Genomic DNA, 72,089 nt, shown 5'->3' with positions numbered 1-72,089 from the left:
GCTTGGTTTTAAAAACCCATTTGCATCCAACAGTTTTGGCTCCCTTAGGCAATTTTACAAGATCCCAGACATTGTTGTCTTTCATGGATTTTAACTTATCTTTCATGCCATTTAACCATTGAGTTGAATTTCCATTATTCATGGCCTGGGCATAAGAAACAGGATCGTTCTCCAAGCCTATATCACACTCATTTAGGTAAACCTCATAGTCATTTGATATGACTGGTTTCTTATCTCTTTGTGATATGCGTAAATGTTGTTCTGCAACTGGGACAACTTTTTTTCAATGTAAGAAATCTCTTGAGTACCAATAGGTTCAGGTACTACATTTTCTTGGATAATTGTAGAAGGCGTAAAAGCACGATTTTCCTCCAAAGAAACAGTTTTGAGATTCATACTCCTACTAATGTTTTCATCCTCTAAGAACACAGCATTTCTAGTTTTAACAATTCTTGTGCTATGAGTGGGACAATATAATCTAAAACCCTTTGATCTCTCAGGATATCCAATGAAAAAACAACTTATAGTTCTAGGGTCTAATTTCTTTATTTGTGGGTTGAAAATTTTTGCTTCGACAGGACAACCCCATACATGTAAATAATTCAAATTAGGTTTCCTACCAACCCACAACTCATAAGGAGTTACAGGCACAGCCCTACTAGGAACCCTATTAAGAACATGTACAACAGTTTTTAAAGCTTCACCCTACAAGTAATCTGGCAAAAAAGAGTTACTCATCATGCTTCTCATCATGTCCAAAAGAGTGCGGTTTCGTCGCTCAGCTATACCATTTTGCTCAAGTGTACCAGGCATTGTGTAGTTAGCAATAATATCATTCTCAGCCAAAAATAAAGTAAAAGCACTTGGATTTTGACCTGACTCAGTGAATCTACCATAATATTTACCACCACTATCAGATCTTACACTTTTAATCCATCTGCCCAGTTGATTTTCAACTTCAGCTTTATAGAGTTTGAACATATCCAGTGCTTCTGATTTTTCACGAATAAGATACACATAAGTATACCCAGAAAAGTCATTAATAAAAGTAATAAAATATTTATGTCTAGAAATAGTTTGAACAGTAAAGGGACTACATATATCAGTATGAATTGTGTCTATTAATTCAGTAGTCCTAGTAGCACCCTTTTTCTTTGTCTTTGTGTATTTTCCTTTAATGCAATTCACACAAGTACTAAAATCAGAAAAATCAAGTGAACTTAAAATTCCGTCTTTAATAAGATGTTCCATCCTTTCTCTTGATATGTGGCCTAAGCGCTTATGCCACAACATGGATGAATTTTCATTCACTCGCTTTCTCTTTTTATTTACCAAGTCGTTTACATTAAAGGATAAAAGAGATTGTGCATAAGTAGAATCTAAATTCAATGAATAAAGATTACCATATAAAATACCAGAACCAATCATATGAGAATTGTGGAATAAAAAGACTCTATTATTTCCAAACTTAAATTCATAACCACAGGAATCAAGTTGTGAAACAGAAATTAGGTTTCTAGTAAAAACAGGAACATAAACTGTGTTTATTAAATCTAAAATGAAACCAGAGTCTAAAATTAGACGAAGGGTGCTAATAGCCTCAGCGTCCACTTCTATTCCATTCCCAACCGTAATGGTTCGTTCTCCTTTATTTTAGTTTCTGACTTGTAAGGTATCCCTGCATGGAATTTGTTATGTGAATACTTGCACCAATGTCAATCCACCAAGAATTTGGTGGAACATCTACCAAAAAGGATTCATCAAGCACAAAGCATTGAGTGTTACCTTTCTTGTCCAACCAACTTTTAAAACGTGTACAGTCTTTTCTTATGTGACCTTTCTTTTGATAGAAATGGCATCGAATTTTATTTTCTTCATTAGCCTTGTGAGTTTCATCATTTGCATTCTTCTTCTTCTTACTTTTGCCTTTCTTGAAAATCTTTTTGGTTGGACTCGAGGTGGTAAGGTGAGCCATATCAGGCTTTTCAGCTTTAAGCCTCTCTTCTTCTTGAACACACACGGCAATTAACTCACTCATCTTCCACTTATCTTTCTGGGTATTATAATTGATCTTAAAAGGACCAAATTGCGCAGGAAGAGAAGTTATAATGAAATGAACAAGAAAACCTTCAGAAATTTCCATGTCCATTCCCTTTAATTGAGAGGTCATGTCATTCATCTTTAAGATATGTTCACGAATACCACTCAAACCATCATATTTCATTGTCATCATTTTAATCATGAGAGTACTAGTAAGGGATTTGGAAGTTCCAATGAATTGTTCTTCAATAGATTTCATATAGCTCACTGCAATTTCAAAAACAGGGATTGCTCCTTGAATTGTAGGCGTAATTGAGCCTTTCATAATCATTAGACTTAAGCGATTAGAGTGTTCCCATTTTTCATATATAAAGCCATGTGTTCCTTAGAACTTGTATCATTAGGCATTGTAGGAGCTGGTTCTCTTAATGCATAGTCTAAATCCATAATTCCCAAAACAATTCCAATTTGTTCCTTCCATTTCTTAAAATTAGTTCCACTCAAAGCTTCAATACCAAACAAGTAACTATTAATTGCAGTAGGATTCAATGCTGCAAACACATAATATTCATTACATAATATAATCAAGAAAACTACTTTTCACATGTCATAAAGATAACACCACAAGTTAAATATATCTAACTAGAAAACATAATTAGTTAGATACGAAATAAAGTTATCCTTCCGTTGTGTCAAATAACAATATATTTTAGCAATTCATAAAGTAAATGAGATGACTAATAAAAATAAACAACATAAAATAAAATAAAATAATCATTAAAATCGTAATGAGTTTATCACCATTGGAAAGAAAAACTCAATGTCTCTTATTTTATTTTATTAACTAAAGCACGTGAGAAGTTTATCACCGTTGGGCAGAAAAACTTATTGCTATATTTATTATACTAATCATCTCGGTTGTTCAAACATACATAGTGTTGAACCTCCGTTAGGCTGATCAACAATATTTCAACTCATAAGGTGTGTAACAAAACATTATAAGTGCATAAAACATTATCTTAATTACCACTTGTTCAATAATTTTTAATTTTTATTTTAATATCAATAGAATAAAAGATTGGCCAAAAATAAAAATAAAATTGGACAAGTGTAAATCAAGGTTATGCACTTGTTACACAAAACATCATCATAAAATGAAATTCATACTTATACGTTTCATGCATCAAAATTGAGAATCATACTCTGATATCAATTGATAGAAAACTTTGCGAAACATAAACTAAAAACCATTAAGGATTCAATTCTATACATAAAAACTATATGAATTTCTACTATCCAAAATAAGTGTATACATACTTTGATCCATGATAGTATGAATTCCTCTTTTAAGAAAGAGAAACCTTGAATAGAAGACCTTGATCTTCAAGTTCTTTACTTGTTTAAGATCTTCAAACCACTTCTCTCTCTCTCTCTCTCTCTCTCTTTCTCTCTCTCTCTCTCTAAGCGATGGGAGCCTTCTTATGGTGACAACTTGAGTTTTGTGATGGAGAGTGTGGTTTGGGACCTTACACTATTTATACTAGTATTCTTCCCATCAAATAATTCATTCATTCAATGAACTTCATTAAATAGATTAATATATCTTTTACATTCATGATACATAGTGCATCTTCTATATTAATGAACTCATTAGATAGATTAATGAATCTTCTACATTCATAATAGATACATAATGTATCTCTACGATTCATTCATAATGAATCTATTACGTTTAATGCATTGACACTATCTTCATTAGTCTTCTATACATTATGTATATATAGACGCATTCATCAATAATTAGTCACCATCTAATTGATGTACATGTATCTTTCTTAATGAGATGAATCTAGTATAATCATGCATAAGCCACATTAAGCCATATTTAGGAAAAATTCTTACATAAAATTGTTAGAGCTATTGTATTGTCATTTTTGTACCAAAAATTACTTTTAGCCAAATTACTGTTTTTCGATTTATCTTGAGGGTCTGTTTTCACCTGGTAAAGTTTGGAATTAGAAAATTTCTATTTCACACAAATTTGTAACACTTTGAGTTATCTTTCTAACACCGCATAATTCACCTCAATCCAATGTTAGATGAGAGAGATATGCCCAAAATACGAAATCTATCAAGAATGTGCGGGTGCACTTCCAATGTGCAACCGCACATGACATTTTTTGTAACCACATGTGCAGGTTGTTATTGTGGGGCCACACATCCTTGTGCGCCTATATGTACGATCAACCTACCCAAAATCCTTTTTCATTCTAGATTGTGTTGCAATTTGGGTGGAAAACACTGCAAGTCAGCAATGGGAAAGCCCTAGGGTGACCTTTTTTGACCCCCAAGGCTTCCCTGGCCTATATATAAACCCCTTTGCCTCCCATTTTTGATGGTTCCCAATAGTTAGAGTGAAAAAAAGTATTTTTCGTGAGTTCGAACAATAAAACTCAAATCCTAGCCTCCAAATCTGAGATTCCTAACCCTAATATAGCAGTAAAACAACTTCAAAAACTAGATCCATGGTTGAAGAAAGTCGATCAATCCATAGCCAAAGCTTAAGAGAAGTATTTAAGCAAGTTTCGTGCCTTTTTCTTGTGCTCTTTAGTTTGATTATCAAACTCAATGTGCTAATTTTCTTCTTTGTTAATATCAGTGTTTTTTAATCATGTTTTTCATGTTAGAAAATGATTAGTTAGTTTTCATGTTATCATGTCATCATGTTAGACTAGTTTAGTTTTGGTTTTGTTAAGTTAAATCTATAATTTTTATATACTTTGCATGTTATTTTAAGGTTTGTTAGTTGCTATAAGTTCATGCATATTAACCCGGTTAGTTCATGCATGTTAGTTTAGATTTGTTATGTGTTAATTTGTTACATATTCATCATGTTAGTCATCTAACCGAGTTATAGGATCATATTGTGTGCATTAATAACATGTTTAGGTTGATGTTTATATTATTGGTGCATTGTTATTATCATGATGTTACTGCGGAATCCGAGTAAGTCATATTTCCTTCATGGCATGTTGTTTTCTTACTTGATGCATTATTTTTTAATGATTCAAGTTTATATTCTTTGTTTGTTCAATTAGTTGTTTTGAATGTTTTGATGATAGTTGGAATCACGAGTATGATCATATTCTTGTTTAAGCCACCTTTTTAACAAATTGTTTTATGAAAAACCCTTGACTTGATATGTTGATGATATTTGTTTATTCAACCATCTAGTTGATTAGGTTAGTAATGGATTTAGGATTAATGATTGAGTTTGTAGAGTTAATCAATCATATTATCTCATAAAATAAAAAGATTAATGGAGGCCAATCATTTGATTGTACGATAGGGGTGCTCACACAATGACATTCCCCTCTTGTACCTAAATTCCCGAACCGAGATGTTTGGTTATGGCGGATTAGTGTCTATATTGTGTATTCAGAGTCAAAATGTTTCTTAATTTTTCATAAAAATTAAGTGGCGACTCTTTATTATGAATCGATCTGTTTGGATAACTTGTGGGGCAAATAATTTGTTGTCATTATAGATCACATATTTGATGTGAGATTTAGAATTTGGCATAATATAATGTGCAAACATGCCTTATATATCCAAAAAAGGCACAGTGTCCACAGTAACATTTCTCACCATAAATGGTTTATAACATTTACGCCAATACATTTACATTTATTAACTTAATCACAATATTCATAACATAGTTATCATTTAAATGTGCACATTATAAATTTATCATTCGTAATTTTTTCCATAAAATAGCACACCACAAATATTTCTTAATTTTCACTATAAATGTTTGAAACAATTCTAGAGATACCTAAAACTTGACCCATAAATTCACATCTAATAATGTGACAAAGGGTTAAGGGTTAAGGGTTAAGTGTTCATTTTTAAAACAATCCATAATTGACATAAAATAATTCAACTCATCATAAATAAATTTAGCAATCATATTTTAAGGGTCTTAATTTTTTTCAAAAATAAAAATTTATTACTTTATTGTGTACCATTTTTTAGGAGTAGATTTCTTTCTAAAGATTAACCATTAGTAGCGAAAGCACAAAGTGGCCGTGGTGCCCTACTCTCGAATGAAACTAAAGATTTTCAATAATTATCAAATGAGCTTAATAATATATTTAAATACTAAAAGTAATATACAAATAACATAAAATAAAAAATTTAAAATTTAAAATTTAAAATTTAAAATTGGTATTTGAAATGAAAATAACGTTATTTTGGTGTCTTCAATTGACCTTAAGTGAAAACCCTAAAACAATGTCATTTTTAACTTTATTCTTATATTTTTTAGGGTCCAGCTTGTCTCAAAGTGGACTGTGTTGTTTGGGTTATGAGGTCCACTAGGTCTCATCTCAATAATACGAACCATTCATTTTTTAAAGGATAATGTGTAGATCATTCATGAAAAAAATAGGTTAATCTGATAATCATAGCCACGTTAGTTTATTACATTTGTCTTCCATAAAATAGATAGTTTGATTTTAAAATAATATTTGTCCTTCATTTTTTTTTTTTTTTTTTGCAAATAAATGTTATGAACTAATGTGGTTATAGTTAGCAGATAGATCGCATATTTTTCATGATAATCTACACGTTGTGGTCTAAAAAATGAATGATTGGAATCATCGAGTCCAAACAACACGATCTAGTCCATAGACCGAAGACAATTTGCACTTTATTATAAAACATTACAAATTGGGAAATTCTATCATGTACTCCCTATTTTGGGGTGTGTATTATATGCCCCAGTTACAACTTTTGTAATGTTTAATTATGACCTATTGTAATATTAGTTATGACTTGCTTATAATTCATTATGATATTAGTTATAATATTGATCATGACATTATTTTGATTGTGATTCAAAATGTTAGTTGTAACTTATGTAGTGTTTGGTTATTACTCTTTTTTTCCCCCCCTTAGTTATGATTGAAAATGATATAGTTATAACATTTGTGATAATTAATACTATAAATTTCATAATTTGTATATGGTGCACACCTATACTATAACATGACCAAATCTTTGGATGATTTTATACATGACTTATCCCATTAAATATATGATGTTGAAGCAATTCATAGAATCAGTTTGAATCAAAGTCCGACACAAAAGGGCTTAAAAGAGTTCCAATAAACAATAATTTAGCCTAATTTAAAATAATTTTAGTTTCGTCCACTAATTTCTTGGGTGCCATTATGGCTTCACATAAGCTTAGCCGATGTCATTAAAGGGATATTGAAGGAGACAACATTCTGTTATTTGGATAGGGTTTGACTTCTCTTAAGTTATGATCGCAACTTGAGAGAGCGTTTAGACTTGGTAAATCCATTTTGGGACCAATTTTGATAATCCAAATTGTTTATTTTTTAGGACTCATTGAATAGAATATTCATACAAAAAATAAAAATAATTGGATATTAGTAGCTCTATGTTTGAATCATATTTGTTTTTAAAAAATAGGCGATAAATATAATTTCAAGAATAACCATCCTTTTTTTTTTCATACAAATATAATTCAAACATATGATTATCGATATTCAATCATTTTGATTTTCGGCATAAATATTATACTCAAAGAATCCTAAAAAGTGAACAGTTCAGATCACTGAAATCAGTCTCAAAATGGGTTTACCAAGTCCAAACGCTCTCTCAAATTGAGATGACCAACTAAAGGGAAACCAAACCCATTTGGATAATATGTAGTACATTATAAGTTGTATGTGGAGCATATAGTGTGTAACGCCCTGCTATTTTTTACATGAATACATGGCAACAAGCATAGCAATATATCAAAATCATCTTTCTCATTGCACTAGGATTCAGGAAATTACAATTTTAAAGTTACATTTCCAAAATACTTTAAACTCATTCCCAAGTTCAATGAACTAGATGACATTACAAAACAGAAAAGTCCTAAGGGCATACAAGACAACAACAAAACGAATTTACAAGTCTTGATACAAAACTCTAAGCATTGGCAACAAAATATCCTCGAGCTATCAATCCAAAACCGAGTGACTGTTTACTTTAAGTCATCACCGTGGCGGTACATCATCATGTCTTGAAAATTTAATTAGGGTTGAGCTGTATGCCTAGTAGGAATACGTTTAACCAAGTATCTAATCGGTTGAATAAGTCCATGGCACCATCATAACCAAAACTACATTAGTAGTTAATAAGAAAACATAGTCAATTAGGTAATTCAATTCAAAATGATACGGAAATCACATTCTATCTCACACCAAATCACAATCCATATTAGAAAGATTAATATGCCATAAGTCCCTTGTAAAAGTCCAAAAATACATCCTTAAATCACTTTCATTCCAAAAAAAAAAAAAACATTCTCCACATTTACCGATTATTATACGGCAGGACGTGGGCACCCAAAATCATCCGTTTTTTCACTTTTACCGACTACAATATGGCAGGACCAATGGATACCCAAAAGTATTTTCCCACATTCTTCTGGAAATAAGCTCAAGACAGGGTAGTTGGTCACCTTGACTCCCCGCGAGGGTACCAACACAACACAACCACATTAAAAACCGACTCTTAACCTGGACTCATGCTCAATTTACCAAACTTTTATTCAATCAACGAGTATTCAACATTGTTTGAGATGAAATACATACATAACATTCAAGAAAAATCAAATCCCAAGCGTCAGCTTCAATGTCATAGCATCGTTCATAAATTTCATCTCTTTATTATTCACTACATCTCAACAATTCAAAAAAATTCCAATCTTAATACTATTTTCTTCTCAATTTAGAAGCTAGGGTTTTATCAAATTTGGGGCTTTCTCCCCCATCTTCATATATAAGTATCTTCTTAACATTTATATTCACATTTTGAAAAAAGATTTGGAAAAAAATTCTAATAGAAATTGAGTAATATGTTCCCTTTGTATGAAATAAGAGTTTATCCAACCCAATCATCAAATTAGATTTCTTTTCACAATAATACCATAGACACAACTCCAAAACAAAGAAATACTAGATTAAATGTAACCTTACCTCAAGCTACGAGCAAATAGACCAAGATTCTAAGAGAATCTTTCATAAAAACGGAATCCAATTGGTAAGTGTAGACACCCCATTTTTTACGGCCCTGACGTTGAATGTCATCGTATGCGCACCCCATGATGAGTCTATATGCTTGCCAAGTGCTCGAAGTCCTTAGCGGAATGCCACAACTTCTAGCCTTTCAAACCTTGCACTTGTTGCCTCATTCATGGACCAACCCTTGGTTTTTCAAGCCTGCAACCCTTGGTGGCCTGCCAGCCACCTTTTTGGGCTGCCGGCCATCACTCTTGGTTGCCGGCCATTGATGTGGCCTGCTGGCCACCAGTGATGGTCGGCCGGCCACTAATTTCTTTTGTAGATATTTTGTGATAGCTATGCCAGCTGTTTGCACAAATGCATGCATCTGCTCCCACGTGTAGAGCTGGATGTTCTTAAGGAGAATTCATGTTTTTTATATATAGAAGGCCTCCCTCTCATGTTTTAAGGTTAGAAAAATTTTAGAGCAACATTTTTTGTCTCTCTATAATTCTCTCTCTCTCTTCCAAATTTCTACACTTTAGCCTACATATCCTTAACCTTTGCCTATACACCTTTAACCAAACCTTCTCATCTTTGAGCTGAGGTACTTTTGAGCTTGGTTTGAGCTTTTGAAGGTGTGTTGTCTTAATTTGTTGCCTATAATTGGTCTTTTCTTCAAGAGGTATAAGGCTTTGCTTGTTGCTTTGTTTTATTTGCTATTATTCTTACTATTTTCCAACTATTTTTGACCCATAAAAACTCTGTATTTTTGGGCTGAAGCTTGGGTTTTAAGGCCAATAAAGGTTGTGGGGTGGTTCACCCTTCTTTGCACCTTATTTTGGAGGCCTTTTCCCTTATGTTTCCCATCCTTTTACTATCTATTTTTGAGTCTTTAAACACTATTTTTCAGAGTTATTTTAGTGGCCAAAATCATGTTTTGATGTCCAAATTTGGAGGGGTTAGCCTCCCCTCCTTGTGTCTTGTTTACTAGCCTAGCTTATGCTATGTTTAAGCTTATTAATCTAGCTATTTTTTGTCTCAATTCCAGCAAGTTTTAGGACTTATTTTAGATTGTTTTAGCATTGTTTTTAGTTGATAGTTGCATTTGAACTTTGTTTTGCATGCTTGTAGTGTAATTGTCCTCATAAGTTTGGTGTTCTAGGCCTTAGACACCATCTTGTTTGAGTTGATTGCATTTATTTATGGTTTTCCATACTTGTGATCGCTCTTAATCACCTCTGCAACCTCCCTCTTTTCTTGGCTTTTGTTTTTCTTTGAAAGTGGTTCAAATAACTTGTTTGTTTAAAGCATGAGATTGAGATGTCATGCTTAATGGTTTAATCCCTTTGGGGTTCATTACCAACAGTATGATGTTTCTTTCATGCCTAAGACAACACTTGGTTTGAGCCCTCTTTCCATTTAGAGGAGTTAAGCTCAGGATTGGACTCAGTGAATTAAAGAATTGAAAGGTAATTAAAATGAAGTAATTAAAATGGGACTAAAATGGTGCAAGATAATAAAAAGTGTTGTGTTCAAACTAACGTTAATTGAACAGATGGAAGCTTGAGGCATTTCATACTCATTAGTGATGAAATGATTCAAGTTTCCAAGGTCACCACTTCCCTTGATCAACCATGAAATGGAGGAGGTTTGGAGTCTTATTTTGTTGCATTTATTGAATTGCACACTTTGGTTCATGAGCCATCATGCAATGAAATTGCTTAAGTTGATGGTTTGTGGACTAAGTTTACTACTCCTTTGATTTGTTCATGAAAATGAGGGGTGAGTTGTGCAGACAAATCCTTGAAAATACCTTGCGCATGCTCTGTTTATTCTCTATTGCAGCAAAATGAACTAAGCAGCAATGGCTGGCAGGCCACCTTTGATGGCCAGCGGGCTATCACTGGTGACCGATAGACCTCACTACTGGCCGGCCGGCCATTAATGCAAAATCCAACAGTGTGTTCTTTGAGCAGAGCAGAGTTATTCTGGAAGTGAGCAAAAATGTAAGTTTTTTACTGTGCGACAGAGACCTTTTGGAAACAAAACATTGGCTTTTTGGGTGGAAACTGAGCACGTGCATGAGCATTCCTCGCGTATCGAGCCTGTTTAATTTAAATACTTAGCTTAGCTATTCGTTGTAATTAATTAGATTTTGTAAAGTGTTGTAATTAATTAGTTAGTTAACTAGTTATACTATTTCGTTTTATAATTATTTTAGTTAACTAGAATAGTTCATTCATTTGTTGTAATAATTAGTTAAGTAGTTTAGCTAATTTAATTTGTTTTGTAATAATTAGCTTAGCTTAACTTAGTTAGCTAGTTAGTTTATTCAGACTCTCCTTCGTGAGAGCGCAATGTTGTAATAATGTGTATGTCTTTCAACCCCACATCTTTCTCTCTTTTATTTACTAGCTTATGATGGTTAGTTTAGGGACATTATGTTTTGTTCAGCATACTTCATCTTTGCATCCATTTGTATTGCATGCACCGAGGCTCGATTCATCATTCTAACTGCATTATTAGTTTAAAATACTTCTTTGAATACGTGCTTAGGCCACATGCTATCAAATTGTTTCATATGCCATGTTGAGTAGCCGAGCCTATTTAGATTGCATATCGCATGTGTTGCATTAGTCATATTGCATAGTTAGGAATCATGCATTTTTCTAACTCTATCATGGTTCTTGGCTTGGAGTACTAGGTGGGCCTTTACTCACTTTAGCATATCGCATGCGTGTGATTGCTGCCATGTTTAGCATGCTTGCCATGAGGATAAGTGCTTAGATGATAAACTGCTTGAATGTCTGTGGGTGAAGGCTTATTGCTTGAATTGGAATAATTTGAGAAATGTTCATATGCGATCACTTTTTCGAGTGGTACATATTTCGAAACAATTTTCAAAACAAACATAAATCAAGTGTTCCAATTCTTGCAAGTTAATCTATACTTACGTGTGTGCACATCACATAGTAATGCTAGCCTAATAAACCAGAACAAGAGCATATAATGTAAATAAGATTCATATCATGATTTAGAGACCAATCTTTGATTGGGCGAGTGGGGGTGCTCAATTCATTCGTGACCTTCCCCTCTTGTACTCAAGTTCCTGAGCCGAGACAATCTTGGTGATGACGGACACGTGGCCTTTGGCACGAGTCATGGGTTTTCTAAATTTCCCAAAAATAAAATATTTAGGTAGCAACTCTGTATCTAGCAAAGCAGTCCATTTTTGGTAATTTGATTCAAAATCAATTTTTCAAAAGATTTTTCGGATTTGGACTCTTTGGTGTTTATTTATTTCACATTGCACTTGTGAGATTAGATGCAAGACCGCGAGAGTCTGATACTGTAGGACTTATTTTGACTTCTGAAAGGGGGTGTGGAAAAGTCGGGCTACAATTTCTGATGACTCTGTTGGGGAATTTAGAGAACTTGACTTGAAATTTATGATATGAAATTTTATCTACACTATATGTTTCTTTGTATTGCATTTACATTAGTGCGCCTAAATCACTGTGTTTGCCTTCTGTTATTACTGGACGGTTTGCTAGAGGCTTGCTTGAAAAAGTTTGCCAAAAGTTGACCGGTTATGGGCTTTGCCATGATGGGAACACAACCCTTAGATTTGGACTACCGCTGTATCGTTTGATCCTCCTTTCACCTCTCGGTGTTGGGTGTGAGAGGTATATTAGGTGATCTTGCTGAGGTATCCTTTTGACCATTCTACCTAGTTGCATATCGAAAAGCCATAAAGACTATTCCAAACTAGGATAGGATGCTCACCCGAATACAGGATTGCATGAAGCCGCTTTGTTTAAATAGTGAGTCCTAGTTCCTGACGAAACTAGGGCAGGGAAACCTTACCCCCTCATAGGGGTGCTTTGGCTCTCACTTAACTAGTATGTACTTTATAGTGAAACTATACAGGAATGTGCGTATCAATTGCAAGTTTTGATATCTGTTTTTGGGGGCAAAATTCTGTGTTTGGTGCAGTCCTACAGCTTTGATTACATGTGTGTGTTGTTAACATCTGAGTTGAGGTGCTATGCAGTTTCTGATTACTGTTTTTTTTTTCTTTATTTCTTTTTTCTAGGTAGTTTAACGCCATAGCTTCGGACAGTTAGGATATCCCCCAAGCACTTTGGACCCACGTCAGGAGGCTTTGTAAGGCTGAAGATCTTGTTAGGGGGCAGCCCGTGTTTACTTCGCTCCCACCTGTCACTAGACGGAGCAGAGTCAAGCAAAGTTCACCGGTCCAATTTCTACAGCAGTCACCCCTCAATTCACCTGCATCTAGTCAGGCTCAAGGATAGTCTTCTACATCTAGTCCAGTACGAGATCATTCGCCAATTCTGATGGCACAGTATACCCCAGTCAGTATGAAGGACTTAATTCATCATTTCTAGCAAATAAATAGCACAAGTATCAAACTCCTCTCTATAGGAATTGAACCCGCAAACTCACACCACAAAAGGGTGCTACACACATATTATGCCAGGCTAGTTTAATCCAAATCAATCAAGCTAGTTTTTTGACCATTTAGACTCTTTTAGTTATATTGTTCTAGTGGTGGTGCAACACATAAAATTTTTTCATCTATTGTAATTATATTTTTAAAATTAAAAATGAAAAACTTTATAGCCAATACAATAAAATTGTGAATAATAATATAGTAAAACGAAAATTACCAAAAAGTCCAATCTCAGGAACAATTACTCCAATCAGTCCCATATTTTTTCTATTACTGTGATAAGTCCTGTTGGTATTGACAATATAACTATGAGATCCTGTTTTGTATATTTGGTAGGGCTGCAAACGAACCGAGCTGTTCATGAACAGCTCGAAGCTCGGCTCATTAACAGCTCGTTTAAGCTCGTTCGATTACCAAACGAGCCGAGCTCGAGCTTTGTTACCAAGCTCGATTATTAAACGAGTCGAGCTCGAGCTAATATGAGCTCGGCTCAATTAGGCTCGGCTCGATTACATTACATTATATTATATTATATTATTATATTATATATTAGTCACAAAAAAAAAATTGAAAATATTAATTATAATCAGTTTCCAAGTCATCAATAAATAATAAAATCTCTAAGTCATTAAAAAATAATAAACAATTAACAAAGCATTGTCCAGCAAAAAAGAAGTAAGAGAATGGAAAACAATTTATAATGGGTAAGATTCCTTCAAGTTGCCTTATCTTTTGATGTGGGACAGCCACTGAACAAACTTCAAGTTGCCTTATCAACTATCCCACATCGCTTCTTTGACAAAATCAAAAGGGACAAGGGCTCTATATAAGTGGAGAAAGCCAACAGCCAACCATTGCTTCAGCCTCACGAGCCACACAAGCCGAGCTCGAGTTTTGCTTCAGTCTCACGAGTCAAGCTCGAGCTAAGTAATGTTGAGCTCGAGCACTTAAAAATTTATTCGAGCCGAGCTTGAGCACGATGATGCTCGACTCGGCTCAGCTCTGGATGATTGTACCCTTTTCCACTATGACACTCACTTTTTCCCACTACAAAAACACAGTTGATGTGGCATATGGCATGTTCTACCACGAGGAAGAGTTCTAAAAAGGTTATAGTGTAATTTTTCCACTATAACACCCAACAAAACCTAGTTAATGTAGCATATAGCATGTTCCACCACAAGGAACGGTTCTAAAAAAGATATAGTGTACTTTTTCCCACTGTGACACCCACTTTTTCCTGCTGTAACACCCAATAAAAACTTAACAAAAGGTTGGAAGAGTATTGATGTGGCATGTTCCACTACAAGAAAGGTTTTAAAAAAGTTATAGTGTGACGACCCCACCACGTATAATAATTAGCATTTAATTAATTAATGAGATTTGAATATTAATTGCCCATTATTCTAATTTGATCTAGGATTTATGAAAATTATGGAGACTAATTCATATATGATTCTATTGACGATTTATTTTGGAATTAGAAATTGAAAGCTTAAATGGCTCAAGAGATTATAATTGGTGAATTGAATTATTTTAATTTCGAGTATCAGACCATATAGGGGTTGAAGTAAATATTCGATTCAATTTAGTAAAATTGAGATTTTATTAAGTGGGTCCGAATTGGAGTTGATTAAGTTGTGAGAATTGAGAATTAAGATTATTATGCATTAAATTTATTTATGAGGTGTTCAATTGAATATGTAATTCAATGATGGAGATTTTGAGTTTGATCTAAAATTGAATGCCTTTAAGATTTGAGAAACCAAAATTGATGATGACAATGAATTTAATTTGATATTTGGAGCCTTCTGAGAGTTTGATTGAAAATTTGATTCAAATTGATAAATTTAAATATAATTAATTGGACTCTAATGGAATTCAAATTAAACTAATTAAGTTTTGTCGGATTTGTGATTAGTATGATTAATTTAATTATGTGCTAATCAAGATTTATTAATACTAAGTGTTGCTTAATTAAATTAATCTTAATCATGAATTGAATTGTAAAATGGTCTAGAATTAGAGACTGTATATGGGGGAGGGTGTGTTGAGAAATATGCGTGTGTGCGGAGAAATCTATGTGTGTGCATGTGAGTGTTGTGTTGGAGCTCAAAGAAATGTGCAAGTATGTGCCTGTGTTACAAGAAGTGAGGGTGTGTGTATATGTGTCTTGCGCTGAGTTTTTTGGTCAAGGGAAGAGAGGGTTTGGCTTGTTGAGTGTGCTGGAGAGCTTAGAGAGAGAGAGAGAGAAACCCATATTTGTGTGAAAGATTGGAAGAAAGAAGAGCAATTGTAAGAGAAGCTCAAGAAATTTTGCAAAATCAAAATTGTAGGTAAGGATTCTAAGTTTAATTTGGAAGATTAATCTCCCTACACCTTGAAATTAAGAGAGGTTTGAAGTTATGTTCATGAATTAAGAAAGTTTTGGAATCAATATCCTGTAATTGGAAGAAATTAAGAAGAAAATAAAGGATCATGGTTGTGGAAATTGATTTAGAAATTAATTGTTTTTGGTTTGATTTTGTAATATCTTCTTATAATACTTGAGATTGAGAAGGATTTGAGATTCTATTCATGGAATTAGAAAGAAATTTGTCACGACCCCATTCCGCCCTAGTAGAATGGTGCCATGATGGCCAGTAATTCGAGATTACCAAAGGCCAACTTATATAGTCACACACAATCAGAGTATACATATGGGGCTTACATGTGCGGAAGCAACAAATTTAAATCTAAGTAGTCCATAAGAGCTGTGCATAGATCAAAGGAAATGACATATATCTTAACATGGTTTTATAACTTGAATACAGATGAATTAAACTTAAACATTACATCTTGATCAAAAGGCTTCTCAAGCCGACATATACAAAAGAGATGAATTACAAGCTAAGAAGCATAATCTTCAAGATGCTAGCAAAACATGAATCCGAAAACAACTTGCAAATAACATCTTAGGCATCACCGCCTTCTTGCTCGTCACCTACATATATATAAAGGGGAGGGTGAGCTGGGATACTCAGTGAATGATATAAATAATAAAAGTTTAAATGAATGATATCCGAGATCTTTATCAAAACAATACATATCATAACTTATAACAAAACATGAGATGAACCAAGTTCATCATTCAAAGTCTTTCAAAGCTTCTTGGGATGTTTACTAACATCTACATAATACAAAGGATGACATTCCTGACAGACAAAGGAATAACTGTCCCGAAATCGAAGCACACCCGTTCATGACCGTCGGTGGCGAAACCGGAATCGGTTAGACAACCCACCCGGAAAACCGTCAGTGGCAAAACGTAACCCACCCATACAAGACCGTCGGTAGTACCATCTGTACATGACCATCGATGCAAAAGAGATATCTCAAACAAAGGTGCTACATAGGCTTAACGTCCCCTAGCACGAAAGGACCTTCCAAGGATGTCATCAAAACAACATAATACTTGATACAAAAATTAAAGGATAATCATTCATACTTGAGCAAATACATTATCAAACGTTATAACATAGCTTTATTAAAAATACCACTCACATAGCTCTTCGGGTGTGGGGATAAAAGCAAGGATCCAAGGCCTACAAGTACATAATAAATCCCATTGAATGCATTTCAAGAAGACAAGAAGAGATGCTCAAAGATGGATATGAAATGCATTCTCAAAATAAGTTTTACATGAGTGCAAATGATCCCGGCATTTCTTTCCAAAACCAAGTCAAGACAAAGCAAAACGTGTGTTGGGAGTTAAAACACTATTTTTCTTCTAGGGAAAACATGTTGGGTACCAACTAGGTCTTGGAATGGATGCACAGAGACGATCTAGGCAAAAATGGCCTAGCTGGGTGAACTCAGGGAGTCTTGGCCGAGGTCCCACACCTCTTGACCGAGGTGTGGTCTCCTAGGCCTAGGCGTGCAGCTACCTGTCAAGATGTAACAAGGTGTAGGCAAGGGTGTACCATGGTTGGCCTAAGTGTGTGGTGGTCAGCCTAGGTGTGCATGCAAGATAGGCTAAGGTGCAAGTGATCACACAAGGTAGGCCAAGGCGAGATACGATGCTTGGCCTAAGTGTGAGATCTAGGCAAGAGTGGGTCTCAGTGACCACACTTAGGCAAATGAAGTCTGGAAATCTGGGTTTCCTCTCGAAGAACATGAAGAACAGAAACATGAAGATCATGAAGAACATGAAGAACATGAATGCTAAAAATCATAACTTCTTATTCAAAATCTGTGATTTCATGATATGAGTTCAAAAACATGGACCTGGGTACCCATACTTGAAGTTTTCATGAAAACAAACACAAAAACATGGGACTTGTTTCAAACTTTCGGATCAAACATGGTTTTTCTTCAAGAACACAAGAACAACATATTTTTCTCTTTCTAAGACCAAACTTTAAATTAATACATGGCTCATGAATCATGCTACATCATGCAATATGATCAAATAAACATAAAGAACAACAAGGGTAGATCAAGAATCTAACCTCAAAACACGGATCAAACGGTTCAAACTCTAAGGATCAAGCTTGGAAATCTATTCTTACTCTAAGAACTTCTTCTTCCCTCTTCCTAGAGCTTCTCTCTCTACAAGGCTAGGGTATGACAAAATGATATGGGTTTCACAGCTAGCACTTGACTTAACCCTTTGCTGGGACATGTGGCACTACCGGATTGGATCTCCTCAAAAGGTGCTAGAATGAAAAGACAAGAGCATGACAAAGTGTGTATAACAAGTAAGGTGGCACGGGCATTCTGACAAGGCAATGATCTCGGATTAAGACATAGGCTTCGGCAAGTAAGGTCTCACTGATCTTGCCCATGAAGAATAACACTTGGCCTAGCTGTGCCACACCTCGGTCTAGGTCATACCAGTCCAGGAACAAGATCACTAGGTGCAAGGATCAAAGATCTAGATGGTAACATCTCGGCCTAGATGATACACATCTCGGCCTAGGTGAGGCACACCTCGGCCTAGATGATGACATCTCGGCCAATATGCCAGGGTGAAGGTGGAGGTCAACCAAAGTGGTTCCAAGATGGTCCTAGGCTTGAGATGGCAAGGAAGGAACAAAGTAGGCATATAATACTTAGGCAAAACATGATAGCATCAAAACAAAACAGGAACCTTTACATAGGCAAACCAATCAAGTCTGAAGATGCAAGCTTAACAAGGCAAAATCATGTAAATGCTCATGGACATGACTAAGACAAGAATGAGGGTTGTTATAAAATTGGGTTTTAAAAATACAATGGTTTACATGTATGTTCATGGTTATGGAAATAAACTTAGAAATTAATTATTTTGGGTTTGATTTTGAATATCTCGCATAAATTTGAGTCTCATTTTTACAAGCATGTAAGTTGGAGAAATTAAAGAATTAATTCATGAACATGGTTAAGGTTAATAAATAAGGAAATAATTTAAGAATTCTTCAAATTGAGCTTGGGTTTGGAAGCCTTGATATATATGAGATGTATATTTGCATGCACCATGAGTTTTGAAAGGATTTGAGCCATGCTATTATGCATTTGATTTTGAAGAAAAGTTTGGAAACCAAAAGGTCATGAAAATATCGGTTTTGATTTTGATTATTAATCCATGCATGCAATGTAATTTAGCAATTTTATTTTATTCAATTTAAATTAGAACATTTATGATTTGATTTTGGAACAAACAAAATTAGTTGGCCTTGATTTTAATTGCATACGTGCAAATATTTTTCTAAGAGCTTTATAATGTTAATTTCATGTTTTATAAGAAAAAGAAAGAAAGGTTTTGATATCGTTATATTCATGAAGTTTTAGTGTTAATCTTGGCAAATCAAAGAAGGTTTTGTTTTATAATTTAAAATTAGCCATGGGTTCATGTTTATTAATGAAATTACATATTTAAATTAAGTCAAGCATGAACCTATGTTTTGAAATAAAGTTTGGGAGCTATACCTTCAATTTTGAAAACCCAAAAAATTTACAGACTGCTCGAGCGACCATTGGTGACTCGAGTGAACATTTCGAACTCCTAGTATTTTTGCAAATTGTACAATCTGCTCGAGCGACCAAGTGGTGGCTCAAGCGGTCAAGCTATTTCAACATATTTTGAAAAATTAGATCCTTGTCATATTTTCATCCTCATATCTTCCCAAGCAATCTTAGGCATGAATTATGACTCATTGAGGATTAATAAGCTAACAATCAACATAAATTAGTTGGTTATAGAATAAGTTACTGACTTCGTAATAATTGATTAAGAAGCAAAGTAAAAAATCGGTCTCTTTGGAAAAGAATGATTTAGTAATGAAAGAATATGTGAAATGAGAACCGGATTCATTTGAATAAAGAAAAAATAAGCGTACTAGAACTTCAGATTACTTAGACAAAAAAAGACAAGAGAAGTCAAGTTTGATCAAGGAAGTGAAATTGTGTTTCAATGTGCATATGTTATGTGTTTGTGTAGGTCACGCGCTATCGTCTGTCTGATCTGACTAATCTATCTGATTTATTTCTGGAGCTATCTGTGAGTAGCAACTCTATATAGCTATGTTCAACTTAAGTATTTTCTAAACGATATGATATGATCTATTTTCTGAAATGCTATTTTGTGATTAAATGAACAATTGTCCAGTTTTCTGAAATGTATTTGTGGCATTCTTAGCATCATTTGATATATGTTATCTGTTACCTGATACCAGGGTTTCATGTGAGTTACAATTGTAATGCCCCGAAATAAATACAATAATTCATCCACAATATCAATAAATGACAACAACGATAAAGTAATTATCTTTCATTAAATTCAATTGAGTTTACAAAACTGAAACATATGTGGTATACATTCATAATGCCTAGCCCTGAATCTATAGGATATGTTTCGAATAAGAGAAAAGAATGGAGGTTAAAGAGGTAAGAAATGCCCTAAGGGCTTACAACTTTCCAAGACGACGCTTCATTACAACAAAAGTAAACTCAAGTCCAATACAATTCAAGCCCTTGGCTTGTACAAAATAAATAAAATAAATACACAAAAGAAACTCTTGCTCCAAGTTTTCCCAAGCTATTGCCTTAGCGGAGACATATCATTAGCACCTGAAATGTTTTTCCCACGTAGGGTGAGCCAAAGCCCAGTAAAAATAATCGAACACAATATATGAATCTTAACAAAGTTATAAGGTGAATGTATATGAAATGCTCGTGCTAAAACAATTTTATATCTCTTTCCAAAACTATGCAATGCCACGTATATATATATATATATATATATTGAACCATAAATTATTTCCATTACAATAGAAAATGAGATAGTGAATCACACTCTGGGAATTTCAAAACAATACAACCTTTCCCGAAAATTTCATCCGAAGGAAATCGTAAGCCGGGACCCATGTAAACGTAGGTTATACAAGCATTACTATTGCCATTTTACAGAAATTTCGTCAGCGGGATCAGCACCCATGTATGCGTGTGATTTTCGGGACTTTCACCCAAGACACACAGGCCAACTTATTTGATGTAACAATAATTCCTTTCCCAGATTCACCCATTTTCTCAAAACAGGAACATTTTCAATATATAAGTATGAGATAATACTTAATGCAAATGAATTAGAAAATAGTTTCAATTCTCCTAATTCACATGCAATTTCTACAACACTCATAGATATCCTCCACCGATAGTCCAAAAAATAGATATTTTTAAATAGATAAACAATTATCAATAAAAATAAACTTTCCAAATTTTCAAGAGGTGAGTGATAATACATATCTAACTCCACCATAGTCATCAACATCATCCTGATTTCACAATTCCAATATCAAATCTCAAAATTTATACAAAATCAATATTTGAGACATTTAGGATAAAATTCCCCTTTCTCCCAAAATCAATCCCAACGTTCAAAATCAATAATTTATCCCCAACTTAACATTATTTTCCATATAAAAATCATTCTCAATGATCCATTTAAAAACCCTTCTTTTGATTTTTACCCCAAACCCTACATTGTTCCAAATCTCCCAAAAATCTCAACATGGCTTAGAAATACAAATAACTAAGTTAAAACTCATCAAAAGTGTGGAAAGTATCCCAACCTCAAACTAGAACATGTGAGAGAGAGAGAGAGAGAGAGAGAGAGGGAAACCCAAAGGTGCCAAAAACTAGCTTTGCTCCAGTTAGAACGAAACTCACGTCGAGCTCTAGCTTTTTAACAAAGGCACAGGGGTGAAAAGATTGACAGATCTAGGTGTATTTGAGGGAAATATGTGAGTTTTAGAGAGAAGGTGATAGAAAATAGGGTTCTGAAATGTTTAAAGAGAGAGAAATGAAAAAGTGACTTAAAATGCGGTGTTTACGAACTGATATACGCATAGTTCACTCGAGCGCAAGATATGTCACTCGAGCGACCAAATACAATAAGTTTCACCACTCGAGTGCAAGAAGCTTCGCTCAAGCGCAGAATACAAACTCCTAATAATTTTGCAGACAGAGGTCGTCGCTCGAGCGCAAGAAGCTTCGTTTGAGCAAAGGAACAAAATATGGGTGACCAAATTTTGAAAAAAACAAGCTACCAACATGTTCCAAACACAATCAACACAACCCAATAGCCCAACTTAAGGAGAAATAATGGGAAACAAGGCAAGAACAACTATATAAGGAAAGAAAAGCTGAATCCAAAAGTCAAATGGGTCGGGTTTAAACCAGAAACGTTATAACCTCACCCCCTTAAAGAATTTCGTCCCAAAATTTAAACCAGACATAAAAACCAAGGTTTAAACCAATTAAAACAATGGTAGCAAATTATAGCCAACGTCATGACCCATCCATCGGTCATCTTCTCCCATCAACATAATAAACAAATTTCTAATACTTAATATACAATTCACTTTTTCAAAACATATACAATGTTTATATTTCATTAACACAACAAGTTTTCAATACATGCTTAAACATTAACAAATAGGTCTGGGTATTTCTCACGGATTTCCGCCTCACTCTCCCAAGTGGCCTCATTAACCCCATGGTGTTGCCAGAACACTTTTGCCAAAGAAATCATCTTTTCTTGCAAGACTTGGTCTCGAGTATCTAAAACTCTAACCGGTCTCTCCTCATGTGAGGCATCCTCGTTAACCTCTAACTTAGTCCAATCCAACAAGTGTGATGAATACAGCTCATACTTTCGAAGCATACAGATATGGAATACGCCATGTACCTCGAAAAGCTGTGGCGATAAGGCCAAACGATAAACTACCTCCCCAATCCACTCTAGGATCTCAAAAGGCCCAATAAACCTAAGAGACAACTTCCCGCTCTTCCCAAACCTCATCAACCCCCATCTAGGTGATATCTTCAAGAAGACTTGATTCTCCACCTCAAAGGACAACGGTCTCCTCCTACGGTCGGCATAACTCTTCTAACGACTCTCAGCCGTAACTAACCTCTTACGAATAAGTGCAATCTTCTCTGTGGTTTCCCGAACTAACTCTAGACCCAACATTGGTGCATCACCCACCTCGACCCAACACACAGGGATCTACACGGTCGACCATACAAGGCCTCAAATGGTGTCAAACCAATACTCGACTAAAAGCTGTTGTTATAGGCAAACTCCACTAAGGGCACGTGCCTCTCCAACGACCCCTTAAAGTCAAGGACACAACCTTGAAGCATATCCTCAAGGATCTAAATAATACGCTCAGACTACTCGTTAGTCTAAGGATGATAAGTGATACTAAAAGTCAACCTAGTATCCAAGGCATTCTGCAGGCTTTGTCACAACTGAGCAGTAAAACGCAGATCTCAATCCAAGACAATAGTCACAGGGACCCCATGAAGTCCAACAATGTCCTTGATGTAAAGGTCGGCTACAAAGTCTACCGAGTCATTCGTGCGCATAGGAACAAGTGTACTGACTTGGTCAATCGGTCAACTACCACCTAAATGGCGCCATTACCCCGTTGAGTCCTTGGAAGACCACAACAAAATCCATCATGACATATTCCTACTTCCACTCGGCTATAGGCAACGGTTGCAACAAACCAGCTGGCCTCTGATGCTCGGCCTTCACTTGTTAACATGTAAGGCACCTCGACACAAACATGGCTACATCATTTTTTATCCCCTTCAACCAAAACTCACAACTAAGATCGTGATACATCTTTGTGCCTCTTTGATGCATCGCAAGGTGTAAATGGTTAAACTCTCAGAATACTTGCTCTCGGTAAGACTCCGGCATGAAAAGACGATCAAGGTATCTAACGCTTGAGTCAGAATACACATTCAAGCCCTTCTCTAACTTTCCATTGGAGATCTTCTCCCGGAGGGATTCTACCTCAATGTCATCCCTCTGAGCTTCTATAACTCGGCTCACAAGTGTAGGTTGTGCAACTACCGAAAACAAAGCTGCAAACCCAACAGACTCACCAAGATGCAAGTCAAACTCACCAACAGCATCCAACATCTCTCATTCTCAAATGGCAATACAAGCTACACTGCTAATGGATTTCCTACTCAAGGCGTCGACCACTACATTGGCCTTTCCTGGATGATAGTGCAACTCAAAATCATAGTCTTCCATAAACTTCATCCACCTCATCTGCCTCAAATTCAAATATTTCTGTGAAAACAAGTACTTCAGACTCTTGTGATCAGAAACACCTCAAACTTCTCACCATAAAGGTAATGCCTCCAAATCTTCAAGGCAAAATTCACAGTGCTAATTCTAAATCATGGGTAAGATAGTTCCTCTCATGTGTTTTTAACTGACGTGAGCCATAAGCTACTACCTTTTCCTATTGTATCAAAACATAACCCAAACCTTCCCATGAAGCATTACAATACACAAAATAGCCCAAACTCCTTTCCAGAATAATTAACACTGGAGCAGTGGTAAGTAAACCTTAAGCACTTGAAATGATTTCTCACAAGTCTCACTCCACACAAATTTGACTCCCTTCCTCATCAATCAAGTCAATGGTGAGGCTAATCTAGAGGAATCCTTCACAAATCGACGTTATACCCGGCTAACCACAAGAAACTACTTATCTCAAAAGCATTCTTAGGTTGTTCCCAATCTTGTACTACTTTTATCTTGGATGAATCTACAGTCACTCCTCCTCTAAATACCACATGGCCTAAGAACTTTACTTCTCTCAACCAGAATTCACACTTCCTGAACTTAGCATACAGTTTGTGGACTCTAAGCAACTCAAGTACAACTCGCAGGTGTTCCTCGTGTTCCTCCTCAAAGGGTGAGTAAATTAGGATGTCGTCGACAAAGACGACTACGAAACGGTCTAAGAACTCACGAAAGATCCGATTCATCAAATCCATAAACATGGCTGGTACATTGGTTAACCTAAAAGGCATCACTAGGAACTCATAATGGTTATACCGCGTACGGAATGTCGTCTTCTGGATATCTTCCTCCCTTACCCTCAACTAGTGATAACCCGATCTCAAGTGTATCTTAGAGAAGCAACATGACCCTTTAACTAGTCAAACAAATCATCTATATGTGGCATTGGGTGCTTGTTCTTAACGGTTATCCGGTTCAACTTCTAGTAATCAATACAAAGTCTCAACGCATCGTCTTTCTTTTTGGCAAAAAGAGTCGGTGCTCCTCCAATGTGAGGTACTAGGACGAATGAAGCCCTTATCTAGCAATTCTTGGAGTTAAATCTTCAACTCACTCAATTCAGCGGGTGCAAATCTATACGGTGCCATAGAGATCAGTGTCATGCCGGGCAATAAATCAATAGAGACCTCAATCTCACGGTGAGGTGGTAAACTAGTGAGATACTCAGGAACGATGTCCGAATATTCACAAACTACCATTGGCAATTCGGCTCGAATTTCGACGTACTCACTACCCAAGAAGGTCGCAAGAAGACAACTAAGCTCACTTCGACCACACGAATCATACACCGGCAATAAAACTCTATCAGCTCTGTCCCCCATGAAATAAAAACAATCACCGCTCAAGGTACATACAGTAACCCTCTAAGGGTAGCAATCTATGACAACCTGATACGATGACAACTAGTTTTATACCTAATGTAACATCAAAATTCGACATGTTAATGAACATAAATGCAAAAGGAAGTCGGTGACCGACAACCTCTATCTCGCAACCCCTATCTCACAACCCCAACACGCCTGTTCCAAGACAATCTCACCACTAATAGGTGACTCTACACTGAGTAGAGATGCTAACCGAACCAATTCTAATCCCAACGCCAATGCAAATGCAGACAAAATAAAAGAATGGGATACACTTGTATCAATCAACACATTGACAATATAATTACATAACAAGAAAATACCTCTCACAACTGAAGGTGCTGGCACTAAGTTTGGCATGGTAACAACATACACACTCCCTGAAGGTCTCTACTGTACCTGCTCACCCCTCAGAGCATACGTCTGATGCATTAACTGGGCTGAAGAGGCCCCCTGATTAGCCCTTGAGGCTTGTGCAAGCTGGTGGCTCTGTCTCTGCCTCGAACCAGACACACCAGGTGTGCTACCCAACTGAGGGTAAAACCTTTTCATATTCCCTAATTGCCCACACTGATAACAAGTGGGTGGCTACCCTTTCCCATGACTCTAGCTTTGAAAATGAGTCACAAGTGGCGCAAACTATTGCCCTCCTTCCCTCTGCGGGTAAGCTGGAGACTTGTGACCCAACTATCCACACTTGTAACAAGAGACGCCTCCCTAATTACCTCTCTATGAACCCGAACTTGGCATAAGAAAAGTGGACCTAGACTGTGCTGCCTGGGACTGTTGTGGGTTGGAACCCCTTTGTCTCTTACTGTCCCGGTTCTCTTTTTGAACTTCTTGACTCCTCCTAAAGCCCCTCATCCACTCTTCCTCTACTTGAACTATGGTCTCAAGATGAGTCGTCGCCTCCACAAGGCGTCTTTAGTCCCTAATCATCGACCCAACTACCTTGAAAAAAAGCCTGGTCCTTAACCTCTTCTCGAAATCTATATAGCAGCGTTCCTCTATAGCTACGAGTTTTGGTGCAAATCTAGAGAGGCTAGTGAAAGCTACCTCAAACTCAATTACTGGCAAACTAAGCTACTTGAGCTTCAGAAACTAATCTCTCAACTTTTCCCTAGTAGTGGGAGGCAAGAACTTGTCTTGGAAGGTGTTGACAAAGGCCTCCCAAGTCACCACAATGCGCCAATGCGCATATTTCCACTATTGACCTATATCTCCCTTCAGTTGGAAGGATGCCAAGGTCACTCTCAGCTCATCGTCCTTAATGCCAAGCATCTCGAGCATCTTCACCATCTGCTATAGCCACTCATCTGCCTTCAGTGACTTCTTAGGGTCGCCCAAAAACTCGTCCGAATTCAACCGGAAGAACTCCCTCTTCAAGAAGGACAGCCCTACTTCAGCAACTTGGGCTTGGACTTGATTCTCAGCCCTAAGAATGTCCATAGATTCCTACAAAGCTCTAGCCATCTTACAGGCCAAAGCACCCATGGCCTGCTGACCAACTGGTTCGACCACAATAGCCTGATCAACCTCTTTTTTCTTACGTCGGAATCTAATCCGGTAAAGGCACCTCATGCCTTCTAGGCCACCATGCCTACCACCACTACGTCTATGTCCTAACATCCTAATGAAGGTAACAAAGAGATTAGCACATTTACAAATATGCCAAAGCTAACTCACCCGCGTCCTAATGCGGCGGACAACAATAATTCACTTCACATAAGCACGTAATCATATAAACACATATGAATTTTCTTCCTAGATAATGACCGTCCCGTGGTATTTTCAGAGCTCCAATTAGAAACAGCAGTGATCAAGTGTTCTTCTAATAAAACTTCTAGAAACTTGTAAACCAAAACAATATCTTAGGAATTAAATCTCATACTCATATAATCACATAAGCATGTTATCACATAAACATACCATACATACAAATATCTCTGCCAAGCAAGACAAACCCATTGTGGTGATAACCACTTCCTACATACCCACAGTATTCAAACCCAATACGCTCTGATACCAAGTTGTAATGCCCCGAAATAAATACAATAATCCATCCACAATATCAATAAATGACAACAATGATAAAGTAATTATCTTTTATTAAATTCAATTGAGTTTACAAAAGGAAAACATTTGCGGTATACATTCATAATGCCTAGCCCTGAATCTATAGCATATGTTGCGAACAAGAGAAAATAATGGAGGTTAAACAGGTAAGAAATGCCCTAAGGGCTTACAACTGTCCAAGATGATGCTTGGTTACAACAAAAGTGAAATTAAGTCCAACACAGTTAAAGCCCTTGGCTTGTGCAAAATAAATACAATAAATACACAAAAGAAGCTCCCGCTTCAAGTCCACTTAAGCTATTGCCTTGGCGGAGACATTATCTACACCTGAAACATTTTTTTCACATAGGGTGAGGCAAAGCCCAGTAGAAATAATCCAACACAATATATAAATCTTAACAAAGCTATAAGGTGAACGCATATGCAATGCTCGTGCCAAAACAGTTTTATACATCTTTCCAAAACTATATAATGCCAAGTATATATATATATATATATTGATCCATAAATCATTTCCATTGCAATAGAAAATGGGATAGTGAATCACACTCTGGGAATTTCAAAACAATACTGCCATTCTCGAAAATTTTATCTGGAGGAGACCATAAGCTGAAACCCATGTAAACATAAGCTATACATGCACTACTATTTTCATTTCACGAAAATTTCATCTGTGAGATCATCACCCATATATACACGCGATTTTCAGGACTTTCACCCAAGACACACAAGCAACTTATTTGATGTAACAATAATTCCTTTTCCAAATTCACCCATTTTCTCAAAACAATAACATTTTCAATGTATATATATGAGATAATGCTCAATGCAAATGAATGAGAAAATAGTTTCAATTCTCCTAATCCACATGCAATTTCTACAACACTCATAGCTATCCTCCACCGATAGTCCATAAACAGATATTTCTAAACAGATAAACAATTATCAATAAAAATAAACTTTCGAAATTTTCAAGAGGTAAGCAATAATACATATCTAACTCTACCATACTCATCAACATCATCCCAATTTCACAATTCTAATATCAAATCTCAAAATTCATACAAAATCAATATTTGAGACATTTAGGACAAAATTCCCTTTTCTCCCGAAATCAATCGCAACATTCAAAATCAATAATTCATCCCCAACTCAGCATTATCTTCGTATAAAAATCATTCTCAAAGATCCATTTGAAAACCCCTCTTTTGATTTTTACCTAAAATCCTAGATTGTTCCAAATCTCCCAAAAATCTCAACATGGCTTAGAGATGCAAATAACTGAGTTAAAACTCATAAAAAGTGTGGAAAGTATCCCTACCTCAAGCTAGAACATGAGAGAGATAGTGAGGGAAACACAAAGGTGCCAAAAAAAAACTTTGCTCTGGCTAGAACGAAGCTCATGTTGAGCTCTAACTTTTTAACGAAGGCACTCGGGGAAAAGATCGACAAATCGAGGTGTATTTAAGGGAAATATGTGAGTTTTAGAGGGAGGGTGAGAGAAAATAGGGTTTTGAAATGTTTAGAGAGAGAGATAGAGAAATGAAAAAGTGACTTAAAATGGGCTGTTTACGAACTGATATACGTACAGTTCGCTCGAGCGCAAGATGTATCGCTCGAGTGACCAAACATAATAAGTTTTACTGCTTGAGTGCAGAATACAAACTCCCAGTAGTTTTGCAGACAAAGGTTATCGCTTGAGCACTATAAACTTCACTCGAGCGAAGAATACAAACTCTCAGTAGTTTTGAAGACCTGTAAAAATACTGGATGCTCACAAAGACCGCTTGAGTGCAAGAAGTTTCGCTCGAGCGAATGAATAAAATCTGAGTAACCAAAGTTTGAAAAAAAACAAGCTACCAACCTATTCCAAACACAATCAACACAACCCAATAGCCCAACTCAAGGAGAAATAGTGGGAAACATGGCAAGAACAACTATATAAGGAAAGAAAACCTGAATCCAAAAGTCAAATGGGTCGGGTTTAAACCGGAAATGCTATACCAATTATGAAACTGGTTATGCAAAACCGCTTAGCTGCTCTGTATATTGGTCCTAGTGACCACCTTATGTGAATAAGGATCATCTAAATGACCACCTAGTTGGCACGTGGGTCTTTGTGACCAATCTGATCTGTTAGCGCTAATGGATGTACCATGTATGACTGTTTACAAATCTAAATATATATATATATATATATATGTTTTTAATTTGAACTCTGATTTTTGAATCTGTTATGGACACCAATCATAAAACCTTTACTTTGTTGTTATTCACTGGGCTCCAGCTCACTATATTATTTTATGTATGTAGGTGATCAGGTGCGTAACTAAGTCTAATGTTTCTGCCTAGACTCTGTCTTGTCAGCCAACCTATGTGCCTCATGTGGAGGTTCTGGATATGTCAAGTGGTCATGGCTATGTGATTAAAGTCTAAGTTTTTGTTTATTCTATATATTGGGCTAAGTCCTTTTCGTCTCATCTATATATGTGTGATAACGTAAGGATGATGTATGATATATGTATATAAAGTTTAAAATTTTTCTGTCTCATATATGTCTGCACAACTCAATGGATATTGCATTTGTTACTTGCTTCCGCTAGCCCCTAATAATTTGATTTCTTTTTGAGAGGCCTTCGGTAATTTACGGATTACTGGCCAATTACGATACTAAAGGGCAGGTTTGGGTCGTGACATATAGTATACCTTTTCCCATCGTGACACCCATTTCTTCCCACTATAACACCCATCAAAAGGTTAAATTTGTCATTACACATCCAATAGAAACAAATGGAATATAAGAAAAATCTTGAGACTATCTAGATTAGAATTTCAACATTTAGAATTTATTGGTCAATCTCCTTACAATAAAATCTTAAACAATATAACAAACAAGTCCTTGAATTCATAGTGTGAAGCAAATCTTATTATCAACTTTACATTTCGAATGTCCAAAATTCACTTATTAGACAAATGAAAAAAAAAAAAAACAATGATGGAAAGAATACACAATTATGTTTAAAACAAAAATAAAAAAACATAAGAAGTTTATGAAATCGGTTTATTGTGTAGTGAACATCTTGCATGATGAAGAAGATAACATTATTCACATGTATCATGGTTTATGCAAAAAAAACATGCAAAAGTTATTTGTCAAAATATAAAATTGTATCTTAATATATCCGCATAAAAATTTCATAAGACTTTTTTATGATATTTATAGATCCACATTTATTAATGAATAATCTTCACTTTCATAAAGTTATCAATTTACATAATTTGTTATGTAATCCGTAAATAACGATTTGTTAAAAATTGATTGAGAATTTTTTTTAATAAACTCACCTTTGGCAACATTAAGCTCTGTTGATAATGTTCATATATCATTTGATTTATTCCCTTTAGTCTGACTAATATGTGTGATAAATTATTCTTCTTGAACTTAACAACAGATACTTGTTTTGCAACATTTATGATCGGCAAGTCATTCTTTTAATTGTTTAATTTTGTCTAGAGATAATGTTGTATCACATATTCACTAAAGTTTTGTTTCATTTTTCTCTTATTTTGCTTCTTATTCAACATTACAATTCATTGTAATAAAAAATAAAAACAAAAAAAATTTGTCAAAACTTTCAAGTGATGACATATTATTATGAACTTTAAAACACTTTATTTCTGAGGTGTTGGTGAAATATCGCTCAGTCTCATTTTTTCTTGCAAAAATAACAAGTTAAAAGGTTATCATTCATTAAGGATAAATATCATAATATAATTAAAGTATGACAAAAATACCACAAGTTTTATAAGTGTCCTCTCCCTACCATATCAGACTACTATTACCTTATACTACTAACCACTAGCCATTGACGATCGCTACCTCTAGCGATCTCCAACAGTGGTTGGTGGTTGATGGTAGGTCATCTCTGGCAAACATGTTTTTCAAAAACACTTTCTGAGATGAATCTCTAACTTTTAACGAGATATATTTGCAAGTATTAACCCAGATTTGGATGCTCAAGTGAAATTTAGAGCATTCCAAAACTTTGGAATCCAAATACAAGAAGATAAGTACACTACCCCCACCTCTACCACCATTGTCATCGCCACCACCACTCAGTAAAAAAGAAAACAAAATCTATTAAAAAATTACTGTTTTGTAGATAGTAAAATTTTACTTTGTGTATGACAGTAAAATTTTACTCTATCAATGACAGTAAAATTTTACTATATCTATTTAACATTTAAACAATAAATTTTTATGCTATCACCACTACCATCACCATCTCTAACTACCACACTTACTATAATTTTGCTATTACTAGTAGAAACATTAAACAAAAAATCTATCAAAATTTGAACATATAGTATTACCACGATAAAATTATACTTTATGTTGACAATAAAATTCTCGCGTTCACTACAGAGCCTAAATGGACAACTCTGGTAGCCTTTTTTCTAGCAGATCTAAGGTTGTTTGTTTCATATATGAAATTGTTAATCTCAAATATGAGTTCATGGATGGCAAAGACCAGTTATTAGAGGTTGACGGTGAAGATGGTGGTCACCAGTGGTAGATTGAAACGGTGACTAATGGTGAAGATAATGAGCATCATCCATAGACAATAAAAATGGTTGTCACCGACGATAGATCTAAGAGGGCAACGAATGGAGGTGATGATGAGTGACGACGACCAACAGTGGAGGTTGTGGAAGGTGATCAGCGGATGATGGAGATGATAAATATTTGTGTAGAAGAGAGAGAGAGAGAGAGAGAGAAAGAGAAGTGAGTAATGAGGGTGTTTTGACTAAAAAAATTTAAATATTTTTTTGAACAAAGAGAAGAAGTACAAAAATTATTGTGGTCTTTTTGCGAAGTACTGGTGATGATGTTATTGAAAGTAAATGTTGTCATAACTAAAATACATATGTTTATGTATCTATATTGAACCATGGAAACATAGTGCACACCTACAAAGTTTTGTTTCCAATTAATATAATTAAACTAATATATTTTCAAAATTAAAAAATGTCTGCCAATAATAAAATATTGTGTATCGTAAGACATGACATTATAAAATGAAAAGTAAATGATGCATTAGTATATTAACATGCAAGATTTTATATTTATATATGTATATATAAATTTAAAATAGTGCCCATTAATAGGGATGGCAATCTGAAACCGACCCGACGGTGACCCGACCCCCCGACCCCGAATTCAGTGGTTATTCACCGAAAAATATCCCCTACGGGCCGGGGATGGTATTCAAATATTCATCCCGATGATATCCAGGCCGGGGATGGGGATAGGTGTTTCAGACCCGAACCCGGCCTGGCCCCGGCCCCGGCCCCGCCCCGCTTAGTCCCCGAGCTAAAATTACGATTTTGTCCCTGGATATATATATGCTTGATTTTTGTTTAGGTTTGACACAGACACACACATTCAACCTCCCACACACGGTGCTCCTCCCTCTCTCTCACACTCGCCGCTGGTCTCTCCCTCTCTTTTTCATCTGTCACCGCCGCCCCTCCCTCCTCACCGACGGCGATCCTCCGTCACCACCGAGCCTCCCTTACCGCCTCACCTCTGCCGTTTACCGTTTTGCCTCCCCTTCTCTCTCTCTCTCTCTCTCTCACACACACACACACACACACACGACGACGGGGTTATTGCTCTCTCCCTCACCACGGATCCTCCCTCACCGCCGCTCCTCTCCTCCATCGCTGCTCTCTCTATTTAGGTATCTCTCTCTCTTTCTCTCTAGGGATTTCAATCTAGGGTTTATATATATGTCTATATTATATATATATATACATCTGAGTGTATATAGGGTTTCGATTAAGGGTTTCGATCTGAGTATATATATATATTTCGATCTAGGGTTTCGATCTAGGGTTTTCTTCAAACTCTGTTTTTTTTTTCCCCTCTAAATTTATTTATTATATATATATAAATATATCTGTTTATATATTTTTATTTTAGATCTGTTTATTTTTAGTTCTGTTTATAAAAAAATTTTATTTATTTTAGATCTGTTTATTTTATATATTATTGAAGATGATGATGTTGATGATGTTATTCTGTGTGTAGAAATTAGGTTCAGTTGGTTTGCTCATTACTAACATTTGGTTTGCTCATCCAGGTATTTTCTCTTTATTGATTGATGTTATTTTCTCTTTATTGATGATATATTATTGAAGATGATGATGTTGATGATGTTATTTTCTCTTTATTGATGTTATTCTGTGTGAAGATATCTATTTGTAGTTGAATTGTTAATTTGTTAATTTGTTGAATTTTTAATTTGATAATTTGTGTCCAGATATCTATTTGTAGTTGAAATTATGTGAAGTTGATGATGTTGATTGATGTTTAGTTAATTTGTTTAGTTAACAATTGATTTGTTAATACAAATTTGTATTTTGTTAGTGAGAATTTTAATGACATTAGATAATTGAGTTAAACATAATTATAATTTTATAGTACAAATTCTTATAACAAATTACAAAGTTTGTAATTAAATGTCCTTAGCACGCATTGCAGTCGTTACCATAATCTTACCAATTTTTAAGATGAAAGGAAGGCCAGTTTTAAATTTCAATTGATTTTTTATGAGAATTGGAGAAACAATTCATTTGATTTTTTATGTTGTAATGGAATTTTTTTTTTTAAAATTTCAATTTTTGGGTAACCTATCCCTTGCGGGTTGTGCTTGGGACTAATTATTCTCTTTGCAACTTGTTGAATTTTCTTGTGTGGGGCTGCTAGACATCTGTTTTGTTGTTTGTGTTATTTTGTTGAATAGGATGCTTTTCTCTCTGCTATGCTAAATGCTGCTGGACAGATTCTTTTGTTTAGAATGCTACTGGACAGATTCTTTTTTTTTTTTGAAAACTGCTGGACAGATTTATTGATTTGTATATATTGATTTGAATAGGACTATTCTGCTAGACAGAGTTATTCATAGATGTTATTTTGTTCTTTACAGATACAAAATATGTTGACAAATATCATATTTGAAATATGTTTGAATTAGATGTTTATAAATTTTTTTAATTTGAAAATGTCACAAATATGCTTGAATAGGATTGTTTGAAGAGTTACAAATATGTTTGAAAATATATTTCAGATTTACAAATATGAAAATATGCTGGACAGAGTTACAAATATGTTTACAGAAAATATGATGGACGGAGTTACAAATATGTTTGAAAATATATTTCAACAGGATTGTTTACAGATCAAAAAAAAAAAATACCACCGGGGATTTTTCGGGATCGGGGATCCCCGATCCCCGATCGGGGGCGGGGATGGGGGCGGGCTATGGGTTCCCGTCGGGGATCGGGGGCGGGGACGGGGAATATCTCACTTTCGGGGATCGAGGACGGGAGTGTGATCCCCGGCCCCACCCCGCCCCGTTGCCATTCCTATCCATTAACCAAACAATGTTTGGTTTGAAACTCCAACAAGAAGAAAAAAAAAATTAAAAAGGAAAATTAAACAACAACAACAACAACAACAATAATAATAAAAGAAAACATGCTGCCAATATTTGTGATAATTGTATATGTAAATTTTAATTTTAATTTTAAATTTCAATGTGATTGAAATTAGTTGGAAAGAATAAACTATTCAATGAGAAATTAATCTATATATCTTGAATAGGATGCACAAAAATAGCCTTTTAAAAATTTCTAGGCTAAATTACATTAACCTCTTCCGAGGTTTGAAAAAAATGTAACCATCCTTATAATTTTGACATAATTATACCTACCTCTCTTTTTGTATGGTTAAATGAATTAAAACTAATGCAAATGGTTTGAAAATACAAGAATAATATATATATACACATTTCAATATAAAAGAGATAACAATATAATTTTTTTCAAAATAATTATTAAGGAAAATGGGTTAAGTGTTATGTGAATTAAAACCTTATAAGAATCCAGTGTAATTATATCAAAATTATAAAATTTATTGTATTTTTTTTTAAACCTCAAGGGATGTGAGTATAATTTATCCAAAATTTTGTAACACAACAGTCAATTTTTATGGGTAGATGGCCATGTAAGTTTTAGCGTATGAAAATTTCAAAATTTATAACACAACTTTTCAAACTATCTTATTGCAGTATTTGTTTATTGTCTTGTTTTATTATCATATCATTATATGCATTGGGAAGGGAAAAAAAATTATCCCTTAAAAACCTTTTTTTTTCTTTTTTTTTTTCTTTGTGAGATGATGATAGACTCAACATAATGATTCTAAGTAGAAATTTATCATTGAAAACATTAAACATTTAGACAATAATGTATTATAAACGTAACAATTTATATACATAATCAGGGTATTACGACTTAGACAACTAGATTACATAAACAATTCAGATTAACACCTCTTTTGATCAATTAATCAATGAATATTAATATCACATCAATATGCCTCAATGAAACATACCACCAAATTTGAACTAATACACTATTCTGTAGAGCAAACTTCAAACATGTAAGCATTGATTAACTCTGAAAAATCGTCAAGCACTCGCAAACTTACCAGAACAAAAGAGCCCAAGTTTTTCAACCATGCAAAGAAAAAATTGAAATCACGTCTTGAACAAGTCAATGATTGTTTTGAAAATCAAAATGGATTTGATTTTACCGTAGTGCTTAAGAGATGACATCCCGTTTGCAACTTTTTTTTTTCTTTTACGTGTCTGTTAAACCACTAGGTTGTTTGTGTCTGTCTTTTGGTTGTTGCAAACAATTATTTCAAATGCGACCAAGACTAATAGTACTGTTGTTAAGTTTCCTTTCTTTTAAATTTCAAATGCAATCAGCCATTTTTCTTTGATTTGTTTGTCTTCTTGTTTGTGTTTGTTAAGTAGAAGCAGTTGGTAACTATCCTACCATATTTATTCAATGCCATTCCTTTTCAGATCAATGTGATTGTAGCATTCGATTAGGGACAATTTAGACACAAATTTTATTTGAATTCGAGTTTAGATAAGGGAGATAAGTCCATTTGAAGTTGGCCGCCGAGCTGTCTAGATCCCATAGGTGAACAATAGGGAGGACGTTTGGTCAGGCTTAAAATTGATTTATAGCTTATGTTTAATGGATTTAGGCCACTATAAACCTTGGACATCTATTCTAAAGCCTTATTAGTCACAAAGACACTAAATCATCATTGTTATTATTCTATATAGAATTCTTGGAACTTGCATAAGGTTCAGAAAGTATTTAGAAGTTGGAATTCAATATAAAGTGAGTTGTATTATGTATTAAGTTACCCTAAATGTTTTATGCAAAATCATGTGTTTACAAACTATGTAACTATTTCAAAGGATATTATTGTATATTAAACCCTATTTCTGTAAAAAAAGAGAACCCATTGATACAATTATTTATTAAATATGACTTTGACAATAATTTGATAAGTAATAATATGAATAAATATTTCTATAACTAAGTACCACCACAGATGCATGAAGGTCCCGTGCCTTTGGGGAACATTAATATCTATTGAAAGTCACTTCGGTTACCCCCTGGCCTTCATGAACAAAGTATTGCATGAAACTAAGGGCTACACTATCATTGGAGTCACGTCTAATGTAGAGAGTCCCAAGTCTTAAACTCGACTTGAACCCATGTGTGTAGATGTACCGACTTCGAGATCGAACCCTCAGTATAATAGGTCTTGTAGTATTTTGCCCCCCTCTTTTCTCTCCATTCTCTCTATATACTCTTTCTCTCTACCGTAGCCACCATCTTCAACCCTTAGATGGGTGTCTTAGAGTTAGATTCAATCAAAAGTCCGAGTATTAACGTTGTAAAGCTTGATGAGGGCTACACTTTAATCTAAGCCAAAATCCAATTCGATTTCTTTTTAAATAGTGTGCTTCTCTTTTTATTCAATAGTTTTGGTATACCCATTAAGAGAATGGTAGAGATATTTGTGAAATTGCATAGTAGAGATTGGGGTTTGGAAATGATTGAGTATTTTCTATAATTTTCCTACCAAACCTATTTTCTTTATATAAAAAAACATGTGGCTACTTCAATTTGAGAAATCCTCAATTATAGTAAACCCTAATTTGTGAAATGGTTCAAATAGTAGAATTGTTATCTATTTTGAAATTGATATAATTGATTGAGAAATTCATAATGTTATGTTGGAATTAGAGATGAATGTGGATAATTTATGAAATTATAGAATTGATAGAGATTGCATTGTTGGCCATTGGAGGAGAATAGCATTGTTGTAAAAATTGGCATCCTAGGTTGAACAAAACTTTTCAGTAACTTACATTTGGAAATTGTTGAGTTATTGGATTAAAACCTGTTGTTGAATGGAGGTGTGTTGGAACACACTTTGTAAAACGATGAGTATAGCATGAGTTGCCCTTTTATTTTATTTAAACATTATGGTTTTAAATTGAATGAAACAGTGAATCTAGATAATGTATAGAGAATGAGATAACTTTGCTCAATAGTCCATGGTGAAAGACTGAAGACCCACTGTAGACCGCCCCAAACTCTCTCCGCGCGCCCCCCTTTTGGAGAGGGCGCGAATTGGGTTCTAGCTACTACAGTTCGGACTCCTATCACGGTTCTGAATCTAATCTCACAAAGTGCAATGTAAGACTGATAAATCACCAAAGAGTCTAAATCTGGTAATCATTTTTGGAAAATCGATTTGAATCAAGAAGTGCCAAATATGGGCTACTTTGCCAGATTTTAGAGTCGCCACCTAAATATTTTGTTTTTGAAAAATTTAGGAAACCCTGACTCGTGCCTAAGGCCACGTGTCTGTCATCAACAAAGTTGTCTTGGCTCGAGAACTTGGGTATGAGGGGGGAAGGTCATGAAATGAGCACCCCTACTCGCCCGATCAAAGGATCGGCCTCTACTAACATGATATGTTGTTTTTTAAAACACATGTGTCTTATTCCAGTTATTTAGCTAATCTTACTATGTGATGCTCACAACACACAAGTATAGACTAGATCGCCTAAATTGGAACAAAACATTTCAATGTTTGTTTTCGAAATAAGTTTGAATTTGCCACCCTCAAGTGGGCTTAGAAATGCAGATTTGCCACCAAACAAGGTGGGCTTAAAACATGATGATTTGCCACCCTCAAGTGGGCTTAAAATTCACATTTTGATGAATTGTTCCAATTCAAGTAATGAAGCCTTCATCTACAGACATTCATGCAATTAAACACTTAAGCAAATAGTCTCATGGCAAGCATGCTATTATAGCAACATGCACATCTCATGCAGTATGCTAAAGCGTAAACACTTACAGTGTACTCCAAGCCAAAACAGAAAACTAGTTAGAAATCAATGCATGATCCTAGCTATGTTAAAATGCCTAATGCAACACATGCAAAAATGCAACTAAATAGGCTCGGCTATTCTAAGATGGCATATGAACGCAACACTTGATAACATGCTTTGAAACACGTATTCAAGAAAGTGTATTGAAATACAATGCAATTTGAATGATGCACCGAGCCCGGTGCATGCAAGACAAATGAATGATGCACGCATGCAAAGCATAAGTATGCTAATTGAAACATGCCCTAAAACTAACCATCGAAAGCTGGTAAATAAAAGGGAGAAAGACGTGGGGTTGGAAGACATTCACACACATACGCACACTTATTACAACATTTGCCCTCTCGACGGAGGGTCCGAATAAATAAGCTAACTAGCAACGCTAAGCTAAGCTAATTATTTCAAACCAATTAATTAACTAACTCTAGCTAACTAAGTATTATAAACCAAATTGAAAATAGCTATTCTAAGCTAATTAGAAAATTACAATAATGAATTAAATTAGCTAAACACATTAACTAATTAATTACAGAAACTGACAGATTAACTAACTAAACAAAGCAGTTAAAATGGCCTCGAGGGGAGAGAGATATGCATGCTCAGTTTGCTTCACCCAGAAATCCACCGATGTGCCATGAGTTGCCTTTGTTTGCATTCGCGTTGACCTCAGAACATTGAACGCTCTTTCAGGTTACATCTGCCTCAAAACAGGAGCATTCTAGACAAATTTGCTGCAAGTGGCCGGCCGGCCACTTTAACTGGTCAGCAGGCTACCTCAACTGGCCGACTGGCCACTACAAGTGGTCGGCAGGCTAGTACAAGTGGCCAGCCGGCCACTTTCCTTTCCAGAACCTCAATTTTGCTGCAAGAGAGATCAACAAAGGCACAACAATGCATTTACAAGGAAATGTGTGTGCAACTACTCTCCTTATCATTTCTCAAGCTCAAAGGAGAGTAGTACTTGGTTCTTAAGCCACCAATCACGTATCTCAATGCATGATGGCCAAAGAGCCAAGCTCGCACAATATTAGTGAATGCACAAACAACACGTAAGAGCCTCCGCCTCTATCATGCATGATCAGGAGGGTTGGCGACCAAGAAACGCAACACGTTTCATCACTTTGAGTATGAAACGTGCCACATTCCTCGTGTTTGGATTAACGTCTGATCCAAACACAATGCAATGCAAACAAATGCTCATCTTTCAATGCTAAAGTGGCATGCACAAGACTCTAAGACCATGACCTTATCATGAGTGATAAAAGGCAATGGAGACAAAGGAGATTGGCTCACTTTCATCACTTTGAATATGAAGTGGACCAATCCACCTTGTGTTCAACACAACGTCTGGTTGAACACGATGCAATACAAACAACATATGTAATGCATGCTCAAATGTCAAATATGTTAAGCTAGTAAAGAGCATCACTCAAGAGGCATGCACTACAATGCTCAAATGGTCAAACCAATTATGGACAGACCTAAGACATCTCAAAGCAGTGGCAGAAACACATTAAGACTTAGGCACAAAAAGGCAAGGTGTGCATGCTCATTCATTTGCTCGCAAGCAAGGCAAAAGGCTTAACTTTCAAACACATTGAAAGAGTCACATATATGAGAGCATGACAAAGGTTCAAACACTGAAATCATATGCCAAATGATGACATATCATGCAAGCAACACAAGTATGGCATACTAGAGTCCTTAAGCATGAAAGCTAGTGAGGTACACAACACTAGGATTATACAATACAATGCTCAATGGACTAGACCAGCCCTAAACAGACCTCATGCATGCCAAAATAATGGCCAAAATGCTCTGAAATGATGGCATGAAAGGTAAGATAACGATGCTCGTGTAATGGCTCATTAACTAGGCATAAGGGTCAACTCTCAAACACAATTAAAGAGCGATATATATGAGTGCATGATGGAAGTATATGCTCTGAAATACCATGCCAAATGATACCATATCATGCAAATAGCTCAAATAAAGCATGCCAAGGTGTTCAAAACTCAAGACTAGCTAAGGCACTTGCACCATAGTCATACTAAGCAATGCTCAAAGGACCAAGATCACTCAAAATAGTCCTAAAGCATGTCAAAACAATGCTAGAAACATGATAGAGTGTAGCTGAAACAAGTTGGAATGGTAAGCCAAAACACTAAGCATGCAAGGCTAATGAGTGAGATTACACTACAAGTACCAAAACCAAGCAAGAGGTGACCCCACCAACCAAAATCAGAGTTGTAACATGGCAAAGTAAGACAAAAAACATGCTGGAATGGTAGCCCAAAAGCTTAGAGAAGCATGCATACGAACTAGCTCATGATCAAGGCATAAGGCACAACTCTCCAAAAGCATTGAAAGAGTGACACATGTGAGAGTATGACTATGCTATATACATTGAAATCATGTGAGAAGTGAGGCCAAAGCATGCAAACAACTCAAGTGAAGCATACTAGAGACTTTGAAACTCAAAGCTAGTCAAGGGCTTTTACACTACAACTACACAAAGCAAGCCTCACATGGCCAAGACCACTTGAAACAGAGCTTAAGCATGTTAAAACATGGATAAAATCATCCTGGAGTGTAGTCAAAATAGGCTGGAATGATGAACCAAAGTGGCAAGCATGTAAGGCTAAATGGCAAGATTACACTACAAGTGTAAAAAGCATGCATAAGGTGACTCAACCAAGCCAAAATAGAGCTATGCCATGCTGAAATAAGACCAAAAATAAGCTGAGAATAAGCCAACACATGCTAGAAAAGCATGCTCACTAATTAGGCTAACAAGGCATAAAACCAAGAAGCAAGAAGGAGAGGCCACCCCCGCCTATTTTGGACTTCAAAACATGGTTTCTACCACTGAAATTCCTCTGAGTTTCAGTGGTAGAAAGGCCAAACAAAGGGTGCATCCAAGGCTTTAAAAGAAGGCACCAACCTCAAGCAAATAAGGCACACAAGAGGGAGAAACACCCCCAACACCAAAGAGGCCTTAAACCACCTTTCTTAACACTTAAAATCAAAGCTTTTTTAGTTAACAACCAGGCCTAAATAAGCATGCAAAGGTGGTTTAAACTAGTATACAACAAACAAGCTTAAGAGGAGAAGAAGCTTACCCTTGTAGCACAGCAAGAAGGCAGCAACTTCAGCAATAATTTTGGGCCAAAACCAATGCTAAGACCTCAAAACAAGCTTCAATGGACCTCAGCTCCAAAGTGAAGGTGCTTAACTAGGTGTTTGTGTGCAAAAGTGTGAAAAAATAACACTTCTAAGCACAAAATAGCACAAATATAGAGAGAGTGTGAGAATTCTAGAGAGAAGGAGATATTTGTGCTCTGAAAATGCTGAACCTCTCTCAAGAGGGAGGAAGCTCCCCTTATATAGGCAATGCAAGCCAAAAGGCTTGCTCAATCCCTCCATACACGTGTATGGAGGATGAATTCAGTGAGCCACAGCTGGCTCAGAATATCTACAAATATCTAAAAATGAGAAAAAGTGGTTGCCGGCCAGTTAATTGGCCGGCGGGCCACTTTTACTAGCCGGCCGGCCACTTAAAGTGGCCTGCAAGGGAGAAAAGTGGCCGACAAGTGCCACAAGTGGCCGGCAAGGCCCTCTCCCTCCCTAGGCAAGAGCCAACAAGGGTTGGCACAAAAAACCAAGGCCAAAGCACAAAGTGTTAAGAGGCTCAAGGACAAGGCATTCAGTCAAGTCCTTCGGGCGCTCGAAACAAGCACAAACATGCGCAATCATCGCGTGCATAAACGATGACGTCTGAGTCTTAAGGTCGGTCAAAAATGGGGTGTCTACACCCACACAGTGTAGGTGCCAATTTCTTTCTGGTTAGAAAACAATAAATTTGGTGGTGCTTAGCAATGACCACTGACAGAGCAGTGCTTTCGATGGCCTACTAATTGATTAGGTGGTGCTCAATGATGACCACTGGCAGAGTAGGATTTACCATAATAAAATGATGATTTGGATTATGAACAATATATTAAAAAACTTGTGATAAATGGTCATTTGAGGAAAATGAAAACTTGAATTGTTTTGAGAATAATTTGAGGAAGAATGAAAATTGATACTGATTTGAAAATGATTTGAGAAATGAGAAATCATAGAGCATCCTAAATCTATATAATACTATATCTATATTGCGTCATGATCATGTACTTGTGTAGATGCATATTAGTGAGTAGAAAGATTATTTGACTAGACTATATGTTCACCTTCTGTGGCTGAAATCTTTTTCAAGTGTTAATGTGCCACCACAGTGAGTGTGGCCTTGGACACAAGCAAGGGCTAGACAAAGCTCTCATGGAATGTTGTGTTGGAACAAATCGCCTTGAAATCTTCAGTTAGTGGTCTTCGGGTCTTCAAACCTTGTCTATGTAGAACAGAAACTTGGTGCTTCAAGTCGCGTTACTAAGTCGCTTTCCTAAAGACAATATTTGCACCCACCAAAAAAGTGTGTAGGGGGTTACAACAATTTTACCTCTAGGATACAGTGAAGCCTGATCTAAAAATCAAGTTTACCGACATCTGTACTAATGATAGTAGATCAGAATACTCTTGATATAATCTAGGAAACCAAGACACTGATAATCAAATCTGCAGAACATGATTACCAATAAGAAAAACAGAAATTAGCTTAAGAAACTCTTGATTGGAAAATCTAAATCAAGAGAGGGGAAAGAGAGAGAGGGGGAATTACAGGAATGATTTCTGAATTTTTAGATGGAATGAAATGGCTAATTTCGCAGCCTATTTATAGGCCTTGATGGATCTGATCAAATGGTCATATCCCTTGATCGTATCCGATCAGATCAGACCGTTGGATCGACGATCTATGGTGCAGATCATTCTCACACCGAATAGCTGCCTCGACTGATCACACCTGATCACGATCGGGTGCCATCTCATTCGTATGATTGCGCGCTTCTCCAATCAACGGCTATGATCAAACCACTCCAGATCAGATACGCAACTGTTTGATCGGTTGGTTGACTCATCGCCAACAGACGCCACGTCACTGCCATGTGGAGCTGACTATATTCCACGTCGCCCATGCCATGTTGGATCCACGTCATCGCTCCAACCTGTCTGATGGTAAATAGGAAAGCACCCTCAAGGCGCCTTGCGCCGATGCGTCCGTGCAAAGTGAAAAGTGTGCCATCAAACGCCACACAGCCCACTGCCCATGCCATGCGCATATGCGCGTGCGGATGGTGTGAAGCACCATCCTTGTGGTATGGGTGCATGCATTCTGGCTTTCATCTCACAATTCCATATTCAAAGGAATATTCCATGTAGCACTTTATTAAGTGCTCCATGTTTTCCTCTCTTTCCGATATGGGACAAAGTCTCCAAGTTTATTTCAAGCTTTATACATTTTAAAAATCATTTTGAAAATTTCCTAACATTCCCCCACCATTTTCAAAATACCAAATGATGACTCTTGGTTCACTTGGCAGCCTTATGCATAGGTGAAGATATCTTACGATTTGAATCAATCACTTAGTGAAGACTTCTCAAAGTTAGTCAAGATGGTATAGTAGACTTGTCTTTGAACTAGTGATCTTATACAACTAACCGGACATGTCTTACGCACAGTACAGGTTACCTCAAGTATTTAAACAAACCGACACGTGGATTGGCCTTGTATCTATATCCTGTTTCATGAGCGCTCTAGAGTCAAGCCCTTGGACTCATAGGAAATGACACCACCTCCTACACTCACATAGGTAAGCTTACGGAAAGTGCCCCTGTAATTTACAATACCCTAACAACCCATTTGTAAGCTCATTAAGAGTTTTGCTAAGTCATCCTCTTCTTTTCACATTATAGGTACCAAGCACTTCAACCTTAGGATGAAAATGAAATGACGCATTTCAAATATGGACCGATGAAAGATTTCTTGTAAAGTGCCCCAAATGGAGTAAGCCAAAACGGCTTTGATTTGGCACGGATTTTGTTTGCTTCTTTCTTATCGTCAGGCAAAATCCTATCTTTCAGAAAAATGACAATGGGGTCCATCCATGAAGGTCCTAGATCAGTATACAATACCTCCACTACTTCTGGCTCTTTAATTCTTGGCCTTGGTAAGAAGTCAATTAGCAAAGGGTTAGGAATGGATGTGTCTGACATGGTTACGAAACTGGCTAATTTATCTGCCTTGCTATTCTTATCTCTGCCATTCTACTCTACTCTGATAGAATCAAACTTCTTGATTTCTTCCCTAATTAGCGCTTGGTACTTAACCATTCTATCATCCTTCACTTTATATTCACCAGAGATTTGGTTGACCACCAATTAGAAGTCACCGTTAGCTTGGTAGCTTTCATGTAGATGGCAGATTTCAAACTGGCTAAAAGCACTTTGTTCTCCATTTCATTATTGGATGCTGGAAACCAGTTTGATTACTTGCTCGATAGTCAAACTATCATGTGAAACAAGAACGATTCCAAGCCCAACTTCGTGTCTGTTAGAGGCTCTATCCACGAATAGCTTCCACATCTCCCCTACAAATAGTTCCCAACACACTGATGGATCGAAAGATATTTTTGGATTTGGGATCACAATGACTTCCTCAACCATGTCGTCAGGTTGTAATGATGTACTTGATTATTAGTTATCTTTGCTAGGTTTCCCTACCATATCACTTTTAGGCACGACAATACAAATTGAATCCTTTACAGCTCAATTTACCTCTTTACTCCCCTGCAGCGCATCATTGGGTCCAGTGGAAAATGCCACTACTGCCACACTCAATGGCACGTTACAAGGTTTATTCGGTTGGGGTAGAGCTTCAACTTGTTGCAAGATGCGATGAGGCTGAGCAATTCATGTTGTGCCGACCCCCTTTGCTCTATCTTCAGTGAGATCAATCAGGGAGATAGAATGAGTTCCTAAAGAAAACTCTTTGACAAAATCTGTCAAAGCTTGGGCTTTAATTGTCATTCTAGGTTGGAGCTTGATGTCGAATTATCCCAACTCTACTGCCCATTTTAAAATTCATTCAGAAAATATGCCCTTTTAAACAATACTTTCAATGGGAATTTAGTCAATACCACAATTGTATGCACAAAGAAGTAGTGTGGCAGCTTCCTAAATGCCATTACCAAGGACAAGATGTAACGCCTTGGAAAGAACCATTCTAGATCCTGTTTTCCCAAGCATTTCCACCACACAACGTATAAACAAAAAGAACAAACATAGTAACAAGATCATAACATTCTTTTCCATTGAACTATTTTCCATAGGTTAGAATATAGTTTCATTACATCCCCGACAACCAAAACAGTTCAATAAACAAGAAACAAATGCAAACAAAATAATGTCCAAAAGGACTTCCCTCCAAAATATGCCCTTTACTACATTAACACGCAAAATCAACCATTAATTACAATCATCATAGCCAAACCCAACAAAACTTCAATAGATATGTCATCAAGCTCCAATAGAGTCCTGTCTTATGAATGCCATCATTTAGTGGGTACGTCATCTTCATTTCCTGAAATTGTTATCTTTGGAGTAAGCATAAGCTCAGTAGGTAATGAATTTAACAGGTTATATAACCAATTGAAAGACATATGATCATCCAATGCATCATGGAAATTATAGATATGAGGTGTGTATAAATGTCAATGTGCATGGATGTACACATGCAATGCATGAAATTTGTTCAACCTCTCCAAAATTTTCCACGGGTAGTAAACGTACTATGACCTTCCAAGTAAGAGCCGAAATTTGAAATACATACATAGATATAGATTTTTATATACTGAAAATAGTCCCACATTTGCTGGTTCCAAAAACGGCGGCGCGATGGGCACCCAAAAAAAATATTTTTCCCTTTCGCATTTGCCAACTCTAGAAACGGCGGGGCCACAGACACCCAAAATCATGTTTTTCAACATTTGTTGGCTCCAGAAACAGCAGGCTCGTGGATACCCAAAAACATTTTCCCACATTCGTCTGATCATATGCGCAAACAGGGCAATTGGACACCTTGACTCCCCGCGCGGGTACCAAATACATTACACAACTCAAACCCAACCTGACTCACTACTCGGACACATAGATTATTTACCCCCGCCTGTTTTTCAACAATCATCCTCATCATAATATTAAGAGATATTTAAAATAAATGTGATACATGAATTTGTAAAGCTCTAATTTTCCCTAAGATGATTTCAAACCATTGAAATTCCATACTTCTCACATCAACATAAAAGGACATCTCATTCATAATCCTCATCAACTCAAGCTGCATATAGAGAAAGCTTAAATTCCTATATTTCCACCATAAAATCAAGTAAATGCATTTAATTTCATGTTTTTTGAACCAATTGAGCAAAACCCCTCTTTATTGAACAAATCTCAAAACTAGGGTTTATGGAAAATTTTAGGGTTTTCTCTCTTACAAAAATGTGAGGTTAATTCACACCATCAACGACCATAATAAACCATATTAAACATAGTTTCAACCATAATCACAAAGTACTATCCACATCTTTCCAAATCACTTATTAACAACACAATCCATATACATACATACACATAGGTATATATATATACTACATGAATAACTATGAAATTACCACATAAGTCGTTCAAATTGAAGATATATCGAGTTAAAGACACCTTTACCTCGAAATAGGAATATAGGCTTGAGAATAACGCTTGGAACTTTGATAATCTTATGAAACAATCAATAGAAACATTGATCTAAGCTTCCTTTCAACTTTCCTTGGAAGATTTTGAGGGAATCTAGAGTTGAAATTTGAGAAATATAGGGTTTATGGGCTAGGGCTTTCAGAAAACAAGGTTTGAGAAACTGCAGATATGAAAAAGTAGAAAGAAAATGAGTAAGAATCGACTTTTGAAAATCCGCTGTCTCGACTGGCCACTCAAGCGCAACTTCCTTCGCTCGAGCAAACAGCACAAATTAGGAAAGATCACTCGAGCAATACTTCCTCCGCTCGAGCGAAAAATGAGAGATCCCAGAAGTTTTGCAGAGCTACAATGAAAATACTGGGAGAATGAATTCTACCCTCAAGCGACAACCCCACTGCTTGAGCGGTCCGAAAAACCCAGGTGTCACAGCCTACACTTCTCAAGGAATTTTGCCTCGAAATTTCGATAGTCCTCGTCAAAAGCAACTCCAACACTTCCCAAAAAGACAATTACTGCTCTTGTAATATCTCTAATCATCATAACATTATCATAACACAATAATTCAAACTATCAATATCTAAAACTCGTGAACTTCTCAAAATTACAGCATATAACATCCATCAAAAACTTTATTCACATTATATTGGCCACATTACAAGCATCAACATCATAAGTCAATGAAATTACATATTTCTAAACAACTCAGGGTGTCTTTCTCGAACTTCAACTTCTCTTTCCCAAGTGGCTTCTTCTACTCCGTGATGGTGCCATAATACTTTGACTAAGGGAATAGTTTTGCCCCTTAATACCTGCTCTCAGGAGTCTAGGATCTTTATGGGTTTTTCATCATAAGAAACATTTTCATCTACCTCTAAGTTTTTCCAGTCTAGAACATGAGATGGATCTGGCTCATATTTGCAGAACATTGAGATGTGGAACACATCATTTATCCTGAATAATGTGGAGGTGAAGCAAGGCGATAGGCAACCTCTCCTACCCATTCAATGATATCAAAGGGACCGTAAATCTAGGTAATAACTTTCCACTTTGGCCAAATCTCATCAAACCTTTCCTAGGAGATATCCTCAAAAATACATGGTCACATACTTCAAAGGATAAAGGTTGTCTCCTTCTATCTATGTAACTCTTTTGCCAACTTTGCACTGTGACTAACCTCCTCCGAATGAGATCTATCTTATCTGTGGTCTCACGAACTATATCTAGGCCAAGCATCAGTGAATCTCTTACTTCGGTCCAACACACGGGTGATTTACATGGACGCCCATACAAAGCATCAAAAGGTGTCATCCCAATACAACCTTGAAAACTGTTGTTATAGGCAAATTTAGCTAATAGTAGATATTTCTCACATGACCCTTTGAAGTCTTCTACCCAAGCTCTCAACATGTCTTCTAGAATTTGAATTATACGTTCAAATTGACCATCAGTTTGAGGATGGTAAGTGGTACTAAAGGTGAATTGAGTTCCCATGACGGTTTGCAAACTTTGCCACAACCATGCGGTGAAGCGAGGATCTCTATCCGAGACAATGCTCACTGAAACCCCATGAAGCCGAACAATCACCCTAACATACAATTTTGCTAGATAATTAACTGAATCACCCATGCACATTGCACGAAAATGTGCCCACTTTGTCAATCAATCTAATACGACCCAAACAGCGTCATTACCTTTTTGAGTTCTAGGGAGACCTAAAACAAAGCCCATTGTAATGTGCTCCTATTTCCATTATGCCATATGTAAGGGTTGCAATAACCCTGCTGGCCTTTGATGTTCCGCCTTGACTTGCTGACAAGTTAGACATTTTGACACAAATTAGGCCACATCTTTCTTCATGCCTCTCCACCAAAATTGACAACTCAAAGCACGATACATTTTTGTACCTCCAGGATGAACAACAAGATGGGAGTGATAGAAGTCATGTAGTACATCATCTCTACAAGATTGTGGAACAAAGAGACGATCTACATATCGAGTACTTGAATCAAAATGCACCCATAACCCCTTTTCCTCCTGTCCTTGTAAGATTTCTCTCTAATAGCCTCCACTTCTAGGTCATTTTGTTATGCTTCTAAGACTCGGGTAATTAGTGTTAGCTGGGCTAAAATTGAAAACAAGGTAGCTTGACTAGGTGGTTCGCCAAGTCGTACATCAAACTCGTTTAGGTCACCTAACATTTTCCACTCCCTCATAGCAAGGTTAGCAACCGCACTCAAAGACTTTCTGCTCAAGGCATCAGCAACTACGTTTGCCTTTCCTGGGTGGTAGTGCAATTCAAAATCTTAGAACTCCATATACTCCATCCACCTCCTCTAACGCAAGTTTAAATCTTTTTTAAAAAATAAACACTTAAGGCTCTTATGATCAGAAAATACGTCAAATTTCTCTCCATAAGGTAATGTCTCTAGAGCTTCAAAGAAAAAATTACTGTTGCTAAACTCAAGATCGTGAGTGGGGTAATTTCTTTCATGACTTTTCAGTTGATGAGAACTGTAAGTTATAGCCTTGCCCTTTTGCATCAAAACACATCCCAACCCCTCTCTAAAAGCATCACAATAATCGGTATAACCTTTTCCTTTTTCTAGGATAATCAAGATAGATGCCATAGTTAATCTAGCTTTTAACTCTGGAAAGGATTTCTCACATGCATCATTCCAAACAAACTTCACCCATTTTCTGGTTAATTTGCTCAAAGGCGCTGCTAGAATGGAAAAATCCTTTACAAAACACCAATAATATCAGACAAGACCCAAGAAGCTTCGAATCTCAAAAACATTTCTAGGTCATTCCCACCTTTGCATTGCTTCAATTTTAGAAGAATCGATTGTAACTCCCTCATTTGAAACCACATGACCCAAAAACTTCATTTTCGAGAGCCAAAACTGGCATTTCTTATATTCGGCATACAACCGATGTTCTCTAAGGAGTTGTAAAACAATGTGAAGGTGTTTCTCGTGCTCCTCTTCAGAAGAAAAATAAATAAGAATGTCATCTACAAAAACTACCATGAACTTATCAAGATAATCTCGGAAGACTTGATTCATTAAGTCCACGAAGGAACCAAGAGCATTAGTCAAGCCAAACGGCATTACAGGAAATTCATAGTGGCCGTATCGGGTACAGAAGGTGCTTCTTGTGCTCCTCTTCAGAAGGCGAATAAATAAGAACGTCATCTACAAAAACTACCACAAACTTATCAAAATAATCTCAGAAGACTCAATTCATTGAGTCCATGAAGGAACCATGAGCATTGGTCAAGCCAAACGGCAATACAAGAAATTCATAGTGGCCATATCGGGTACGGAAGGCCATCTTAGGAATGTCCTCCTCTTTTACCCACAATTGATGGTAACCCAATTCTAAATCTATCTTTGAGAAACACCGAGAACCCTTAAGTTGCTCGAAAAGATCATCTATCGAGGGTAAAGGGTATTTGTTCTTGATTATAACCCTATGGAGCTTACGATAATCAATGCATAACCGTAACGAACCATCTTTCTTCTTGGCAAAGAAGGCAGGTGCTCCCCATGGCGAGGTGCTAGGACGTATAAAGCTCTTGTCAAACAATTCTTGTAGCTGCTCCTTTAAGACAAGCAGCTCCGCTAGGGCAAATCTATATGGCGGCATTGAGATAGGTGTTGTTCTCGGCACTAAAGAAAATTCTACCTCACGATGAGGTGGTAACTCAGTGGGGTCCTCAAGAAAAACATCCGGATACTCGCAAACTACCTTTGGAAACATTCCTCGAATCACATTATTATCATCTCCCACGATGGTTGCAAGAAAAAAACTAAGCTTACCCTAAGTTCGTGGGTCATACAATGGTAATAACCCTCCATTAGTTCTATCTCGCAGAAAATAAAAATAGTCCCCTCCTGCGGTACACACCATAACCCTTCCACGGTAGCAATCTATAATAGCATGATAAGAGGACAACCAATCCATACCAAGAATGACATCAAAGCCTGACATTTCTAACAACACAAGATTAAAAGGGAGTTGACGTTCAGCTACCTCGATTATACACCCACGACACCCCCGATCCAAAATAACTCAACCGCCAAGTGGTGATTCAACCATAAATGGAGACTCTAATCGTTCTATCTCTAGGCCCAACGTGGATGCAAATGCAGATGCTATGAATGAGTGCAATGCTGTAGTATGTATCAATACGTAAGCCCAACTGTTATAGACAAGATAAGAACCTCTCATCACTGACGGCCTGGATGACTATTCAGAAGTAGCAACGGCATACACTCATCTTTAGGGTCTTTGATCACCCCGATCACCTCTCGAAGTATTGGCTGATTGCGTTAACTGTGCTAAAGTGGCCCCTTGCACTACCCCTGTTGTTTGCCTGGATTGAATAGGTTAATAACGCTGCCTCTAATCTTGGCCTGACTGATGCCCCCCAGAATTTTGGGACCCCAAAGTACTCCCCACTCCAACCAGTTATGGACAAGATCTTTTCATATGACCTGGTTGCCCGCAATGGCAATTGGCCCTTCCCTTGGGCTTGACTTTGAGGACAAGTTGGTTGTTGATGACTGGGATTTTGTTTGCAGTCTAATGCCTTGTGACCTTCCTGGCCACATCTGAAACAGGTAACACGATAGGGAACCGCATTTCTCGAGCTTCTCATCGAAACGGGCCCCGATGATTTGGCTTGTTAGGGTGTGGACTGGGAAGATGAAGAAAATGAACACCTAGATCTCTTAGAAGACCTTGTATCACCCCTAGATTCAGTGTGACTCGACCTCTTGTGCTTCTGCCTCACTTCTTTGGACTTTAGCATAATCTTGTCATGAGTTGTAGCCTCCACCAATCTATCATACTCCCGATACATATTACACATCACTTTCACCAGAATTTGCCTCAATCTCTTCTCAAATTTGAGACACAATGTCGTTTCTTGGTTGCTACAAGCCCGGGCACAAAACAGGCTAGACTAGTAAATGTGGCCTCAAATTCCACCACTGGTGTATCTATTTGTCTCAAGTCTTCGAATTGCTTCCTCAACCTTTCCCTTGTTGTGGGAGGCAAAAACTTGTCCTGGAAGTCATGGGTGAACGCCTCCTAGGTATGCTCCACTCTATGTTTTGCAGATTTCCACCACTGACTAACCTCTCCCTTTAATTGATAAGCCGTCAATGCCACTGGAAGTTCTCCGTCATGGATGTTTAGAATCTCAAATGACTTGATTATCTGCTCCAACCATTCGTCTGACTTCATTGGGTCAGGCCAACCACTAAACTCTGTAGGATTAGAGCGAAAAAATTCCTTCTTGAAGATGGAGACTCGGGTTTACCCCTCTATTGTCCTTGCCCCTTGCTCAGGTCGGAGTATTTCCATGGACTCACAAAGAGCCCCCTGCCATCTCCCAGGCTAATGCCCCCATTGCATCTTGGGCTGATGAAATGGCAGCGTCATTTTGCACTACCCCTTCTTCTTAAGGAAGAAGATCTTGTTGTGCCAGTATAACCCGGTGACCTCCCCGGGGCCTACCTCAACCTCCTCTTCCTTGTCCCGACATCCTATATCTGGAAGTATGAAAAGAATAGATTAACTTAAAACCTATACATCACACTCTAGCTTATATATCAGACATGAATTAGGCATACACCTACACATGCACCTCTACCATAAACAGCAATCCACCTAACCACATAAACACAAAACACAAACGAGTTACTCTCTTAAGATACTGACTAGTTCCTTAACACTCAAGGACTTCCTAATGGAAAAAGCATTGATCAGGTGCCTTTCTAAAAGGATTTCGATGATTATAATAGACACAAGTCTTATCCTAAGAGCTTAGCTCCATACCCACATAATCACACAAACAAATAAGACATACAAGAACATCTAACATCCCCTCCTAACTTGATAGCCCTAGGCGGCAAGGTCGCTTCCCCACAAGCTTCGGGTATTTAAACCCTATTAGCTCTTATACCAATTTGTAACGCCCCGGAAAGAACCATTCTAGATCCTATTTTCCCAAGCATTTCCACCACACAACGCATAAAAAAAAGAACAAACATAGTAACAAGATCATAACATTCTTTTCCATTGAACTATTTCCCATAGGTTACAATATAGTTTCATTACATCCTCAACAAGCAAAACAGTTCAATAGACAAGAAACAAATGCAAAAAAAATAATGTCCAAAAGGACTTCCCTCCAAAATATGCCTTTACAACATTAACATGCAAAATCAACCATTAATTACAATCATCATAGCCAAACCCAACAAAACTTCAATAGATATGTCATCAAGCTCCAATAGAGTCCTGTCTTATGAATGTCATCATTTAGTGGGCACGTCATCTTCATTTCTTGAAATTGTTAGCTTCGAGGTGAGCATAAGCTCAGTAGGTGATGAATTTAACAGGTTATATAACCAATTGAAAGACATATGATCATCCAATGCATCATGGAAATTATAGATATGAGGTGTGTATAAATGTCAATGTGTATGGATGAACACATGCAATGCATGAAATTTGTTCAACTTGTCCAAAATTTGAAAACATACATAAATATAGATTTTTATATACTTAAAATAGTCTCACATTTGCTGGCTCCAAAAACGGCAGCGCGACAGGCACCCAAAAAAACATTTTTCCCTTCTGCATTTGTTGACTTCAGAAACGGCGGGGCCATGGACACCCAAAACCATGTTTTTCCACATTTGTCGGCTCCAGAAATGGCGGGCTTGTGGACACCCAAAAAATATTTTCTCACATTCATTCGACGATATGCACAGACAGGGCAATTGGGCACCTTGACTCCCTGCACGGGTACCAAATACATTACATAATTCAAACCCAACCCAACTCACTACCTAGACACATAGACTATTTACCCCCATCTGTTTTTCAACAATCATCGTTATCATAATATTAAGAGATATTTAAAATGCATGTGATGCAAGAATTTGTAAAGCTCTAATTTTCCCTAAGATGATTTCAAACCATTGAAATTCCATACTTCTCACATCAACATAAAAGAACATCTCATTCATAATCCTCATTAACTCAAGATGCATATAGAAAAAGTTTAAATTCCTACATTTCCACCATAAAATCAAGTAAATACATTTAATTTCATGTTTTTTAAACCAATTGAGCAAAACCCCTCTTTATTGAACAAATCTCAAAACTAGGGTTTATGGAAAATTTTGGGGTTGTCTCTCTTACAAAAATCTGGGGTTAATTCACACCATCAACGACCATAATCAACCATATTAAACATAGTTTCAACCATAATCACAAAGTACTATCCACATCTTTCCAAATCACTTATTAACAACACAATCCATATACATACATACATATAAGTATATATATACTACATGAATAACTATGAAATTACCACATAAGTCATTCAAATTGAAGATATATTGAGTTAAAAGCACCCCTACCTCGAAATAGGAAAATTGGCTTGAGAATCACACTTGGAACTTTGATAATCTTACAAAATAATCGGTAGAAAAGTTTATCTAAGCTTCCTTTCAACTTTCCTTGGAAGATTTTGAGGGAATCTAGAGTTGAAATTTGAGAAATCTAGGGTTTATGGGCTAGGGCTTTCAGAAAATAGGGTTTGAGAGAGAGTAGATATGAAAAAGTAGAAAGAAAATGAGTAAGGATCGACTCAAGCTTTTGAGATCAAAACACCACACCTCTCTTTGGAGGGGTTAAGAACTTGGAGCCTTTTCCAAGCTTTTGAGATCAAAACACCACACCTCCCCTCTCCCTCTACCTTAGCTCTGAAAATAACACACCCTAAGGCAACTCTAAACTTCTAAAAACATCTTAAGGCTTAAAGAGCATGAACTCTAATTGGAACCCAAGCTTGAGGGAGGTTTCCAAGCAAGAAAATAAGGTTTTCTTGCCTTTCCTTGAGCTTGCTTCAAAACAGTAGGCAATCCTCTCGTCTTTTATTATTTTAGTGCCTCTTTTATTTATGTTTTCAATAATAATAAAAAAAAAAAACCATGTTTAGGGTTCTAGTGCACTCATATGCCATGTAGCTACATATTTAGCCTTCTTTTTTTTTTTTTTTTGTCTTTTTCACCATGTTTTGTTTATTTTTATTAGAATAACATGTCTAGGTTCATTTAATCATGTAGAATCCATGTGTTAGGCTTGGTTTGAATCATCATGTAGATAGTTTGTATCATTGCTTCTCTTTTCTTTGTTTATTATTTGTTTTTTGTGCATAAACATCATTACTAGTCTTAAATCAGGCCTAGGTCCATGTTTTGTATGATTAGTTGCATATTTAGATCATATTTATTTTGTGTTTTGCATGAAAGATGCTGAAAGTAGGCGACAAGGTATGTTCTCCATTCCTCTATAGTTTGTGTTTGTGTTTGCATTGTCCTTTTTTTTAATAATCCAAGTTAAGTGTTTTTTATATGCAAAATTATATGTTTTGGATGCTTTTGATAAATATTATTTATTTTAGGTTGAGTTTATGGCCATGGATTGATAAAATCCAATTTTCATTGAAAAATCATTCTTTTTTAAGAAAATATGGCTCTCTTAATCGAAAATAAACGATATTCATTTTTATTAAGTCACATAGTTTTAGTGCTAGTAAGGGTTTTAGGGCTAAAATGAATTATGTGAACAATTAACCACTAAAAAATAAAAATAAAAAACAAAAACAAAAACAAAAAATAGAGAGAGAGAGAGAGAGAGAGAGAGAGAGTGAGTGAGTAGAGGCCAATAATCGGATTGGGCAAAAGGAGATACTTCTATGCAAATGGTGTTCCGCTTTTGTACCTAAGCTCCCGAACTCAAAATGGTCTTGGTTATGATGGACTAGGCCTTAACCTAGTTTTCATTGTTAAAGGTTTCTTAATTCCCCTTTAAAAATTAAGTGGTGACTCTATGTCAATGAAGCAAGTTGGTGTGGGAAGCAATACTGTGGGAGCCAGAAAAAAATATATATCAGCTTATTGAGGTTAACCCAAACAAGGCCTACAATGGGTCTAGCCCAAACTAACATCACACCCTCCATCTATTTAAAGGGGGGGATCCCAGAAGAGGAGATATGTTCTCTTTCCCTACACTACACACCAAGCACTCTACACTTTCTAGACTTTCATTCTGTTTATCAAGTGACTGACTTCACCATCGGAGTGCCTCCAGTTAGCAACCCCGGTTGGGTGGCGCCAATCATGCTCATCTTTACAGGTCTGCCAGGACCAAGTTCATCTCTTTGTTAGTTCTCTACAATCCATGTGAGAGGATATTTCATGGTCTCACAATTGGTGTCGTCTGTGGAAAACGACTGAACGAGATCAACGAAGAACATAGCAAACATGTTACTGTAAGTAAACATTCAACATCAACAACACTTTGATGGTTATCACGAGCCACAACTAAGCCTTGAATTTTCTCTCTGACGAAATTTATTATAAAATTATTGTAAAATCGATTCTTGAATTGTATACATATATCTGTGTGTACTGACAAACTCCATAGAAACTCTTTTCTTTTTTCATGGTAAATCTTGATGAAAAGTGTTATAATAAAACAAGTGCTCATGGATTTACTTTTGCATCTTCACTTTCTCTCTCTAAAAATGGGTTTTAGATTATGTTTGTGGGAGCTTCTTTTCGGCATTATTAAAAGGGTTTTCGGCCAAACCCACTCCCAGGATTGTTTATTTAGTTTTTGTCTCATAGGAGTTTATTTTATAATTAATTCTTGAGATATACATATATCTATACTAACAATTTTTATGGAATCCATGGCTGGGTCTTTAAGTTTTCGCTCTCTAGAATTATTCCCAGCAAGAAACATTGCCATAGGATGGACCATGAGTTATGAAAAAAAAAATTTATTATTATTATTTAATTAATTGTGGTAGCCGGCAGGCTATATGTATGTATATATACATATCTGCATGTAAATTCAAATAGTCTGATTTGGAGGCAACTTCAATTGTCCTGAATGGCTCATGATGACGCCGACCAAAATCTTGACAAAACTAAAGATATCCAAATTCACCCCTGGTCATTGTTTATTTATTTATCTCTCGGCTTCATATGTTTTCAATTCCGCGTTTGCAGGTAAAATATATATATATATATATATACACTTGCATGCATACAGAACTTTATTAATCACCTGATGGGTTCAAAAATCACGTATTGCAATTATACCATCTTCACCATCTCTAAAAGTCTCCTCGGCAAGAAAATTTGACAACGTTAAGACCACTTCAATTACCATAAAGGCTCATCATTTTTCCTTTCCTTAAACTTCTAACTCTATCTCTCTAGGTATAATTTCACCAATTTATTGTTTATATAAAACTATGATCTTTACTAAAGTTTTTGCATAGTTTGAGTTGGATTGGGTCACCGTCATTGTTCAGCCAAAACAAAGCCAAACGGAGATGATCAAGTATTCTTGGCCAAAGAGTTGTCGAAGTATTTCGGCAAGACCACGTTGCTAACATGCCGACCACGTATTCGGCAAGCCAAGAAGGGAATTGCTGCACATTTGTTCTCGGCCAGTCAAACCCAAAGCGAAGGCCGACCACTGGCTTGCTACAAGTGCGTTGACTTTCAGTGGACATGATGCTGCCCAGCCAACAGTTTTGCCAACGACTGGAACACTCAATTCCATAATATTCGGCCAAACGGACAGAGCTGCTAGATAATCTAGCAAGACTTTCCATTTATATTCGGCGTTTGAGCCCATACATGTGCATTTCGGAAATACTGAGAACTCATAGCCAATTGCTCGGCAAAGCTCCCAAGCTACTTTGCATGTCATTTATTCCGCTTATTTATTCAGCATATCAACAGTTGCAAATTCACAACTTATTCGGCGCTCAACAATTCGGCACAAAACTATATGCTCGTAACATGCTCCATAGCGTTGGACATCCTCAGCACAAAACTATAATTATTAACTTGAATTGCTCGGCAAAGCTCCAAAGCTACTTTGCATGTCATTTATTCGGCTTATTTATTCGGCATATCAGTAGCTACAGATTCAGAACTTATTCGGCCCTCGACAATTCGGCACAAAACTATATGCTCGTAACATGCTCCATAGCGTTGGACATCCTCGGCACAAAACCACAATTATTAACTTGAATTGCTCGGCAAAGCTCCAAAGCTACTTTGCATGTCATTTATTCGGCTTATTTATTCGGTATATCAACAACTGCAAATTCACAACTTATTTGGCCCTCGGCAATTCGGCTAACATTATTCGACACAAAACTACATGCTCGGCACAACACTACATGCTCATAACATACTCCATAGCGTTGGACATCCTCAGCACAGCACTACAATTATTAACTTGCCTACCTCTTCGGCAAATATCTCATGCTTATTATCTCGGCGTAGAACTAGCATCTCAGCTTGCCGAAATCAATATCTGAATATACGAGAGGATTCGTGTCAAATCAAGGAGTCCAAACCCACCAACCCGAGCAGTTAATAACTAACCAAAGTTCGCTGGAAACTGCGAAATGGACCACATTTTCCGAACATTAAAATTTTCAAAGTTGTCGAAATCAAGTTTTGATCATCCCGATGTGAAGTACTCATCGAGAAGAATCCAACGCAACAAACCGCATCAAAATCGGAGCTAAAACGAAACCATACGGGCCGATCAAAGTTTGCCAGAACATGAATTCCTTTGCTGGAGAAAAAAACCCAGCAAGATATGCAGAAATAATCCTGTGCTTCGCAATTGCATTACACCCTGTTGATCTGAGTCGTTAGATCCATTTTGGCTATAATTATGCTATCAGGAATCTGATCACAACGATCCAATAGTCCTTTCTAGCTATTTGACGTATTCCGGGTCCATTCGTATGGTTAGAATTTGCAAATTTAGCTCAAAAAAAATTATTATTATTATTATTACGGATTTTATTCAAAAATTGAGTGCAATGGCTCACTTCGCATATCACCAAGCACCTTACTTTGTCTCGGCTTCATTCCGATTTCGCCACGGCACCGGACAGGGGCATAGAATCCGTTTCAAATTGTTATCGGCTTACTCAGCAATTTCGGCCCAAGTCAGTTTTATTCCTTCCGAATAACTAATCTTATTCAAAAGCAATAGGGAAAATATACATTGGACAAGAATCTCAACTTCAATAAATTGGCAACCATTGCCAACCAAGTTCTTAGCAAATCTAACTCCGAAGGGATGCCGACACACCGCGAAGCTAAGAAAAATCGCCAACCAAAAGATCAGCACAATCACCAACCCAAGTGTAGCTGACCAACTTTTCGGCAAAATCACATTATATACGAAACGGACACCAATGTTTTGACACTAGTTACTCGGCAGTGCATCAAATTTACTAGGCAAGATTATTCGGCACCATTATTAATTCAACATTATGATCATTATTCGGCCATGCATCAACTTTATTCAGCTAAACAACATTATTTGTCAGCTTTATGCATTGTTAAACTTCATGCAGCAACATTGGCCACAGTATTCGGTAACTATATTTGCCTAACAACATTATTTGACAAAACAATTGCCCACTGGGACATCTTAGTCAATTTTTTGCTTTCCAATTGGGGCACATCAGCCGATCATCATCTCAGCACCTTTGATATGCATGCATACTCGGCTAACTTGGTACAAACATTACAATGATATTTACTTGAGTTACATACTCCCACTCCTTTTCACACTACTCGAAGCAAGCGCTAGTTTTGGGGCAATACATTACACACTTGGCAGTCGGCCATTAGCACTTGGCAGTCGGCAATTCGCATTTGGCAGCCAGTAGTTTGCACATTGTTATGCGCCATCATTTTACCAAAGCCGAATCTTCCCTGCAACATAGGGCAATGGGAATCTGCATTCTTTCCAACTAACACCTGTCATTCAAAAGCAATAGGGCAAGTCTACCTTGGACTAAATGCAAACCAAGCAACTAGGCAATTAAATAGTTGGCCCAATATCTACTTGGCAATTCCATATAAGCGAAGCAATATTATTGGCGATTAACATGCCCACCTTATTCAGTACAGGATGCATTATTCAAAGTCCTTGCCATATTTGCACTTGGTTGCCACTTAAAATCAGCAAAAGTCTCCGAGTACAGCGCAATCTTTGCACTCGGCACAAAGCGCCGTTAACAAAGGCCTACACCCATACCCGGGGGTTAGAATATTGCGGCCTACACCCATGCCCGGGGGTTAGAATATCACGGCCTATCGTTATGATTTGTTTGTATTCCTTCCTGGGTTTTAGCTCACTCCCCCTCATCCTATGATCGACTTATATACATTTATACATACATTCAAGACATACATACATTTATACATACATTCAAGCATACATGCAATCATTCATTCATACATTTTATTCATTTATCCACAGTGTTCTTTATCAAAAAACCTAACAGCTATTTGAACAGCGTAACTTGGCAAGAAAAAAATTCTCATTCCTTCTACCGCAAACAATGAAAGTTTTGGGGCAATTGTGGGAGCTAGAAAAAAAAAAATATATCAGCTTATTGAGGTTAACACAAACAAGGCCTACAATGGGTCCAGCCCAAACTAATACCACACCCTCCATCTATATAAAGGGGGGGCATCCCAAAAGAGGAGGTATGTTCTCTTTCCCTACACTACACACCAAGCACTCTACACTTTCTAGACTTTCATTCTGCTTATTAGGTGACTAACTTCACTATCGGAGTGCCTCCGGCTGGCAACCCCGGTTGGGTGGCGCCGATCATGCTCATCTTTGCAGGTCTACCAGGACCAAGTTCATCTCTTCGTTGGTTCTCTACAATCCATGTGAGAGGATATTTCATGGTCTCACAAATACCTTAGACTCGAAAAAGGCACGATACCCACATCAGGCTTATACATAGATATTTGATGATATCCACGATATACATCTAGAAAGCTAAGCCGATTGTGCCCTGCCGTTCCACCAACTGATCAATCCTTAGTAAAGGAAAACTATAATTTGGACACACTTTGTTAACCGTCTTATAATCGACGCAAATGGGCCACTTACCCTTTTTCTTTGACACAACAATAGTATTTGAAATCCACTTTGGGTAATGAACTTCTCTTATTACCCCTGCTTCCAACAAGTTCCCCACTTCATCTAGCACAACTTTCGCATGGTGCAAAAAAGACATGCGAGTTCTCTGTATGACCGATCTGGCATGTGGGTTGATGTTGAGCTGATGGCAGATAAACCTCGAATTAATGCCAGGCATGTCATATGGCATGCAAGAAAACACTTCAATGTTGGAGATCAGAAACTCCATGATCTCATTCTTTTTGTAGCTTGACAATGATGAACCGACCAAAAGAATTTTTCTGAATCATTCTCATCAACCCTTACTTCCACAAGCCCTTCCATTGCCTTTTGCTCAGCCACCTTGTCAACATCCTCAAACATCTCTGTGTCCTTGTAGACACCCTATTTTGACCGCCCTTAAAACTTGGACGCTTCATTCCGAACACCTGATGACAAAAGTTACACTGTGCGATCTTTTGAATCTTCAGCAAAGGAATTCAGATTTAAGCTCTAGTCCCAACCTTACACCCCATTTTGACAAAAATATTTTACAACCTTGTCCCTCCTTCCAACCAGCACTAGCCATGCAACAGTAGCCCAATAAGCAACTTTTAGAGCCAACCATGGGTTATTTTGCCTGGCCGTGGGTTTTGGGACCCGATTGGGTTTCATTGGTGATAAATAGTGTATTTGGCGGGTTTTTGCCAGCTGTCCTTTTTCGAAGAAATTTTCAACCAAAACACCTCAAATTCTATAAATAGACACTCTCCCTTCAGAATTTAGGGTTAGAAAAATTTTCAAAAGGCTTTTGAGGTTGTTAAGAGCTTATAGCATACCCCTTCCTTGCAAAGCTTTTCTTGACCTCCATATCACTTTTAGCTATACATACACAATACATACACCATTAGAGCTTGTTCTTGAAGCTTTGTGTTAAAGTTTCAAAGAATATTTCAGATACTTGAGGGTGTAGGGATTGAAGTTTGATAACTAAGAAGTTACTCCTCCCTTCAAGAGGTAGAACTTTGCATCCTTTTTATCTATTTCTCTATTACTCATTCCCTCTCTTTTTCTTGTTTTGTATACTATTTTTGAGTGGTTTTAGGGTTGAAATATGTGATTAAGGTTACAAAAAGTAAAGGGGTTGGCCACCCTTCCTTAAGCTTGATTACTAGTTGTTAATACTAGCTTCTTTTTCTTTTTTTTCTTTTCTTTTTTTTTTTGTTTCTTTGTTGCTTTCTCTTAATTTCAGCACTTTTTTTTTTTTTTTTTTTTGTGGGCTGTTTAGTGTGCTAATTAACTTGAATATGGACTACAAGGGTTCTAGTCCTCCCCATTACATGATGTTCCCTTATCTTCTACACTTTGAATATTGTATTTGCACTGTTGTAATAGCGGAAAAATCCTCACAAATTTGATGTGTTTAGGATATAGCTGCCAATCCATTTGAGTTGATCACTTTACTTTTGTTCTTATAGCTTTCTCTATGTATATTGGAACCTTATGGTCATGGGAGGTTTAGAGCTTAGCCAACCTACCACAAGTTTGTAAATCTTTCGCTTTCATGATATTGTTGTTTACCTTGAAGCTAGATGATAGCTTCCGTGTTAAAAGTGTTGAAAAACTCTCTTCTCGATCATTTTTGAAACATGGAAATGGATGACTCATCTTTATTCCATGAATAAAAGAGGAATTGTCAACAACTTTAACAAGTTGTGCGTTTAAGTTTTGATAGTTAGCTTGTTTTTGATTTGTTCTATTTGTTTCTTTTAGTTTTGATTTTGTTCTCTTCAAAGCAAAACAAGAGCTCTTTTATCGAAAGTATTAGAGACTCTCTTCTAGTTCCATTTTGAAGCTTGGAAATGGATATTAATCCATGTTCCATTACTAGGGAGAGGATTCTGTAATTTCTTTCTTCAATGATGCAACCTCTTGTTTCCAAGGCTTTTACCTAAAATGGTTCTCATTAACCTATTCCCTCTAATTTGAGTACTCATTTACTCTTATTTACTATGAGATGTAGTAGGTTTGAACCATTCTTCATTTGAAGTTTCTAGCTTTAATTCTCATTATTTGTTAGTTTGTTCATTTTGTCGCCTCTGTGATCATCGCATGTTGTCTTTTGAAGTTTGATGGTCCATGAAGCAAGTCTACCTCTCCCTTGAGTATCTTCATGATAGGAAGGGGTAGAAAGGACAAACATCTTTTGGAAATACTCTGTTTGCACTGTTATTACCTCAATGCACAAAACGAGTTTTTTGGTTGATATTGAAGCACGACCATCTTTTATTGGACTCAGTCGGGCCTCATTATGGAACGGCCGAGCCTCAAAGTGAACAAATAGTATGTTGTTGGTTGGCAAAACAAAGCAGTGGCTGAGGGTAAAACAGAGCAGTTCTCCCAGAGGCAGACAGAGTAGTTTCTGGAGGATGTTCTCATTCGCGCGCGTGTGGTCCTTGTCCCTTTTGTTCTTTTTTTTATTATTATTGCTATAATATTTTCAAATGTAATAATTAAGTAATTATTCATTCGGTGATGTAATAATTAGTTGATTAGGCCATTCGGATCCTCTTGTAAGAGGGCAAATTTGTTAACACTTGATGTATGTCTCCAACCCCCATTTCTTTCTCCCTTCTATTTACATGCTTATCATCGCTGTTTATAGCATCATGGTTTCATTTCATATCATTCCCATGCCTCGTATTCATCTTTGCACGCATTAAAGTTCAGCTCATCATACTTGATGTTGTTATCGTTTCCCACTTGATTATGTACGCTACCTCATGCTTTAAGTTGATTCACATGCCATGTTAATAGCCGAATCTAATAGTTGCTTTTTGTATGTGTTGCATTAATCATGGACATTTTTAGGATCATGCATTTTTCTAATCATCTTCTTTTCTTTGGCTTGCCGCGAATGAATGATAGGTGAGCATTTTTTGCTTTAGCATATCATATGTGTGTGTTTGTATTACTATGTCAAGCATATTACCATGAGGCTATTTGCTTACTCGAAATAACTCTATGAATGCCTGTGGATGGAGGCTGTTTTGCTTAAGTTGAAATGACTTGGATTGTTGTATACATGAGCTCATTTTTTCTTTGAGATGTACAAATTCAAAACTCATTCAAAATTGCATATGATCAAAGCATTTCAAAGTAAGTGACGTAGCCTATATTTGTTTGCCTCACATAGTAATGTTAGGATATTAATAAATCAGAATATGAGCATATAGTATCTATAAAATTCACATCATGATTTAGTAGAGGTCAATTTTGATCGGGTGAGTGGGGTGCTCAATTCATGACATTCCCCTCTCATACCTAAGTTCCCAAACCAAGACAACTTTGGTTATGGCGGACAAGTGGCCTTTGACATGAGTCACGGGTTTCCTAATTCTTCCGAAAATATTAGGTGGTGACTTTGAAATTTGGCAATACAGTCCATTTTTGGCATCTCTTGTGATTGGTGAATTTTTTTGGGTTTGCTAGCTTTGGACTCTCATTTTTTTTTTTTTTTTTGTTTCACGTTGCACTTGTGAAACCAGATTCAAAACCACGGGAGTCCGAACTATAAGGAATTGTATCTAAAGATACTAAACCCCTCCAAGAAGCGCAAAAAACCAGTTACAGTCCTCTGGTTTTTCTATTATCTGAACAAATCCCTTGGTAGCGCGGTTGCCATTCACTATAATAAAGCACTGCTTCAACATGATCTGATCTCCCAAGACCTCCTCAATTATCCCGGCTTTATTTGGGAACCGTATTACCTGGTGGTATGTCGATGTTATGGCTCACATGGCATGCAATCATGCTCTCCCCAAGATGATGTTGTAACTGAATGGGACTTTCAACACCCAAAACTCCACCTATTTGACCATCGAGCCCACCTTGACAAGTAGTATGATTTTACCAATTGGCCATTCAGGTATTGAATTAAAGCCTACCAAAGGAGACATTGCAGGTGCCAAGTCTCTTTCATCTAGCTTGAGCTACTTGAAGGCATCATAGTACATGATCTCGACCGAGCTGCCCTGGTCAATCAAGATCCTTTTAATGTCAAAATTCTTGACGTGCAAAGTAACCACTAGCACATCATTATGGGGATTCTGTGGTCTTGCCAAATGTCTGTCAGAGAAGGAAATCACATTCCTAGCCTCTGTCTTCCCCTTCTTGAAAGTTGGTTGAATATGGAGTACCTCCTTCATGTGCTTGGCCTTCTTTATCATTCCCATAAGCTCATAAACTCGCTCAGGCTCAATGATCCTAGAAATCACATTGATGACTTCTTGTGGTGGGGCATCAAGTAGCGCTCCATTTGGCATATCCTTATCTTGAGGTGCTAGCCTAGCTCTACTCTCAATGTACAGGTCCAGATGTCCTGCTGCAATTAACTTCTCCAAGTGCTGCTTGAGTGGTAAGAAATGTCCGTACGGTGCCCTTTCTTATCATGGTAGGTACAGTGGTACCTTTCATCATAGCTCTTTTGCGCTTCGCCTAACTTAGCTGGCCACTGGACAAATGGCTCATCACAGATTTCACTAAGGATACGGTAGATAGGCTTCTTGAACATCGTAGGGATGGTGGTGCAAACCTTTAATTTCCTTGCCTTGTTCTCGTCGCTACTTAAGGGTGGGTCGTCCTAGTTGTTATCATTGCTCCTGTAGCCTCATTCTTGCCAACCGTGTTAACTTTGGTTGGAGCTTTTTAGTCTGGCACTGCTGTTGTGCCAAGCTTCACCTTTGTGCGGGCAACATCTTCTTCCATCCTTATATGCCGGTGGATCCTTTCCATCAGAGCCTTCATGGTCAAGGGAGCGTCATGGTCATCGAGTCTCATAGTTTATGCTCGATTGGTAAACTGCACTTGTATTAAGCGATTGCTAGGTTGATAGGACATTCACCAATTTCATTGAATGTCTCCCAATATTTGTTGTTATATGACTTCAACAACTCCTAGTCATCCTTGCTAATGGCTAGCAAGTGATTAACCTTCACAGGTGTCTTGGTATTTGTTTGGAACCTGGTAACAAACGCCTTTGCAAGCTGTATTCAAGAAACAATGTTGCCTTCAGGCAACTTCTCGAACTAGGTCAAGCCTAAATTCCTTAGGTTTCACAGAGATAAGATGCACATCAAGGCATCGTTCCTTCTATGAATAGCCATGACTTGTCTAAAGTAGCTAAGATGCATGTAAGGATCTAACTTTCCATCATAGATAGAAAACTTTGGTTGATTGAAACCCATGGGGAACGGCGTATTCTCAATCTCCGGTGAGAACGATGTACTTTGCAGTCTCACCAGCACCCTATCTGCTGGGTCATAAACAATGCATGGTACTGGCATTCTCACCTCAACACTACCATGTTTCCTGGGGTCAACCCCTGGAAGGCTAGCATCCTGTGTGGATGGTTTACTTGGGCAGCTTCAAGCCCTCTCGTCAAGGACTGTCTGTAAGTACTCTAAATTGGGAAATTCCGAATAGATGGATGAGGTCCAATAAGTATGCGAAGGACGATAGCTGCTCCCCTAAGAATACGACTCCTCCATCCTTGATCTCACTAACCTGAAATGATGTGATCAAGATCTCATATAGATATTGACTGAGAATCGCCCATTCTATAACTTTTGCTACCCAAAGGTACAGCTGTAGCACATCTATTCTAGTCCCCAAAATAACGAAATTAGGTGCGCTCAATATGAGTTTCCACCCTAGGAATACTTTTCCTCTCACCTAGAGCTTTAGAATCTCCATATCTGCCACATCTTCCTGATTATTTTGTCTTGCTCCTTTACTCTATTCTCCTAGCCCTGGGTGTCCATAGTTCTTTTTCTTAGCCCATTGGGGCTTTGGGAATAGCAAAAGCTCAAAGCACACTTTTCTTGTGGATCCCTCTGAAGATTTCTTCTTTGAGGGTCAAGATCAACTATGGGAGGGACATAGGGAAAATCTTTGCGCCCCCTGTTGGCCTCTAGTGTCTCGCCATCAACGAAGAAGAGTGGTAGATCTTTGTTGTTTTCCATAAAAGTTGTTGAAGGAAAATAGATCAAAAGGTTTATTTTGTGAACTTTCCATAAACGGTGCCAATTGTACCAGCACAAAATATTCGTCACTTGTATAACCCTATTGATCAAGCTTGCACTCCTTCAAACGTTGTCGTATGACCTGAAATCACAAAAACATGAGTTTACCGACGAGTGTGTGTCAAAAAACCCCTCTGATGCTGTGATGACCCCGACCTCCATAATATTATATTACATTATTTTAATAAGCTTAATTGCATGGCTATGTATTTAATTGTGTGATTATATGTTTAATTTTGTGATTATCTATTGATACATGGAATATCTGTCTACTTAAGGACTTAGAATCAGAAATTGAAAGCCTAGATGGCATCAAAAAATAAAATTGACTAGCCCGATAAGCTAATTAGAATATTTAGAATTTTATAGCAACTTTAATTGAAATTTGATTTGGATCAAAATATTTAGAATAATTGATTGGAATTAATTAGAATTAAGTGAGACTGATTAGTTCTAAGCAAGCTTGATTAGCTTAAGCTAATTACACTTATATGTGTGTGTGGGTGTGTTTGTGTGTGTGTGTTACATGAGCCTTATTGAGCTCAAAAACATAATTGAGCTGAGATTTTGAGAGAGAATGAGGGTTGTGGGAGCCGAATTTTAAAGGAGGCATACTTTAACATAGGTATTGCCCGGCTCTATTCAAAACCCTAAGGATGCCGAATATAAAGGGTAGATGGGCCGAATAGGCACCGAGTTATGGAGCCAAGTAAATATGGGCATAATGAGCAAAAAGTGGACCAGGCCCCGAGGCCCAGGGAACGAATATAAATAAAGGAATAGCAGACTGAGAAAGGTATGTGATAATGATAGAGTTTAACTTACAATACAAGTAATTTGGAACGAGAGACTGACTTGTCCATCGGAGTGCTAATTCTGGCACCCCCGACTGGAGTTTTTAATTCATTTCAGGTGGCTATCAGTGGAGAACGAGCGTTCCCCAAGATCAGAGGAGTATTTCCAAAAACCATTTCCCCATAATTGGCACCGTCTGTGGGAATACTCAAGCATATCCATGGCGGACGTGACGGAGGACCCTCCAATAGTCGTTGATGACACCACACAGATAGACGATTTCACTCCAACAAACATGCACGAACCAGAGCCTAACCCAGTAAGACGCGCTTTGAACTTCGGTTCACCTTCGACTCCAGAACACGAGGCAACGCAGGTGATCATGGAGTAGGCAAAGCAAAACGAGCAGCGACTGGAGAACATGATCGCTGAGAATGAGCATCTCCATCAGGATTTGCCACTGGAGGTGGCAAAGTCCAAACAAGCCGTGCGCCAAGACTCGGAGCGACCTCTGAAAGTAGGTGGTCGACGGCCTCAACCCCGGCAACAAGACACTGATAGCGACTCAGACTCACTATCTTCGGAGCACAAAAAGAAGGACGACCTATAACTTCCAGCTCCTCTGAAGAGAGCCCACGTGTAAGGCATAAGCGCAGGAGAAACGACTTAGATGACGAGGATCAGCATGCTCCTTTTGTGCGACGGATCGCAAGGGCGATCTCACCAGCTCCTCCGTCATTTACTCTCTATGATGGCAAGTCAGACCCCACTGACCACATCCGCCACTATAAGCAAGCCATGACATTACATGCAGATGACGAAGCCCTCATGTGCCGAATATTCCCCAGCAGTTTAGGACCACTGGCCGTTAGGTGGTATTCCAAATTGGAGCCGGCTTCGATCAAAATCTTCCACCAATTACAGAAGTCTTTCAGGGCCAGATTCATCACAAATGAAGTCCAGCCGAAACAAGCCAACTCTCTCGGGGTAATGCAAATCCTGCCAGGAGAGACATTAAGAGCATATTCGGCACGATATTGGGAATGCTTTAATCTTGTAGATGATGCTTGCAATGACTCCATGGCCATCACCGCCTTCAAAATGGGACTTCACCCAGATAGTGCCCTCCATAGTTCTTTAACTAGAAGACCCCCCAAAACAGTCTGGGGGTTGATGAAGAAAGTAGAAGAATACTACAAAGTAGAAGATGACGCTTTGTGAGTAAAAACCGGACACAGTACCACCAAAACGGACCCCCCTGAGATTGCCCAGCCGATAAGTTCCGTACCTCCTCAAAGCCATGAACCACGCCAGCGAACTAAATGAGATAAGAAACGAGATTCTCGGCGACCAAGCGATCAGTGCCCACACCGAACAAATGAGCAACTGCAAGTTAATAATAAGCGCACAAAGCGTGCCGACAAGAAATATACAGAGCTGTCAGATTCAATCAGCTCAGTTATGTCCCAAATTTAACATCTTTCGTTCTTTAAATAGCCATCCAAAATGGTGGGACCTCCCGACACAAGAAGACGGGACAGACGGTATGAATACCACAAAGATCACGGCCATGATATGGATTGCTGCTATGCTCAGAAAGACCACCTTGAGGAATTAGTGCAAGATGGTCGGCTTCCGCAACATGTACGAAAGAACGCAATCAAGACTGTTGCCCTTCGGCAGGATTCACCTCCGCTCGGAATCATTCATATGATATACGACCTTCCAACGCGACTTGCCGAACACGCAATTCAAGCCCCCCTGAAGCAACTCTCACCATCAAAGCAGCCCCGCGAAGCTCCGAGTATTATCTTTAACGATTCCGATCTTATCGGCGTAACACTCCCCCATAGTGATCCACTGGTCATTGAGCTACACGTAAATCAATTCGTCGTTGAACGCGTCTTCATAGACCAAGGAAGCACTTCGGAGGTTATGTATTACGAAACCTTTATCAGACCTGTCTCCGGCTCCCCATCCATTGTTTGGCTTCAACGCGAATCCAGAGTGTCCGTTGGGGAAGATCACACTACCCATTCGAGCTAGCTCCTGAACGATGGATGTAAAATGCTTGGTCATCAAGCTCCCATCACTGTATAATATCATCATGGGGCGAACTTGGTTGCATGCTATCCAAGCCGTGCCTAGCACCTACCATCAGCTGCTACGCTTTCCTACCCAACATGGTATTGAGCAAAATCTGTGGTTCCCGACACTCCGCACCAGCATTCTGTCCCCCTCCCGAACTACCGAATCAAAGCATCCTCGATTAACACGGTCATCATTGGAAAGGTTCCATATCGGCTCAAAAACACGTTACGGCCCTAGGACTCAAGAATTGTCATTGAACTCGACTTGTGGGGAATGATCTCAGTTTTGAAATGATTCTCCATGTACGTCTTCCTCCTTTGTAAATATAAGGATTCTTCTTGGGTAGATATAATCCCATCCTCTACAAAATCTAATTAAAAAGGGGCATTCCGACCAAAAAGCTGCCATTGGGCCGATAAAAGCCTCCGGATTCAGAGCGCCCTTCGTGGATATCACGATTGGCCAAGTAAAGCCTCCGGATTCAGAGCCCCCTTGGCGCACGACGCCGTTGGGCTAATAAAGCCTCCGAATTCGGAGCACTCTTCGTGGATATCACTATTGGCCAAGTAAAGCCTCCGGATACGGAGCCCAATCGGTGAATGACGTCGTTGGGCCAATATAGCCTCCGAATTCGGAGCACCCTTCGTGGATATCACAATTGGCCAAATAAAGCCTCCGGATTCGAAGCCCCCTAGGCGAATGACGCCGTTGGGCCGATAAAGCCTCCGGATTCGGAGCACTCTTCGTAGATATCACGATTGGCCAAATAAAGCCTCCGAATTCAGAGCCCTCTCGGCACATGACGCCGTTAGGCCGACAAAGCCTCCGGATTCGGAGCGCCCTCGGCGCATGACGTCTTTGGGCCGACAAAGCCTCCGGATTCGGAGCGCCCTCGACGCATAACGTCTTTGGGCCGATAAAGCTTTCAGATTCGGAGTGCCCTTCGTAGATATCACGATTGGCCAAATAAATCCTCCGGATTCGGAGCGCCCATCGTGGATATCACGATTGGCCAAGTAAAGCCTCCGGATTCGGAGCGCCCTTCATGGATATCACGATTGGCCAAGTAAAGCCTCTGGATTCGGAGCCCCCTCGGCGCACAACGCTGTTGGGCTGATAAAGCCTCCGGATTCGGAGCGCCCTTCGTGGATATCACGATTGGCCAAATAAAGCCTTCGGATTCGGAGCGCCCTTCGTAGATATCACGATTGGCCAAGTAAAGCCTTCGGATTCAGAGCGCCCTTCGTGGATATCACGATTGGCCAAATAAAGCCTCCGAATTCGGAGCCCCCTCGGCGCATGATGTCGTTGGGCCGATAAAGCCTCTGGATTCGGAGCCCCCTCGGCGCATGAC

The 72,089-nt window shown here is 37.5% G+C and overlaps 1 protein-coding gene across 1 annotated transcript; it reads left to right on the top strand.

Annotated features, from left to right (window-relative positions):
* Window positions 1–70,150: 70,150 nt before the first annotated feature.
* LOC114310614 (uncharacterized) lies at window positions 70,151–70,690 on the top strand. The gene has a single exon (XM_028256657.2). It carries the CDS (start codon window positions 70,151–70,153, stop codon window positions 70,688–70,690), a length of 540 nt encoding a protein of 179 aa, XP_028112458.2.
* The last annotated feature ends 1,399 nt before the right edge of the window (window positions 70,691–72,089 follow it).

This window comes from Camellia sinensis, chromosome 2 (genome assembly GCF_055761805.1).
Source record: "Camellia sinensis isolate YWXY chromosome 2, ASM5576180v1, whole genome shotgun sequence".
NCBI classification, from domain to species: Eukaryota; Viridiplantae; Streptophyta; class Magnoliopsida; order Ericales; family Theaceae; genus Camellia; species Camellia sinensis.
This window is presented reverse-complemented; position numbering and strand designations above follow the sequence as displayed.

Excerpts from the sequence above, each read along its gene's own strand:
- LOC114310614 (XM_028256657.2), top strand. The coding sequence starts at position 70,151 with ATGGTGGGACCTCCCGACACAAGAAGACGGGACAGACGGTATGAATAC.